Genomic DNA, 72,089 nt, shown 5'->3' with positions numbered 1-72,089 from the left:
GCATACACTGCTCGAAAAAGACATTATTTCTCTGACTACATTCCTCCATTGAGTCAAAAAAACTTCTGATTCCAGGAGGACCATGAGCTGTTGCTATCTGATTCATAATTTTCACCTCGACTAGAAGTAGAGGGACTTTTGTCAGAGGTTGCTTGTTGTGAGCGCTGAGGGAACTTTATGCACTTGGCCAGATGATTCTGCATCTTTGTTGCATTCTTCACATATTTGGCACAGTATTTGCAAATGTACACAGCTTTTCCTTCTACATTAGCTGCAGTGAAATGTTTCCACACATCAGATGGCATTTTCCTGTAAAGATTAGAAAAGAATGAGTAAAAAAATGAATACAATTCCATGTACAGTTAAATAGTTAAGCAGTTAGATTAAACAAGATAAATGTTTAAAATGAAACGTGTATGAAAACAGGTGAATTAACACTCCTCAGTTAGCAGGCTCAAGCACGCTAAATCCCACATGGTAGCAAAAACTAACTAGCAGAAATTGTTAAGTTAGAAATGATTTAAACACACTTTGCTGTAGGCTACTATTTAGTAGTTAACAAAAAATCATGTATATCATAAAATATTCGCCCTAACCAGTATTGTAATCAAAACTTACCAGAAAGCATGTAGTCCTTGGCTCAGACAGTGTAGTAGTGTGGGCTCAATAGCATCTCATTAGTGTGCAAGATCTTGAGAATCAGCTGTACACATGATACTGTACTTGACACAATTATGAAATTGCTTATTCCAGTTGATAATAAGCATGCACCCATTAAGAAAATGACTGAAAACTTAAATCCCTGTGGATTGATGAGGAATTGAAAAATTGTATGGTTGAGAGGGATGAGGCAAAAAGTAACAGCAAATAAGTCTGGCTGCACAGCCGATTGGCAAACATATTGCAAATTGAGAAATCATGTGGTTAAACTGAATACAAATAATTAACTACACTATGAAACAAAGATAAATTAAATAAAGAATGATAGTACAAAGCTTTGGAGCACCTTAAATTACATTTTGGGAAAAAAGGCAAACTCCCTCATTCATTGAATCAGATGGCTCATTCTTCACAACTGATAATGTCCACTACTTTCATTATTTTTTAATTGGCAAGATTAACAAATGTATGCATGACATGCCAGCAATAAATACTGACACTACACATCCAAATCTGACCAAATTATGTAAGACAAGCATTGTAATTTTGAATTCTGTAAAGGTAGTGTGGAAGAGGTGAAAAAAGTATTGTCTATCATCAATGATATGCCACCGAGGTCTGACAACTTGCATGGAAAATTACTGATGATAATAGCGGACGATATTGTCACTCCTATTTGCCATATAGTCCATTTAAGCCTACTAGAAAGTGTGTGCCCTCAGGGTTGGAGGGAAACAAGTCATTCCGCTACCTAAGAATAGTAAAGCCCCCTTTACCGTCTCAAATAGGCAACCAATCAGCCTGTTACCAACCCTTAGTAAACAATTGTTTGACCAGATGCAATGCTATTTTACAGTAAACAAATTAACAAGACTTTCATCACGCTTATAGCAGGGGCGGAAATCCCGGGGGGGACGGGGGGGACACGACAACCCCCATCCTGGGAAAAATATGATTTGTCCCCCCCAATATATCACTGAAACATAACTATGTAATTTAAATAATACGCAATGAAAGCAATTGTGCTGATTATAGACACTTAATAGCGCGTTTTTAAGTTTCAAAAGATTGCGACCCCCCCCGCCGTTTGCCTCAATGGTTTGATCCACTGCCAGTTCCTTAGTTTGCACGTAACTGCCGTGAGGTTCATCCAGTCAATCGCGCACACACACACTAGCTGAATATGCAGAGCTAGTGCGCAAATATGAACTATTAAGCTAGCTAGTACCTATTCCATTTATGTGGCGTCGTCAAAGATGGAATCAGCATGCAGATGATGTAAGTTAGTGCTTCAAAGTCCCTGTGATAAGGTTAGCGATAAACTGAAGTCCAAACTGAACAGAACTACACTCTCTTCTACCATTGTCTTAAATATATTTAATGGTCTCGTTGCAAAAGCTAAGTTGTCGCAAGGGAACTTTTATTTATTTATTTTATTTCACCTTTATTTAACCCGGGTAGCAAAGATTATAGCAAACACCACTGAAACTGAATTGGTGCTCGCTAGCTTTGCAAATTCAGCTATTGTTGGAAGCCAGCCAATATGAAACAAACTATTAAAATTACAAAAGGTTGCAGCATATGTTGTGTAAATGGTGAACTCATACAGCTGTCAACTCTTGTCATTTTAATCCGTTTCACATTTGCTAGCTACCTTTCAGATCGTAGCCCAAATAGAATGATTTAAGATGATAGAAGCCCATCTCCTACTGTAAATAACCTACACACTGTGTGTGTAGCCAGCCAGCCAGCCAGGTAGAAAAATGGCAGAAAAATAAAAGACGGACATCAGAGTATTTTTCAATACACCAAAACGCATAGTAAGAACCCTAGTAGCCTAATATCTCAAAGACTAGTTGATAAAATGTTCATAAGAAAGAAATGAAATTCTAATGGAAATGTTTCACAATGATGTCATTAGGCAGAGCAGGCAACAGATGGCACACAGACAGCAGAGTTGGGGACAGATATGCAGGGACAGACTGGCAGAGACAGGGAGTCTCAGGTAAGTTTGTTGAGTCTTTGTTTGGCAACATTATGAAAGGTTCTCAATTTTTTTGACTTGTAAAATAGGAACATAATTGGAAAATGCCATGGATACCCCCACTCTCAACTTAAACTGGTGACTGAACTAAGATTTGTTAAAGGCAATGGTATTGCTGTTATGATTAGTTGTGTAGTTTTGGGTACCGGTAGTTAGGAGTACGGCAAACACCTTATTTCTTTGGTTCCTCAATATACATTTACCATATTACAATGTAGGCTATGTGTTACAGCACTACTTTTGGTGTCCCTATCAGGAATTGCTCTTGAGAAAATTTCATGTAATTGTCCCCTCCAAAGTGGATATCAGATTTTCGCCCCTGGCTTATAGTGAAGGACATTCAACAAGATCAGCACTTACACAAATGACTGCTGATTGGCTGAGAGAAATTGATGATAAAAAGATTGGGGGGGCTGTTTTGTTAGACTTCAGTGCGGCTTTTGACATTATCAATCATAGTCTGCTGTTGGCAAAACCAATGTGTTATGGCTTTACACCTCCTGCTATATTGTGGATAAAAAGTGACCTGTCTAACAGAGCAGAGGCTGTAATTAAATGAAAGCCTCTTCAACATAATCCAGGTAGAATTAGGAATTCCCCGGGGCAGCGGTCTACTTTAGGAATTCCCCGGGACATGCGTAAAGCCAGTGTGTCTATGTAAGGGAAAGGGGAGGATACCTAATCAGTTGAACAGCTGAACGTATTCAACTGAAATGTTTCCTCCGCATTAAACCCAACCCCTCTGAATCAGAGAGGTGCGGGGGGCTGCCTTAACATCATATCGTCGGCACCCGGGGAACAGTGGGTTAACTGTCTGGCTCAGGGGCAGAACAGATTTTTACCTTGTCAGCGCGGGGATTCGATCCAGCAACCTTCCGGTTACTGGCCCAACCACTAGGTTACCTGCCGCCCCTATGCGGATGACTCAACACTAAACATGTCAGCTTCTACAGTGACTTAAATGACTGCAACACTTAAGAGTTGAAGTTAGTTTCAGAATGGGTGGCAAGGAATAAGTTACTCCTAAATATTTCAAAAACTAAAAGCATTATTTGGGACAAATCATTCACTAAATCCTAAACCTCAACTAAATCATGTGGAAATAGAGTAAGTTGAGGTGAGTAAACTGCTTGGAGTAACCCTAGATTGTAAACGGTCATGGTCAAATCATATTGATATAACAGTAGTTAAGATGGGGAGAAGTTGGTCTATAATAAAGTGCTGCTCTACCTTCTTAACAGCACTATCAAAAAGACAGGTCCTACAGGCCCTAGTTTTGTCGCAGCTGGACTACTGTTCAGTCGTGAGGTCAGGTGCCACAAAGAGGGACTTAGGAAAATTGCAATTGGCTCAAAACAGGGCAGCACGGCTAGCCCTTGGACGTACACATTAATAACATGCATGTCAATCTCTCATGGCTCAAGGTGGAGGAGAGATTGACTTCATCACTACTTGTATTTGTGAGAGGTATTGACATGTTGAATGCACCAAGCGGTCTGTTTAAACTACTGGCACACAGCTCAGACACCCATGCATACCCCACAAGACATGCCACCAGAGGTCTCCTAAAAGTCCCCAAGTCCAGAACAGACTATGGGAGAAGCACAGTACTACATAGAGCCATGAATACATGGAACTCTATTCCACATCAAGTAACTCATGCGAGCAGTAAAATTCAATTTAAAAAAAGATGAAAATACACCTTATGGAACAGCAGGGACTGTGAAGCAACACAAACATAGGCACAGACACATGTATGTATATATACACAGTAACATACAGACATCGATTTTGTGTTGTAGATATGTGGTAGTAGAGTAGGAGTCTGAGGGCATTCTGTTGTGAATGTATTGTAATGTTTTTAAAATTGTACAAGTGCCTTCATTTGACTGGACCCCAGGAAGACTAGCTGCTGCCAACAGAGATCCATCATAAATACACACACCTGGCAGGACATGGGGAGAGGTTCTCCTGCTCGTCCACCAGCACCAGGTTCTTGAGGGGGCGTGGCTGGAAGAAGAAGGCATCTCCCTCCTCCAGGGGCATGGCAGAGGAGAACTCTGGCTCTTCATCATCATCATCTCCCAGATGGGCTATCTGGTAAAGGTAACTAGCAGAGAGAGAAGGGAGGAGACCATGAACACACCGATTCACACAGAAGAGCAAGATGATAAAGATGGATGTCTCAGTAATGTGTGGTATTGAGGGGGATTCTAGCGAAATGAATGACTTACTGGTTGCCGAACTCTGAAGAGACAAATAAGAAGCCGGTCTTCAGCACACACGTGGCTGTGGCTACAGGAATGGTGTCAAAGTACTTCATCCTCATCTCTGTAACCTGGGGAATACAGGTTGAATACAGGTTGAATGAGACGGAATCCCATCATGTGAACACTGACCTGTGTGGGTTTGTGCTGAGATCAGGTGTTTATGTCATCTCCATGTTGTCAGAGAAGAGACATGAAGACTCATCACTTCAACAGCACTCTTTGCTGCCCTCCCCCAGTTTCCATCTCAGACTGCACCCTGCTGCCCTCACCATCTCCTCATCCGTCTCCAGGGTGACCTTGAAGATGTCCCCCTACTCCGTTTGGGCCAGGAAGAAGAACATGGACTTGGTCTTGTGGGTGGCTGAGCAGACGAAGATCACGCCTCTCTCAGAATCATCCAGGTCATTCTGTGTTTAGGGCAAAATAAAGAATGACGGCACTGTGTGGATAGTACAATAACTTAAAACTGATCCATACAAACATTCACAAATTCAACACGACTGGTCTGGTTAGCCAAGTCCTTTGTTAGTACATTTTTTACAAAACCTCACCCTTCTGCACGGGATGGGACAGCGAATGTCAGGCTGATCGCCAAAGTTTTTGTAGGTGATGTAGTTCTCTGAACAGATGAGAACTCCACTGGGACCATCAGAGCCTCCAGGAACTGGACAAAAGAGGGGGTCACGATGACACAATGTTTACACTAGGGATGCAAATTTCAGTCAATTATGCTGCCGACTAACTGACCCTCATTAACCAGTCCAAAAATGATCAAAACAGTAAAATACTATCAGAGACCTGTATATAATGATGAAATGCTTATGTCTCCGCCCTAACAATAATAGTTATTCCAAGGTGGGGAGGCAGGCGACAAGTTTAGGCCCAAAATAAAGACCACAGAAACGCATTGGGATTATTTGGGACCAATTTTGGTCAAGAGCGAAACATCTCGCTTTGCCTCTTCCTCTCTGATACCAAACATACATACAACATTTTTCATTAAGAGTTTGACAGAAACATGCAACAATAGCAAACCTATAGTCTTCCAGTCAAAAGACTACAGCCTATTACTAAACATGCAACTGCTGTACGAAAACATAATTTTCAAACATTAGCAAAATGCAATTCATGGGAAAACAGTTCTAAACAGCACATCTAACCTAAATCTGAGTTAGATATTTAGAAAGAGGGGAATTTAATAGTAACTAGGATTTGGAAAGTATTCAGACCCCTTGACTTCCCCACATTAGAATACGGCTGTAACGTAACAAAAAATACATGAAATCGTTTCCCCCCCTCGAGCTACATACCATACCCCATAATGACAAAGCAAAAACAGGTTTAAAAAAAAAAGTATATGAAAATAACACATTTACATAAGTATTCAGACCCTTTACTCAGTACTTTGCTGAATCACCTTTGGCAGTGATTACAGCCTGGAGTCTTCTTGGGTATGACACTACAAACTTGGCACACCTGTATTTGGGGAGTTCCTCCCATTCTTCTCTGCAGATCCTCAAGCTGTCAGGTTGGATGGGGAGCGTCGATGCACAGCTATTTTCAAGTCTCTCCGGAGATATTCGATCAGGTTAAAATGTGGGCTCTGGCTGGGCTACTCAAGAACATTCAGAGACTTGTCCCGAAGCCACTCCTGCGTTGTCTTGGCTGTGTGCTTAGGGTCGTTGTCCTGTTGGAAGGTGAACCTTCACCCCAGTCTGAGGTCCTGAGCCCTCTGGAGAAGGTTTTCATCAAGGATCTCTTTCCTTTGATCCTGACTAGTCTCCCAGTCCCTGCCACTATAAAACATCCCCACAGCATGCTGCCACCACCATGCTTCACCTTAGGGACGGTGCCAGGTTTCCTCCCGACATAACACTTCAGGCCAACGAGTTCAAGCAGGGTTTCATCAGACCAGGGAATCTTGTTTCTCATGGTCAGAGGTGCCTTTTGGCAAACTCCAAGCTGGCTGTCATATGCCTTTTACTGAAGAGAGGCTTTTGTCTGGCCATTCTACCGTAAAGGCCTGATTGTTAGAGTGCTGCAGAGATGGTTGTCCTTCTGGAAGGTTCTCCCATCTCCACAGAAGAACTCTGGAGTTGTGTCAGGGTGACCAAATTCCTCAATTTAAGAATGGCGGTCACTGTGTTCTTGGGAACCTTCAATGTTGCAGATATGTTTTGGTACCCTTCCCCAGATGTGCCTCGACACAATCCTGTCTTGGAGCTCTACGGACAAGTCCTTCGACTTCATGGCTGGGTTTTTTCTCTGACATGCACTGTCAACTGTGGGACATTATATAGACAGGTGTGCACCTTTCCAAATCATGTCCAATCAACTGAATTTACCACAGGTGGACTGCAATCAAGTTGCTCAGTTGGTAGAGCATGGTGTTTGCAACGCCAGGGTTGTGGGTTCGATTCCCACGGGGGGCCAGTACAAAAAAAATAAATGCATGAAATGTATGTATTCACTACTGTAAGTCGCTCTGGATAAGAGTGTCTGCTAAATGACTAAAATGTAAATGTAAAATGTAGAAACATCTCAAGGATGATCGATGGAAACACGATGCACCCGAGTTCAATTTCAAGTCTCATAGCAAAGGGTCTGAATACTTATGTAAATACGGTATCTATTTTTATTTTTAATAAATGTGCAAAAAAATTTAAACTGTTTGCTTTGTCATTATGGGGTATTATGTGTAGATTGGTGAGGGAAAATGTTTTAATTAATACATTTTAGAACAAGGCTGTAACATAACAAAATGTGGAAAAAGTCAAGGGCTCTGAATACTTTCCGAATGCACCGTATGAGTACAACTTCATGAGCTGGATTGCTCGTGTTTGCAATTTGTTTATTTTTCGTTTGCACTCATTAGCATATTTAGCTAGCAGCCTCCATGGAAATGTGCTAATGTGTTAGCATTCTGGTAACAGATGCTTAATGGTCTATTTTGTGTTTTTATGACGATATGAAAATCTGGAAACTGCCCAACCCTAGTTGCTAATATGACTAGGACTGTTCCTTTGGCTTCTGGACAACAAAATAAAGTTTATATGAAACCAAATAGAACAGGAGAGAAATGCTGGTTAATGGCATGAGGAAGTCTTGATAAAATAATTGACTCAACATTTATGGCTAGATTTTCGCAAGGCTACTTTGAAGCAAGACATGCCTCATTATTTGACATCAAGTAAAAGGTTTAGCTTTCAAACAATTACTGCCTCAAGCTCACATTTTAACTGTGGCCATCAAAGTTCAACATGCAATCGCATTTAGAATTGTTATTTGTTGCTCAATGACTGGGCTTACAGAAGCACGTTTCACTCCAGTACATGCTTTTTGACGAGCTCTCGCACTATTCAGCGCCTCAAACTAGGCTCTAAATTCAATAAATAAGATGCATGACGACTAACAACAATACACACGCCAATTTAATTCCACACAATCATTCAAATTAACCTAGAGCGCGATAAGCACGACCAGTCAAATGTATTTTCGGCAGCTAACCGATTAACATACCTGGTTTACACTGTAGAGTTAAAAACAATCCAGGCTTAGAAGGCACTAACAGAACAGCTACAACAGTGCGCTTGTTTGTGTTGAAATCAGAAGCTCTCTTCAGTGCATAGTCAGGGAAGAGACATGATAATCACATCAACCCAACTTTTCTGTAGAGATTCTTTCTCTCTATAGTGGCACTTTGGCCATTTCCCAGCCAGTGGGTGTGCAGTCATCCAAACAATATGAGGACTAATCTTCACCCCAGCAGGAAGAAGAGAAAAGCAATGCGCAAGGGCAGACCTCATCAGTAGAACAGAAGAGGGAAGGCTGCAAACAACTCATAACCTGGCTCTGACCACCCTCTACTGGAAATAATAAGTAGCTACCTGTGATGAGGAAGTTGCCGTGCTCCTCCAGGGCCTCGCTGTACTTGCGCACCACGTGGTTCAGACCGAGCTCCAGCTCATAGAAGGTCAGTGTCTGGTGGGTGTTGGATGCAGCCTCTCCAGTGGGGTCATTGTCAGCTTCCTGGAAGGAGGCAGAAGTAATAGGTCACATACTGTGGGTCAGTGGAAACAAACAGGATGAGGATTTACAGGACAGCTGAAGTAGCAGAGCAGCTGTGTTGGGATCAGAGGTGTTTAAGCTCTCTCCAGTGGTTTGTCAGAGAAGAGACATGAAGACTCATCATTTCAACAACACTTGGGTGGGTAGATAGCGAATAAAGTAGCAGCACATCTGAGCCTGTGTAAAGAAGTCCAAGTAGGTGGAACGTAACAAGAGTGCATGAGCCAATTCACATATCATAGGGGTCAGTGCTGGGCTCTCACCTCATAGTCCATCTCTAGACAGGCGAACATTGGGTTCTCAAAGCCCACGTCCACTCCTACCACGTGGTACACCAGCGTGTTGGCCTTGTGAGCCTCCAGGGGAGAGGAGATGGTGAGACGTGCTGCTGCATCTCTGTTCAGGATGTACACCAGCTTCTGCTTCTCAATGGCACCTGGAAACACAGAGGTAATCAGTAAACTACAACACCTGGAAACAGAGGTAATCAGTAAACTACAACTCTGAGATGAAAACCGTTCATTGCAATAGGGGATTATCCCATCAAGTCACAGATGTCAACAACAACAAAATTACCGTTACCAACTCTTTCCAAAACAATCTCCCTCTCAGTTCCCTGAGCTGATTTACCTATCATGACTGCCCTGCCCTTGGGGTCGACGGCAAGGAACTGTCCAGGGACGATGCGACGACAGCCACTCTTGCCAAAGGTCTCCTGGTGGATCTTCTCAAACATGTTCTTGGAGGGGTGGTACTCCAGGATCAATATGCGGCCTGAGTCACTGCCCACCACAATGTAGTCTAGGCATGAAAAGCACAAATGTCTCGAGATTTCAAAATCAGAGCTTTTTAACCACATACATAGAAAATATGAATCTACATTACACACAGCAACTACTCTTCTGGCACCAAGATTGAGTCATATCTATATACCAAAATGCAATCTCAGGTGTACAGGCAGAGACACATAACACACACCTTTAGTTCCTCCAGTCAGCCTGAAGGCCATAAGGGAGCGGATAATGCCAAACACCTCCATGGTGAGCAGGGTGTTAATCTTCCCTTTGTTGGCATCTGGACGCAGGAGCTCAATGATCTTCCCCGTGGAAACAACTATCTCCTGCATCTTGGTTCCTGCAAGGCAAGTCAATAAATATTCCTAAAAATGATCATAGGTGACATCAATTTTATACAGTATATACTCGGGGTGAAAGTAGATTTCTTCCTGGTATGGGACCTCTTCAGTGTGCACACGCTTGCACTTTTGTTTCATTCTAAACATAGTATTACATATAGAATCAATACTAATTTAATAGGGTCTCTGTGGGCCTATTAGTAAATATTAGTCATTTAATGAAACATGTATTACCTTTAAATGTGGCATTACCAAAACCAGTTATGATGATGTTCTCATCTGATTGTCAAACAATCATTTCAAAAGGCACCTGTAAGCCTGGCTACCTACACACTTTTGTACACTAAAATAATTCCAGCATCCATACAGTGCACTGTGCACCTACCATTTTAGAAATGCAAAGACATCTCTTACAATACACCAAAAAGTTTCATGAATTACATTCAGTGATGGCCATTCATCAAGCACACACATGCAACCTGAATTGATGCATCAACTGCACATTCAAGTCCATTCGCTCATTTTCCAGTTTCCATTTTCCAGTTCTTGGCATATTTGTTTTAATTACTGTGATAGGCTCATGTTCAACTGGTATGGTGTAGCTACACTATTTATTTTGCCGTTACTCTGTTTCGGCTAACTTTCACCCCATACATACACACACTCAGGGATGAGCAAGCACAAGAGGGGATGTTACACTACATGACCAAAAGTATGTGGACACCTGCTCATTAATATGAATTTGGTCCCCCTTTGCTGCAATAACAGCCTCCACTCTTCTGGGAAGGCTTTCCACTAGATGTTAGAACATTGCTGCAGGGACTTTCTTCCATTCAGCCACAAGAGCATTAGTGAGGTCGGGCACTGATGTTGGGCGATTAGGCCTGGCTTGCAGTCGGTGATCCAATTCATCCCGATGGGGTTGAGGTCAGGGCTCTGTGCAGGCCAGTCAAGTTCTTCCACACTGATCTCGATAAACCATTTCTGTATGGATGTATCAAAAATGTATCTCATCAACTCATCCTTGACCGCTGGCTACGTCCCTTCCGTCTTCAAGAGAGCGAGAGTTGCACCCCTTCTGAAAAAACCTACACTCGATCCCTCCGATGTCAACAACTACAGACCAGTATCCCTTCTTTCTTTTCTCTCCAAAACTCCTTGGCCAGCTCTCCTGCTATCTCTCTCAGAATGACCTTCTTGATCCAAATCAGTCAGGTTTCAAGACTGGTCATTCAACTGAGACTGCTCTTCTCTGTGTCACGGAGGCTCTCCGCACTGCTAAAGCTAACTCTCTCTCCTCTGCTCTCATCCTTCTAGACCTATCTGCTGCCTTTGATACTGTGAACCATCAGATCCTCCTCTCCACCCTCTCCGAGTTGGGCATCTCCGGCGCGGCCCACGCTTGGATTGCGTCCTACCTGACAGGTCGCTCCTACCAGGTGGCGTGGCGAGAATCTGTCTCCGCACCATGCGCTCTCACCACTGGTGTCCCCCAGGGCTCTGTTCTAGGCCCTCTCCTATTCTCGCTATACACCAAGTCACTTGGCTCTGTCATATCCTCACATGGTCTCTCCTATCATTGCTATGCAGACGACACACAATTAATCTTCTCCTTTCCCCCTTCTGATAACCAGGCGGCGAATCGCATCTCTGCATGTCTGTCAGACATATCAGTGTGGATGACGGATCACCAGCTCAAGCTGAACCTCGGCAAGACGGAGCTGCTCTTCCTCCCGGGGAAGGACTGCCCGTTCCATGATCTCGCCGTCACGGTTGACAACTCCCTTGTGTCCTCCTCCCAGAGTGCTAAGAACCTTGGCGTGATCCTGGACAACACCCTGTCGTTCTCCACTAACATCAAGGCGGTGACCCGATCCTGTAGGTTCATGCTCTACAACATTCGCAGAGTACGACCCTGCCTCACACAGGAAGCGGCGCAGGTCCTAATCCAGGCACTTGTCATCTCCCGTCTGGATTACTGCAACTCGCTGTTGGCTGGGCTCCCTGCCTGTGCCATTAAACCCCTACAACTCATCCAGAACGCCGCAGCCCGTCTGGTGTTCAACCTTCCCAAGTTCTCTCACGTCACCCCGCTCCTCCGCTCTCTCCACTGGCTTCCAGTTGAAGCTCGCATCCGCTACAAGACCATGGCGATTGCCTACGGAGCTGTGAAGGGAACGGCACCTCCATACCTTCAGGCTCTGATCAGGCCCTACACCCAAACAAGGGCACTGCGTTCATCCACCACTGGCCTGCTGGCCCCCCTACCTCTGAGGAAGCACAGTTCCCGCTCAGCCCAGTCAAAACTGTTCGCTGCTCTGGCACCCCAATGGTGGAACAAGCTCCCTCACGACGCCAGGACAGCGGAGTCAATCACCACCTTCCGGAGACACCTGAAACCCCACCTCTTTAAGGAATACCTAGGATAGGATAAAGTAATCCTTCTAACCCCCCCCCCCTAAAAGATTTAGATGCACTATTGTAAAGTGGTTGTTCCACTGGATATCATAAGGTGAATGCACCATTTTGTAAGTCGCTCTGGATAAGCGTCTGCTAAATGACTTAAATGTAATAAATGTAATGTATGGACCTTGCTTTGTGCACGGTGGAATTGTTATTCTGAAATAGGAAAGGGCCTTCCCCAAACTGGGCATGGTGATCTTAGGCTTGTGTGCGTCTGCTCGGCCATGGAAATCCATTTCATGAAGCTCCCAAAGAACAGTTATTGTGCTGACGTTGCTTCCAGAGGCAGTTTGGAACTCTGGTAGTGAGTGTTGCAACCGAGGAGAGACGATTTTTAAGTGCTACAGCACTCGGCGGTCCCATTCTGTGTTTGTGTGGCCAATCACTGCTAGACATTTCCACTTCACAATAACAGAACTGACTTGTTGGAAAGGTGGCATCCTATGACGGTGCCACATTGAAAGTCACTGAGCTCTTCAGTAAAACCATTCTACTGACAATATTTGTCTATGGAGATTGCATGGCTGTGTGCTCGATTTTATACACCTGTCAGCAACGGGTGCAGCTGAAGTAGCCGAAAGGGTGTCCACATACTTTTGTATATTGTGTGTATGTACCTGAGAAGTTGCCATGGATGGCGTGGGAGACGCCAGTGGCACGCTGCAGGGTCAGGTTATACAGAAACATAGTGGCTGGTTCTCAACCTTCAGGTGCAGGTCAAATAGGCCACAGCAACACCAGGTGCTGTGGGAGAAAGGATTAGTAAATTGTTACACACAAAAAAGTTGAGCATTGTTGGAAGTGTTTAACATAACTAGTAACGTAGCTAGCAGTAGCTTTTATATGAAAGGGTATCTATTGGCTAGAGACCTCAGCTATTATAAAGCAACAAAGTAATGATCGTCGTTGATACTGCACAAAATTTGCAAGAAAAAGCATTGTCATCTCTTGACGATAGCTAGCTAGTCAACATTGATTAAACAAAACCGTAACTATTTAGCTAAATTAGACTACTGTAGTTAGCTAAGGTTAGCACGCCAACTTTGTTAAGTGGATTGTACACAAACCCACTGGTCGCTGCTGCAACAAGCCAGGTCCGACTTTACCACCGAAAACACAAGAACAGGAGTCTACCATTACAAAAATACTTAATGAAATAGACAAAGCAACTTTGCAATACTTGGCTTGCATACTAGCCTAAAAAAAACAGCTGGCTTTCATTCATCCAGTCGTCTACCCAAAACCGGTCATCTTCAAAATTGAGAAACACGTAACCATTTTTCTATTGATATATATTTTGTTTTCAATATTGTATTGTGGGGGTACTGTATGCAAATGATTTACCGGTGTAGCATCTGGGATGAAGTTAATATCAACTGGTTGACAAATTTCATTCACACCCTGAATGTACCGATACGTTTACGGGTAAACGCTTTCTGTCGATCGTGGGTCCTTCATGATCGGCGACGTCATTAAACAAATTCGGTCCACAACGTGCCTGAAACCTAGCGACACAATTATAAGGACGTAATATGGAGCTCAAAGATGTTACGCCAAATAAGTTTTATTTGATGTATCTATCGAAAATGGAAAATCTACTGTCAATTGTTTAAATTATCAAAAAAATTATGAAAATGCGGCCAACGTCAACACATTTAACAGTTGGCGAACTATTCCACTAGGTGGAGACAATGCATATGCTTTGCTTAGAAGCTGAGGTGGCTCAGTGGGATGAAATATGCAGGCAAATACAGGAACTATGATGCAGGTAGTCAGTGCAGACTCGGAAAAAGATTTCCCCCTCATAAAACTCCACAATGTGTTAGAATAAATCACTGTAGCTCACAAAAACGAAATGTAAAGATTCTGAAATAGAATATGTGAAGCAGCATATACAGTTTTGGGGGAAAGTTAAATATACATAATGAAGAGCCGCCTATAGCAGGGTTTCCCAAACTCGGTCCTATTGTCCATTGCTCGTGTTTCTTGGCCCAAGCAAGTCTCTAATTATTGGTGTCTTTTAGTACTGGTTTCTTTGCAGCAATTCGACCATGAAGGACTGATTCACCCGGTCTCCTCTGAACAGTTGATGTTGAGATGTGTCTGTTGAACTCTATGAAGCATTTATTTGGGCTGCAATTTCTGAGGCTGGTAACACTAATGAACTTATCCTCTGAAGCAGAGCTAACTCTGGGTCTTCCTTTCCTGTGGCGGTCCTCATGAGAGCCAGTTTCATCATAGCACTTGATGGTTTTTGGGACTGCACCTGAAGTAACTTTCAAAGTTCTTGAAATGTTCCATATTGACTGACCTTCATGTCTTAAATGATAGGCTGTCATTTATCTTTGCTTATTTGAGCTGTTCTTGACATAATATGGACTTGGTCTTTTACCAAATAGGGCTATCTTCTGTATACCACCCCTACCTTGTCACAACACAACTGATTGGCCCAAATGCATTAAGGGGGAAAGAAATTCCACAAATTAACTTTTAACAAGGTACACCTGTTAATTGAAATGCATTCCAGGTGACTACCTCATGAAGCTGGTTGATGCCAATAGTTTGCAAAACTGTCATCAAGGCAAAGGGTGGCAACTTTTTTGTTGAACACTATTTTGGTTACTACATGATTCCATATGTGTTATTTCATAGTTTTGATGTCTTCACTATTTATTCTACAATGTAGAAAATAGTAAAAAATAAAGAAAAACCCATGAATGAGTAGATGTGTCCAAACTTTTGACTAGTAATGTATTTAATCATCATCATCATTAATCTGTTATTTGCGCGTGCCTGTATTTTCAGGACGGTGCCCGCGTCTTGTTGAACATGATGAAACTACAGTTCCCTTGAAGCACACAATTTACCATGGATTTACCGAATTCACACAGCTGTGGCTGTGGCGTTGAAAAGAGCGTGTATGACCAGTAGGACTACAAATCCCAAAGCCGTTTTAGCGCGTTTGAGGAATGCGGGGTGGGCTCATTTTTCCGGGGCTACCACTGTGCATATACCACAGCCATCGGGGTTTCTAGCCATGGCCGGTTTGAGCTGAGCTTCGTGGTCCTTCCTCGCTTTAAACACTGCCCGACCTGTCGAATTTAAGTCCGTGAAACCGCCTCCAAATCTGTTTTATTTTGCCTTGGCTACATATCACAATACAGCCTCACATCTGGATTCGTCACGGCTCAGGCTGAAACAGACATATCATCTCTCACTCTGATACATTGTTGCGTAAAGTAGAAATGCAGTTATATTCCGACAACCTGAGTGCACAGAGGCAGAAACATAGGCTAGATGTATAGGTAGATGCATAAAATAATTTAAATCAGAATATATTTTTTTTGGAGGGGGGGAACGCAGCACACATAAAGGGATTGCTTTCGAGTTTTATACACTGGCGAAATCAGAAGATTTAAAAGGTAAGACTCAAGAATATTGTTTAAATTACATTTTCATTAGACTATACACTAGGCTGTGTTGGGGATGAATAGCCTATATTTGTGAATGAATGACGAGATGTTGGGGATATAGGCTAGTCTATTTCTATTGAATGCATCTGTTGTATCCCCCTGTTCCTGTTTGTTGGTCCCCTTACCGTCTCTGGTCCCCCATGCAGGAGGGAGATATCGCCTCTTTGTATATTGTTCTCAGCCCAGCTAGCACATAACGTTCTGAGGACCACGTTTCTTAAGGTTCACACACGATCTAGCGTTCGTCTGCCGATCGATTGTTAAGCACGCTGTGTTTTAGGGACCACCCGCTGTAGACATCTAACTACAGACATTTTTCACCGGATTCTAAATGTAAAATCGGTGCGCAGTACTGTTGTCTACACTTGACACTTACATGCAACTTCTGCTGTCAGAATACGAAGCTTGCATTGAAAAGACAGGTTTCGACACACTAAAGTCGCTTTGTCTGATTGTGTTCAGATCTGAGGTGGTCAGGGATGCATTATGTGAGGATTTCTCCTCAGTCTGGACCGGTGGCAATTTTAGCATGTAGATCTTGGTGGGGCAAAAAAAAAAGTGGGATGCATGCCAGCAAAGCCACTACACAACACAACACTAAACAATACATCAATTCCACCATAACGGTGACAAACGGTGCCCACAAACTGTTAGGGCCTACATAAAGCTGTCCCAACAGCAGGTGTCCCAACACCTCACCACTGCTACACCTGGCTATCAGTGGAGTCTTGTCTGGCAGCAAAACAGTTCATTCTGCCTCATTTACTGTCTTTAAAAAAACATAGCTGATATGGCTGACTTGCTTAAACAAATGTGGTCTCTACTGACAATTGAGATGTGCAAACTATAGCATAAGGGGACGACAAGCGGATAAGAGGCAATCTGTAGTTTCGATTAAGACATTAATGAGCGAGCAAGGACGGACGTAGTCAATATAACTATTTGTTCAGCACTTTTGAAATGTATAGCGACAGAATTCAGAACATGGACCTGTTCTTACTCCCTGTACAACATGTCAGAACCGTAGGAAAAATAAAGGGGGCATATAAGCAGACAATGAAAGCTCTGTAATCAAAAACAGGTTATAGGCTACATGTGCACCACCAAGTTAGAACAGTAGGTGAAATTAAGAGGTGAAAATAGACCAATTTATTAGGGTGAGGCACATGGGCTACTAACAGCTTACTACACAACATACACTTAGTATTACTTTCTTAGATACAGTATACTTACCTCCCTGGCAGATTACATCATTTATGCAGCAACATACAATACATTTTTGGACTCACCTTGTTGTGCTTTGCTCACTTGAACAGGAAGGGGGTGCGGCGGTCCTTCATGGGCAAATTTTGTCATCAAACTTTGTCATCAAAGTCTGGCATTCTCTGGATTTATGGTGCTTTCAAGACAACTGGGAACTCGGGGAAGAAAAAGGTTGAATCATGATGGCGTCAGTGATCTTCAGGTCATAGCTATAGAAAGAGGCCCGAGTTCCTAATTTACAATTCTGAGTTGTATTGAAAGTTCAAAATGTATTTTCCCAGTCGTAGCTCATTTTTCTTGAGTTCCCAGTTGTCTTGAACTCACTAAAGTCAGATTTTGCAGTTGCGAGTTAACAGTTGTTTTGAGCGTAGCACAAATCATGCTTCATTGTCAGCATGGCAAATGTTGAATGTTTATAATTTTAAACTAGGAAAAGATACCTTTAATCTTAGACTTGGGACCACACAGCCACTCCACTGAATAGCAAGCTAATGATTGCTTTGCAATAATTGCAGTTAGCCACTGATTCCTTCCAAACCACTCATTGTTGAATTTCAATTTCCAACTTGTTGTGTAATGTTTATGTCCAATCGCCGATGAGCACCTAAATGTTTTATCTACAATTTCTCTTCATTATTTATCTTCATATGACAAGGATTAAAAAGGATTTTCCAGTAGATTGTCGACTTGATTCATGATGATGACTGCTAGCTAAGATTTTGAAAGTATGATGTTGACATGATGAGTCCAATCAAAGCTACTGTAGATATAATGTGATTTGATGTCATTTTATCTGTGGCCAATGACCTTGAGTCTTCTTGGATGGGCACTTCTAATGTAACTCTATGGTAGCACCCAAGGGGCATTCATTTTCTAGCTCTACCCTTAGACTTGGCGGTGATGTGGTGTCCCCATGAGTGACAGAACACTGAGCCAATCACGGCGCAACGCTCCATATTTTCTGCTGGCTTGCATTTTGGAGCTGCCTTACTCAAGATAACAAAAAAGAGACCATGTTTGTATGCGGCTTTATTAACTCAATGATATATATATATTTTTGTACATTGTTTGCAAACTGATATGTGACACATATTAATGCCAAAATAAAATGCATAACATAAAAATAATAATAATAGTTTCCCCACCTGCCCTGAATAACGGGTCGGCACTGGTCTGGACACAGTCATACTACCAAAAGCACATACAGTGGGCGACGTCATCGGCAGGACCGCGGTTTCATGACATACCAGATAAGCGCAGAATTTGACTTTGGACATATAGATTTTTGCATGTGTTTTTTTTGTGTTCAATCATAACATTCGGTTTCGGAAGTGAATGCAGTGGTGCGTTTGGTTAGCGGATCTAGACAGCTGTACTGAGACCAAGGTAGGCATGGCAGGTAGCTCAATTGGGAGTAAGTCTGAGTAGGATGACGGTAGTAGGATCAGTGGTGAGTCTACCTAAACGATGGTCCAGGAAAAAGGATAGGTTCAGAAAAGGGTACCAGGGTGGATTTACCACAGATGGAGACATAGACGAGGGTGGATTTACCACAGATGGGGACATAGAAGAGGGTGGATTTACCACAGATGGGGACATAGACGAGGGTGGATTTACCACAGATGGGGACATAGACGAGGGTGGATTTACCACAGATGGGGACATAGAAGAGGAAGGATTTACCACAGATGGGGACATAGACGAGGGTGGATTTACCACAGATGGGGACATAGACGAGGGTGGATTTATCACAGATGGGGACATAGACGAGGGTGGATTTACCACAGATGGGGACATAGACGAAGGTGTATTTACCACAGATGGGGACATAGACAAGGGTGGATTTAGCACAGATGGGGACATAGACGGAAGGGGGGAATCTAGGAGAGCAAACCGGCAGGGCGATGAGGTACAGGAGAACAACCACTAAAATGTTACATCCAATAATGTTGTGGTTAATATAGTTCAGAGGGTCAAGATACTGAAAATGGAGGCGCTAAATGGAGGTAAGGTGAGATGCCATATCCCTGGCAGTAGGGTGAAAGTGAGAGGGGTGATCGCTGATTGCGGGGGTTCTGTTAGAGGTGTCAATGGAGGAGTTTGAGGGAGGTGACCGGGGGGAAAGTGGATGATGCGAGGCGAATGAGCAGTAAGAAAAGATAGGGTGGAGTAGAAAGCACTATGGCGCTATTAGAGTTTGAAGGGAATCTTCTGAGACGAGTACATCTAGGATTCATCAGCTTTTATGTTAGGGAGTTTGTGCCAGCGCAGAGATGTTGTGCGGAGTGTGGGGGGCCACATGATTATGGCAGGTGTGGGGTGGAGGCCAAGGCAAGATACTGTAACTGCGGGGGGAACATAGTGAGGTACAGAGATAAGATCACAAACAAGGTAACGTATGCTGAAGCAGCACGGCGAGTTCAAAGGACATAACCTGTGAGGAAATTGATGCACCAGCCTCCAATGGAAGGGGGAGATTAGGGAGTAGTACAAACTGGGGTCTTCAAGACATGTGCCCATCAGTGTGTGGTCACAAAATAATTGTTGGTGGTGAACAGGTTTGACTTCTTGGCGTTCATGTGTAGTGTGATGAATATGAGTGGTCAGGTTAAGAAAAAGTCTACACGCATTGTGGTATGCGTGGCCAAAGATTTTCTGGGAATTACAGAAGCAACTGAAGTAATGATGCATGAGATTTTGAATCGGCCAAGAGGTGATGGTTTGGAACAACCTATTTAGGTCCTTCAATTGAACACTAGAAGCTTAATATCTAACGGGCAGGAGTTTAAGAAGTTTGTATATTACATGGATGTAGTACCAGATGTAGTGTGTGTACAAGAGACATGGCTCAAACCTCAACTGAAGTTTGTGGTTCTGGGATTCAGTTTGGTACGGTGTGATAGAATTGGAGGGGTCGGATGGGGCTTGTCCTACGGAGATAGAAATATGTAGGAATAGAGGTAACATTGTTATAGTTAATTTCTATAACCCCTCCAAACCTCTCATGTTAGCACAGTTAGACGTGATTGATAGGATGTGTAGGGGTAGGAAGGTAATATGGTGTGGTGATTTTAATGCCCATAATGAAATCTGGGGAAGTAAATATAAAGAACAATGGGAGTTTAATAATTTATGCATAACAGGGGATTAGTATGTGTTAATGACGGGAGGGGGACAGAGTCATGCTTGGACTTGACATTGTTATCTGCAGTGGTGGCAGGGAGGTGTGAATGGGAAGTGATGAGAGAAACCACGGTAGGGAGTGATCATTTTCAAGTTCGGTGTAAGGTCAATGTGGATGTTTGTATGCAGAGTAGAGGCAATAACATGAGATGTTGCTTTGAGAAAGCTAACTTGAAGATGCTCAAGCACCTGTGTGAGCAGGCGGGACAAAAGTTATCAATGGAGGGGTCTGTGGATGAGTACGATGAGGCAGTAAAGTTATCAATGGAGGGGTCTGTGGATGAGTACGATGAGGCAGTAAAGTTATCAATGGAGGGGTCTGTGGATGAGTACCATGAGGCAGTAAAGTTATCAATGGAGGGGTCTGTGGATGAGTACCATGAGGCAGTAAAGTTATCAATGGAGGGGTCTGTGGATGAGTACCATGAGGCAGTAAAGTTATCAATGGAGGGGTCTGTGGATGAGTGCCATGAGGCAGTAAAGTTATCAATGGAGGGGTCTGTGGATGAGTGCCATGAGGCAGTAAAGTTATCAATGGAGGGGTCTGTGGATGAGTGCCATGAGGCAGTAAAGTCTATAATTATATCAGCTGCAGATGTGACCGTTTCAGTGTGTTCGGGGGGAGGAAGACGGCGGGCAGGTGGTGCCATGGTGGTCAGATGAGTTCTCAAAGGGGGTGCAGGAAAGGGATATACAGTAGCTCTACGGGTACTTAAGAATGGCTTATCAGAAAGGAATCTCATGGAGTATCAAAGAAAGAGAGCGATGGCGAGAAGAATAATTTAAGACCGCGAAAAGGGAGGCATGGAGGGAATCTGCACCGCAATTGGTGCAGTTTGGAAAATGTTAAAAAAAAAACATTGGGAAGTGTAAAAATGCTTGAATTCTGGTGTTGGTAGTGTCGTGGAATATCACCACTAAAGACTCAAAGTCAAAGTACTGCTACACAAACAAGTCATATAAGCATGGTTTGTTCCTGTATGTGACTGATTTATAACACACAAGGCTTCTTACTTTTGAACTGAGATATTGTATCACTCCTTCTAGTTCTAGTTCCCAGAGCAATGTTCTGGGCGTATTGCCAAATTGCTTATGAGTGATAAAGTGGTTAACATTTTTACGAACCCACAACCCTGGCATTGCAAACACCATGCTCTACCAAATGAGCCACACGGGACCACGTGGGTTAACTCCTTTGTGCAGTCAATTCGTCACTCGCAAGAATCCAACCAAGACAGGTTATTATAAAACAGCATTGTGCTAAACACAGTTATATGCACACAAATAAATATCCATCACACTCCCTCCTTTTTTCACTCTGTGATAACTATTGTACATTTTTATGGTAAGTATTAGATTATGGCTTAAACTATCAAAAGAGGTTCTATTAAAATACTTCTTATAAAAGTCAGCGAAATCAACACAAAACCAGACACTTTATCCTTTCAAACCCTTAATTCTGGGTTGTACAATCAAACTAGTAACTGATCATTAGTCCATAGCCATAACACTTGTAAAACCATTGCAGTAGAATGGTTTAACTTAAGACCTTCACTACAGTTACACACATGCTTAATTACACAATTTAATTTCTGGCAATACTGTCCTCATACGCAGGGGAGAGACCATGGTTATACTTTTCATGACCTTCAGTGAGTTCCTTATAGTCCTCATTAGCTTCATCATTCTCATCAGCAAATGGCATTTATTTTAGCCCAATCAAACTAACTGTTTCCCCTGCAGTGGCAGAGGTGAAAATGATAGTTGCTGAGACCCGTGAAGAGCACAGAGCCTTACAACAGCATTATCACACACACACAAGGACAAATATTCCCAATATAGCCCATTTTGCAAGGTTCACAGACCATGATCCAAACATAGTTAACAGCCAAGCTGTCACCTCCCACTTGTTATCTTCATTGTCAGAGTGGCTTCTAGAAGTTCCTGCAATGTAATCTTTGAGGGTCTGCCCATCTGCAAATCATGAACTGTCAGTGAGCAATTTGATTCTCCATTGTACAATTGCACACATTTTCACCTAGGTAGACAGACCCATTACCCTGTATACACCAGGCTGCAGTCAGTGAGCTTTCTATTGGGATGGTTGGGAGACAGGTTTTATTTTCACAAGGTCTTCTATAACTACAGTTGAAGTCGGAAGTTTGCGTACACTTAGGTTGGAGTCATTAAAACACATTTTTCAACCACTCCACAAATGTCTTGTTAACAAACTATACATTTTAGTCATTTAGCAGACACTCTTATCCAGAGCAACTTACAGTAGTGAATGCATACATTTCATACATTTTTTTTTTCTTCCCCGTACTGGTCCCCCGTGGGAATCAAACCCACAAACCTGGCGTTGCAAACCCCATGCTCTACCAACTGAGCTACACGGGACCCATAATTTTGGCAAGTCGGTTAAGACATCTACTTTGTGCATGACACAAGTAATTTTTCCAACAATTGTTTACAGACAGATTATTTCACTTATCATTCACTGTATCACAATTCCAGTGGGTCAGAAGTTTACATACGCTAAGTTAACTGTGCCTTTAAACAGCTTGGGAAATTCCAGAAAATGATGTCATGGCTTTAGAAGCTTCTGATAGGATAATTTACATAATTTGAGTCAATTGGAGATGTACCTGTGTATGTATTTCAAGGCCTACCTTCAAACTCAGTGCCTCTTTGCTTGACATCATGGGAAAATCAAGAAAAATTGTAGACCTCCACAAGTCTGGTTTATCCTCGAGAGCAATTTCCAAACGCCTGAAGGTACCACGTTCGTCTGTACAAACAATAGTATGCAAGTATAAACACCATGGGACCACGCAGCCGTCATACCGCTCTGGAAGGAGACGCGTTCTGTCTCCTAGAGATGAACGTACTTTGGTGCAAAAGTGCAGATCAATCCAAGAACAACAGCAAAGGACCTTGTGTAGATGCTGGAGGAAACTATATCTATATCCACAGTAAAACGAGTCCTATATCGACATAACCTGAATGGCCGCTCAGCAAGGAAGAAACCACTGCTCCAAAACCACCATAAAAAAGTCAGACTACGGTTTGCAACTGCACATGGGGACAAAGATTGTACTTTTTGGAGAAATGTCCTCTGGTCTGATGAAACAAAAATAGAACTGTTTGGCCATAATGACCATCGTTATGTTTGGAGGAAAAAGGGGGAGGCTTGCAAACCGAAGAACACCATCCCAACCGTGAAGCACGGGGGTGGTAGCATCATGTTGTGGGGGTGCTTTGCTGCAGGAGGGACTGGTGCACTTCACAAAATAGATGGCATCATGAGGAAGGAAAATTATGTGGATATATTGAAGCAACATCTCAAGACATCAGTCAGGAAGTTAAAGCTTTGTCGCAAATGGGTATTCCAAATGGACAATGACCCCAAGCATACTTCCAAAGTTGTGGCAAAATGGCTTAAGGACAACAAAGTCAAGGTATTTGAGTAGCCACCACAAAGCCCTGACCTCAATCCTATAGAAAATATGTGGGCAGAACTGAAAAAGCTTGTGCGAGCAAGGAGGCCTACAAACCTGACTCAGTTACACAAACTCTGTTAGGAGGAATGGACCAAAATTCACCCAACTTATTGTGGAAAGCTTGTGGAAGGCTACCCGAAACATTTGACCAAAATTAAACAATTTAAAGACAATGCTACCAAATACTAATTGAGTGTATGTCACGGTTGTCGTCGGTGAAGGAGGACCAATACGCAGCAGGTACGTGTATGCTCATCTTGATTTTTATTAACTACAAAAATGAACATACAAAATAACGAAACGAACGAACAACTACAAACAGTCTGGTAAAGCATACGGCTTACACACAGAACAATCACCCACAAATAACACATACAAACACACCCTAATATATGGGACTCTCAATCAAAGGCAGATAGACAACACCTGCCTTCAACTGAGAGTCCCAACCCCAATCAACCAAACATAGAAACACACACACTAGACTAACCATAGAATTAACTAAACATAAACCAAAACCCGGAAATACTAAATCAAACACCCTTTACACAAACACACCACCCCGAACCACATAAAACAAATACCCCCTGCCACGCCCTGACCAAACTACAAAACAATTAACCTTATATACTGGCCAGGACGTGACAGTGTATGTAAACTTCTGACTCACTGGGAATGTGATGAAAGAAATAAAAGCTGAAATAAATCATTCTCTCTACTATTATTCTGACATTTCACATTCTTAAAATAAAGTGGTGATCCTAACTGACCTAAGACAGGGAATTTTTACTTGGATTAAATGTCAGGAATTGTGAAAAACTGGGTTTAAATGTATTTGGCTAAGGTATATCTAAACTTCCGACTTCAACTGTACCTTTATTGATTCTAATCTGTCTTTTGAGAGGGCGCGAACCTCAAGTAATATCATGACCCAAATGTTTAACTGAACTTCTACACAACTGCATTTTTTATGGTGAAACTTTATGCCATTTTCTGCTAAGATCAACAACGACTTCATGTCCTCATGATAGGCTTCCACTTAATTTTTCTTTATTTTTTTGACGAATGTGAAAGAGAAACAATCTTCCGATTCCTCAGCTAGTGGAATGCTGAACAGTGCATTAGCCAAATCAAAAACTGAGAACACAGCTTCCAGGTGGAGATAATGGTCACCGAATTTGAATTCCCCTGAGGGTTTTATTACTGGGAGGATTGGGGTGCTACAAGGTGAATTTGGGCATGGTATAATAGCGCCAGCCTCCACCAATGCTGTGTGTACTGGGATAATGCGGCGTGTACTGGGATAATGCCCTTTTCTGCCTCTTTGTTCAGGGGGTACTGGGCCTTGTAAGGCCTGTGGGTGCTTTTTGGTACAACCACCAATGGCGTTGCTCCTTTCATTTTGCCAATGTCCGTCTTCCCCTTAACCCGTATTTTGTCTGGCACTTCCTGTAGCTATGGAATCGTGTCATTTGTTTCAGCCACTACCATTACTTCTTCTGTGGCTTCGGGGTAGTTTTGTGCTTCTTACTCTTGCTGCTGCCCAATAGGGTGAGAAAAAGGTAGCTGTTGAGGGTGACCATTTCCCATTTGCTTTCCATGCCACCCAATCAGTTGCTTCCATTACACCTTCCGTCAATTAAATTTTTTTTCCAGGAGTTTGTTCCAGCGTGTATCATAGGCTTGGTCTTCTTCAATGGAGGGAACTGCTGTTGTGCACTGAAGGTGTCTGGGAACTAGAGGTCGACCGATTATGATTTTTCAACGCCGATACCGATTATTGGAAGACCCCAAAAAACGATACCGATTAATCGGACGATGTTTTTTCATTTTTTTATTTGTAATAATGACAATTACAACAATACTGAATGAACACTTATTTTAATATAATACATCAATAAAATCAATTTAGCTTCAAATAAATAATGAAACATGTTCAATTTGGTTTAAATAATGCAAAAAATAAAGTGTTGGAGAAGAAAGTAAAAGTGCAATATGTGCCATGTAAAAAAGCTAACGTTTAATTTCCTTGCTCAGAACATGAGAACATATGAAAGCTGGTGGTTCCTTTTAACATGAGTCTTCAATATTCCCAGGTAAGAAGTTTTAGGTTGTAGTTATTATAGGAATTATAGGACTATTTCTCTCTATACGATTTGTATTTCATATACCTTTGACTATTGGATGTTCTTATAGGCACTTTAGTATTGCCAGTGTAACAGTATAGCTTCCGTCCCTCTCCTCGCTCCTACCTGTGCTCGAACCAGGAACACATCGACAACAGCCACCCTCGAAGCAGTGTTACCCATGCAGAACAAGGGGAACAACCACTCCAAGTCTCAGAGCGAGTGACGTTTGAAACGCTATTAGCGCGCACCCGGCTAACTAGCTAGCCATTTCACATCGGTTACACCAGCCTAATCATGGGAGTTGATAGGCTTGAAGTCATGAACAGTGCAATGCATTGTGAAGGGCTGCTGGCAAAACGCACTTAAGTGCTGTTTTGAATGAATGCTTACGAGCCTGCTGCTGCCTATCATCACTCAGTCAGACTGCTCTATCAAATCATAGACTTAATTATAACATAATAACACACAGAAATATGAGCCTTAGGTCATTAATATGGTCGAATCTGGAAACTGTCATCTCGAAAACAAAACGTTTTTCTTGTCAGTGAAATACGGAACCGTTCCGTATTTTATCTAACGGGTGGCATCCCTAAGTCTAAATATTCCTGTTACATTGCCCAAACTTCAATGTTATGTCATAATTACGTAAAATTCTGGCAAATTAGTTCGCAACGAGCCAGGCGGCCCAAACTGTTGCATATACCCGGACTCTGCGTGCAATGAACGCTAGAGATGTGACACAATTTCATGTTAGCAGGCAATATTAACTAAATATGCAGGTTTAAAAATATATATTTGTTTATTGATTTTAAAGAAAGGCATTGATGTTTATGGTTAGGTACATTGGTGCAACGACAGTGCTTTTTTCGCAAATGCGCTTGTTAAATCAACACCTGTTTGGCGAAGTATGCTGTGATTCAATGAGAAATTAACAGGCACCGCATTGATTATATGCAACGCAGGAGACGTTAGATAAACTAGTAATATCATCAACCATGTGTAGTTAACTAGTGATTATGTTAAGATTGATCGTTTTTTTTTATAAGATAAGTTTAATGCTAGCTAGCAACTTACCTTGGCTTCTTGCTGCACTCGCGTAACAGGTAGTCAGCCTGCCATGCAGGCTCCTCGTGGAGTGCAATGTAAGGCAGGTGGTTAGAGTGTTGGACTAGTAACCGGAAGGTTGCAAAAACGAATCCCCCTTGAACAAGGCAGTTAACCCCCGTTCCTAGGCCGTCATTGAAAATAAGAATGTGTTCTTAATCTGACTTGCCTAGTTAATTAAATAAAGGCGTACATATATATATATTTTTTTAATCGGCAAATCGGTGGCCAAAAATACCGATTACCGGTTGTTATGAAAACTTGAAATCGGCCCCAATTAATCGGCCATTCCGATTAATCGGTCGACCTCTACTGGGAACCTCCCAGTTTCTCTGAGTTTTCATTCCACAAATACCAGGCATAGTAGGACTGTACCATACATGGGAAAACTTCATTTGTTAGTGACTGAATGGAGACGTCAACTGAGTCACAGGAGAGGTGAGTATTCATTTTGCACATGAGGTCTCTTCCCAGTAGATTTACTGGGCATGATGATGAATACAGGCATCGATGTCTCCATTTCCCAGTTTCCCATGCCACTGGGAGGAGGTATGTGAGGGGTTCGATAGAGGGGATTCCCGATGCGCCGACAGTTTGCATTGTTCTTTTGGAGGGAATACATCTTAAGGCAGATCCTTTTTTTTTCAGGACTGTGTCTACTAGGATTGTATTTTTTTTCTCCTAGTATTTCAATGTCAATTAGTGGGTTATCTGTTGAGAAGGTTGTAAGGTGCAGCATCTGTAGGGGTGGTTCCCCTTCTTCATCCCGCCTCACCCACGGGGGACCAGTACGGGGAAAAAATTTATGAAATGTATGCATTCACTATTGTAAGTCGCTCTGGATAAGAGCGTCTGCTAAATTACAAAAAATGTTACAAAAATAAAATAAAATAAATAAATGTAATCCTATTGTCCACCTCCAAAAAGGTCATCCACCGTCATGTTTCTGGCGGGTCCATTCCAGTCCTCCCTGCCAGTCTCTGGCTAAATGTCCTGGTTTACCACAGTTATAACATTTCCAACCGCTTCTTTCCAGGGGTCCAGAGTTCCCACCTCTCCCCGTCCTCAACCGCTGTAGAACATCAGCTGCAGTAAGGACTGAGCCTCCGGTGGGGCTGTTGGAAATGCTGGATATGGGCTGTTCTCTTTGCTCGTGGCCTTCTCTCACTTTCCTCTGTTACCTTTTCTTTGTCTACTTTATTTTTTTATTTAACCTTTATTTAAATAGGCAAGTCAGTTAAAAACAAATTCTTATTTACAATGACGGCCTACCCCAAACAATGCTGGGCCAATTGTGCGCTGCCCTGTGGGACTACTAATCACAGCCAAATGTGATTCAGCCTGGATTCGAACCTGGGACTGTAGTGTTGCCTCTTGCACTGAGATGCAGTGCCTTAGATCGCTGCGCCACTCGGGAGCCCATACTTGCTTCACCATTAATCCTTTCACTGTTCTGTCCTTCCATATCGTCCACTTCTCTTTCCCTTTTTGAAAATCATCCCATTTAACTTTTATTTTCTTGTGTCCCTTCTCTGCCTCTTCCAGCTTTTCTCTAACTTTTCCAAGTCTCTCTGTACTGAGGGTCCCATCTGAAGGGGATGCTCCATTTGTCCATTTAGTCCATTTCTCTGTTTGGTTTCCAAATTTCTGACTCATAATTTTTGCAAGGGGCTCGAGGTTTAGAGCGACCTGTGTTTTCATTCTTAGTACAACATGTCTCCATTCTCTCTCTTAGTTCCCTATCTTGAAACAGGCACACTTTAACTATAATCAGCAATACTGTAAAATACAGTCGTACCTCCCTAAAAAAACAGCATTATTGGTCCATATCAATATTACATTTTGTGTTTCTGTAGTTACTCTCTTACTTTTATAATACAGGGGTTTGTTTAGATATACATTCCTCACATTTTCCTCTGCAGATCCTCTCAAACTCTGTCAGGTTGGATGGGGAGAGTTGCTGCACAGCTATTTTCAGTTCGATCGGGTTCAAGTCCGGGCTCTGGTTGGGCGGCTCAGGGACATTCAGAGACTTGTCCGGAAGCCACTCCTGCGTTGTCTTGGCAGCGTGCTTAAGGTCCTTGCCAAGACAATGCAGGAGTGACTTCCTGACAGTTCTCTGAATGTCGTTGAGTGGCCCAGCCAGAGCCCAGACTTGAACCCGGTCGAACATCTCTGGAGACATCTGAAAATAGCTGAGCAGCGACGCTCCCCATCCAAACTTACAGAGCCCTTTAGCTCTTGGAGTCCCATGCAGAAAAAGCTAGACTAGAATAGCTTGCTGGACATTATGGAATTATTTTAGCGTTTCTTATACAAATAGACTATTCGAAGAGGGACGCAAGCTCTTGCTTGCTGAATGTTAACTATAGCAGCCAATAGAACTCACGGGTAGTTTGAAAGAAGGGCAAACGCGTGATGGCGGTAGGCTATAGCAGTTATTTATTCAGACCCGTAACCATTCAGTCCGCGTGAAGAGAAGTGAAAGCCTTCTGTGTCTCATTCTAGTCCTATATTATTCAAGCATGTCATTAGATTGATGAAGATAAGGACAACAAAACTGATTTCATTTAACTGATGAAGCAACAATAGAGGGGAAATATTATGAAAGGTATATACACTGCTCAAAAAAATAAAGGGAACACTAAAATAACACATCCTAGATCTGAATGAATGAAATAATATTATTAAATACTTTTTTCTTTACATAGTTGAATGTGCTGACAACAAAATCACACAAAAATAATCAATGGAAATCCAATTTATCAACCCATGGAGGTCTGGATTTGGAGTCACACTCAAAATTAAAGTGGAAAACCACACTACAGGCTGATCCAACTTTGATGTAATGTCCTTAAAACAAGTCAAAATGAGGCTCAGTAGTGTGTGTGGCCTCCATGTGCCTGTATGACCTCCCTACAACGCCGGGCATGCTCCTGATGAGGTGGCGGATGGTCTCCTGAGGGATCTCCTCCCAGACCTGGACTAAAGCATCCGCCAACTCCTGGACAGTCTGTGGTGCAACGTGGCGTTGGTGGATGGAGCGAGACATGATCTCCCAGATGTGCTCAATTGGATTCAGGTCTGGGGAACGTGTGGGCCAGTCCATAGCATCAATGCCTTCCGCTTGCAGGAACTGCTGACACACTCCAGCCACGAGGTCTAGCATTGTCTTGCATTAGGAGGAACCCAGGGCCAACCGCACCAGCATATGGTCTCACAAGGGATCTGAGGATCTCATCTCGGTACCTAATGGCAGTCAGGCTACCTCTGGCGAGCACATGGAGGGCTGTGCGGCCCCCCAAAGAAATGCCACCCCACACCATGACTGACCCACCGCCAAACCGGTCATGCTGGAGGATGTTGCAGGCAACAGAACGTTCTCCACGGCATCTCCAGACTCTGTCACGTCTGTCACGTGCTCAGTGTGAACCTGCTTTCATCTGTGAAGAGCACAGGGCGCCAGTGGCGAATTTGCCAATCTTGGTGTTCTCTGGCAAATGCCAAACGTCCTGCACGGTGTTGGGCTGTAAGCACAACCCCCACCTGTGGACGTCGGGCCCTCATACCACCCTCATGGAGTCTGTTTCTGACCGTTTGAGCAGACACATGCACATTTGTTGCCTGCTGGAGGTCATTTTGCAGGGCTCTGGCAGTGCTCCTCCTTGCACAAAGGCGGAGGTAGCGGTCCTGCTGCTGGGTTGTTGCCCTCCTACGGCCTCCTCCACGTCTCCTGATGTACTGGCCTGTCTCCTGGTAGCGCCTCCATGCTCTGGACACTACGCTGACAGACACAGCAAACCTTCTTGCCATAGCTCGCATTGATGTGCCATCCTGGATGAGCTGCACTACCTGAGCCACTTGTGTGGGTTGTAGACTCCGTCTCATGCTACCACTAGAGTGAAAGCACCGCCAGCATTCAAAAGTGACCAAAACATCAGCCAGGAAGCATAGGAACTGAGAAGTGGTCTGTGGTCACCACCTGCAGAACCACTCCTTTATTGGGGGTGTCTTGCTAATAGCCTGTAATTTCCACCTGTTGTCTATTCCATTTGCACAACAGCATGTGAAATTTATTGTCAATCAGTGTTGCTTCCTAAGTGGACAGTTTGATTTCACAGAAGTGTGATTGACTTGGAGTTACATTGTGTTGTTTAAGTGTTCCCTTTATTTTTTTGAGCAGTGTATATATGCCTCAGCCTACTAAATATACAAATAGGCCCTATTATTTTTCTAAAATTCAAATTCGCTATACTTGTAACTTTGTGCTGCACCAGAATCTCATGTTCTCTCCCTGCTTTATCATGTTTGAACGATGTGCCAAATTCTAGTCCATATAATACAATACAGTAATACAGTAATACAGTTCACACTCAAAAAGATTAGCCTACTGGAGCTAATTTCATTTATTTACCCAAGAGAGCATATAGCTAGCTACATCTATGGTCTTTTATGTTTTTCTCTCATGCGTAATGTGCAGTAGCCTATATCATATAGCTATTTATTGGAATTAGGACAAAATCATTTGGCCTTTTTTGGGCTTGGGCTCATTAAATGTCTGTAATGTAGGGCTCATAAAATGTCTAATGTAGGGCTCATTAAATGTCTTTAATGTAGGGCTCATTAAATGTCTGTAATGTAGGGCTCATTAAATGTCTGTAATGTAGGGCTCATAAAATGTCTAATGTAGGGCTCATTAAATGTCTTTAATGTAGGGCTCATTAAATGTCTTTATTGTAAGACTCATGAAATGTATTTAATGTATGTCTCATCAGGCTCAGGTTGAATCAGGCTTGAATTTTAGATCAAAGCTCTAATCAAATCCAGCCTATTTAAATGCTTTTGAATAACACTTCCGGTTTTGGTGGGAAATACTGGCTTACCCGGGTGAAAAGTGATTTATTCTCTAATGTTTGTTAGATACCGGGAAAATATTCAAACCTAGACAGAGCCTAGGCATCCTGCTCAATGGTGCAGATTGTCTAAAAGACTGGCTATATTTTCCGTACCCTGTTTACTTTGGACACCGTTTCATGTAGTCTTTTACTCACTCAAACAATGTTTACAACAAACAGTTATGTTGTAATTAGCACACAAACACACACACTAAGAACACTTTGTTTATACTGTGTGAGCTGTGTAAGCTGTGTGAATGAATTTTCACTGAACAAAAATGTAAACGCAACAATTTCAAAGATTATACTGAGTTATAGTTCATATAAGGAAATCAGTTCAATTGAAATTAATTCATTAGGCCCTAATCTATGCATTTCACATTACTGGGAATACAGATACCTTTTTTTTAAAAGGTAGGGGTGTGGATAAGAAAACCAGTCAGTATCTGGTGTGACCACCATTTGCCTCATGCAGCGCGACACTTCTCCTTCACATAGAGTTGATCAGGCTCTTTGTGGCTTGTGGAATGTTGTCCCACCCCTCTTCAATGGCTGTGCAACTTTTCTGGATATTGGCGGGAACTGGAACGCACTGTCGTATACGTCGATCCAGAGCATCCCAAACTTGCTCAATGGGTGACATGTCTGGTGAGTATACAGGCCATGCAAGAACTGGGACATTTTTCAGCTTCCAGGAATTGTGTACAGATCCTTGCGACATTGGGCCGTACATTATCATGCTGAAACAACATGAGGTGATGGCGGCGGATGAATGGCACAACAATGGGCCTCAGGATCTCGTCAAGGTATCTCTGTGCATTCAAATTGCCATCAGTAAAATGCAATTGTGTTTGTTGACAGTATCTTATGCCTGCCCAAAACATAACCCCACCGCCACAATGGGGCACTCTATTCACAACGTTGACATTGGCAAACCGCTCGCCTACACAACGCCATACACGCTGTCTGCGATTACACTGGAGAAGTTTATTCTTCATGGTTCAGCGGCCATCGAAGGTGAGAATTTGCCCACTGTAGTCGGTTACGACTCTGGACTGAAGTCAGGTCAAGACTCTGGTGAGGATGATGATCGAGCAGATGAGCTTCTCTGAGACAGTTTTTCAGAAATTCTTTGGTTGTGCAAACCCAGAATTTCATCAGTTGTCCGGGGGACTGGTTTCAGACAATTCCTCCGGTGAAGAAGCCCGGATGTAGAGGTCCTTGGCTGGCATGGTTACACGTGGTCTGCGGTTGTGAGGCCAGCTGGACGTACTGCCAAATTCTCTAAAACGATGTAGGAGGTGGCTTATGGTAGAGAAATTAACATTAAATTATCTGGCAACAGCTCTGGTGGACATTTCTGCAGTCAGCATGCCAATTGTGTTGTGTGACAGAACTGGACATTTTAGAGTGGCCTTTTTGTCCCCAGCACAAGGTGCACTTGTGTAATGATCATGCTGTTTAATCAGCTTCTTGATATGCCACACTTGTCAGGTGGATGGATTATTTTGAGGCGGCAGGTAGCCTAGAGGTTAGAGCGTTGGGCTTGTAACTGAAAGGTTGCTGGATCGAATCCCTGAGCTCACAAGGTAAAACTCTGTTGTTTTGCCCCTACACAAGGAAGTTAACCCACTGTTCCCCGTTAGGCTGTCATTGTAAATAAGAATTTGTTCTTAACTGACTTTCCTAGTTAAATACAGGTTAAATAAAAAATTGTGCAAATGAGAAATGCTCACTAACAGGGATGTAAACAAAATTTGAGCTCAATAAGCTTTAGTGCATTTGGAACATTTCTGGAATCTTGTATTTCAGCTCATGAAACATGGGACTAACACTTTACATGTTTTGTTCAGTGTATTATTGAGATGTGAATTCATGTTGATTTCATCTGACATGCATTTGCTTCAGCCTAATTAATAAACTCTACTCTCACTGATATGAATTTTGATTATGTGACCGACAGAATGTAGGAGTCATTCTGCCCATGGTTTGTTGGAATAGATTGGATAAGAGACGCAATGAGTCAGTTTGAGTCTGTGCTCATTCACCAATATAGTGCTGAGGTCTCGGCGCAAATTCAATGTCCTGTTTTGGGACTATAATGTCAGTGGCACTGCTGGGTAATAGTGGCGAGGCGGCAGGTAGCCTAATGGTTAAAAACATTGTGCCAGTAACCAAATAGTCGCTGGTTTGAATCCCCGAGCCGGCAAGCTGGAAAAATCTGCTGTTTTACCTTTGAGCAATGCAGTTTAACAACAACTCCTCCCCAGGCGCCGATGACGTAGATGTCAATTAATGCAGCCCCCCCCGCACCTCTCTGATTCTAAATGTGGAAGAAACATTTTTGTTGAATGCAACAGACTAGGTATCCCCTTTCCCTTCCCTAAATATCTCCCAGGCCCTATAAAGCATCTAGCTGTCTTAAAGGACTACTAACTTTGTAACCATGTAGAAACCTTGTTTGGCATGCACCAAAATGACAATCACGCAATATTTAACCAATAACAATGATTTTAAAAGTACATGCTAATATTTAACTCTCTCTATAATAAACAATTTAAAACCCACTTAAAACCTCTTGACGTTACCCTAGGATAGGGGGTGCCACAGCGCATTTTGGAAAAAATTTGTGCCCATTTTCAACGGCCTACTAATCAGACTCAGAAGCTAGGATATGCATATAATTAATACCTGTGGATAGAAAACACCCCAAAGTTTCTAAAACTGTTTGAATGGTGTCTGTGAGTATAACAGAACTCATATGGCAGTCAAAACCCCGAGACCGATTGAACCAGGAAGTGGAATTCTGAATTGTGGACTCAACTTCACGTCGTCGCCTATTATTCACACCGTGAGATATCGTTTATTGAGCACTTCCTATTGCTTCCACAAGATGTCGCCAGTCTTTACAAAGTGTTTTGAGCCTTCTACTGTCGAAACTCGGTGAATGAGACGCGTTGGAAATTGGTCACAGCGGGAGGGCCATCACCATTATGACGCCGACGGCCCTGTCTACCCCCACCTTTGGAAACGTTTTGAAACACAATGAAATCATACCCCTCGAATCTTATTGGCTCTCTTGTTGAAACAGGCCCTGAAGATTTATGTTATACAACGTTTGACATGTTTGAACGAACCTAAATGTGAAAAAAAACAACAGCACTAACAACAGCAAGCTAATGGAACATAAAGGATGGACTTTTTCGACCGAAAATACATCTGTTGTGGACTTGGGATTCCTGGAAGTGCTTTCTGATGAAGACAACTAAAGGTAAGGGATTATTGACAATATTATACAACATTAGATGTGATATGCGATTGTTCCAAGATGGCGCTGAGCTGTATTTACTAGCTCATTTTCTGAGTATCGCATCCCCTTTTATCGCTAAGTGTGATTACCCAGTAAAGTTATTTTTAAATCTGGTATGACAGGTGCTTTCAAGAGATATTCATCTATAAATCTTAGAATGACAATATTACATTTTAAACATGTTTTCGAATAGTAATTCAGTAAATTGTAGCACTGTTTCATCGGATGCTTTTGACGGGAAAATAGTTAGTCAACGTCAGACGCCGATGTAAAATGCTGTTTTCATATATAAATATGAACTTTATTGAACAAAAGAATGCATGCATTGTGTAACATGATGTCCTAGGTGTGTCATCTGATGAAGTTTGTAAAAGGTTAGTGCTGCATTTAGCTGTTTTTTGGTTATTTGTGATGCATGTGGTTGGTCGGAAAATGGCTATGTTGCTGCTTTTTACGATGGACTCCTCTAACATAATCTAATGATTTGCTTTTCCTGTAAAACCTTTTTGAAATCGGACGACGTGGGTCGATTCAGGAGAGGTGTATCTATAAAACGTTTTTTTTTTTTTTTTTTTTTTTCAAATGATAAAATTTTGTTATGCTAATGGCGATATGATTTTTCGCTGGATTTTGATCCCGCTGACGGGATGAGACGCTGAAGAGGTTTTAAAGGGTACCTTAATTTAGCGTTACAGATTTTTCCGATCCACTATAGAGGACATTTTGTAAGGGGCTAGACATGTAGACTTATATTTAGTCCACTCTGAAGTATAATCCAATTGAGCTCAACAAACATTCATACATTTTATATTTAACTAGGTTAATACGCTAACCAGGGAATTCAAACTGCTTGCAGAAGTCAGGCGACACAGCTGTAACTAGAGTACTCACTTCTAAGGCCATACAGAGTGCTGTCAAAGTGGGTTAATGTAAGGAGCATCCTCCATTATGACATCAAATAGGCTACTTCACTCAATGATTCAATTCCAAAGCAACCTACTGTAACGTCCTTGTGCACAAGGACCACTGAGTTTGCCGTAAATAGGCAGGTCGCCATGTAGATAGATAGGTATGTCATATAGAAGGGAAGATATTGTATGTTGATGTTGGGCTCGATTAGAAAACATGCTGGCCAAGGCAAACCGTGGCGGGTTGCATAGCTATCTGGATTTGAAGTTGGACTGCGACATCCGTCCTTACTCCACTTTGGGAAACTCCTTTTTGAAGCAAAAAGGAGCATGAAAATGCCCGTCTTCTTCAAAAAAGTGCTTCCCGTGTGTGTGTGTGTGTGTGTGTGTGTGTGTGTGTGTGTGTGTGTGTGTGTGTGTGTGTGTGTGTGTGTGTGTGTGTATGTTCGCTCTGCTACTGCCGTTACTGGCTCTGGATTCCTAACAGATGGGAAAGTCTCCTGGTAGAGACAGGCATCACAGAAAATGTGATGGCTTTGTGCAGTCAGGCTTTTGATCTTGTCAGTAACAAGTTTCTCCTCACCTGGGAAATTTGGTGTGTACTCAACCCTTGCAGAAGTAAAGATGCTTCCTGAATCTAATATCGCATTTCTCCCACACACACTTTTTATTTGAGGAGGGATTCAGACCTTGATATCCACCCCATCTTGTAGCCTACCACCGTTTCCCTTTTCATTGGATAATTGCTACTGCTACTAATACATCAAATTAATGTTTATTGGTCGCATACACAGTTTAGCAGATTTTATAGTGGGTGCAGCGAAGTGTTTGTGTTACTAGCTCCTAACGGTACAGTAAAATGTTAGGCAAGTACAAAAAGAATAACATTTCAGAATGAATCCAATTAACAACCCAAATAACGCTATCAGTAATCCTAGTACAATCTATGTGTATATACACAACAACAAAAAAACACTAAGAATATGTACAGCAGTCGACATATTACAGTGGGCTATGTCCATAATCCAGTATATAAACATGCGATGTGTATAAACAGTTTAACACAATGCAATGTATAGTAGTAGATATATTAGAGTGAGCTATTTGAAGAATACAGTAAATACATACACAGTGTGAAAAAACGTCTAAAAGAAACAGGAAGTGTCTAGTGTGTATGTAGCCCTTTACACTCAAACCCGTATAAGGGTTGAAAATGGCAGATTTGGGCACTGAGAAGCGCCTAAATTGGACTATGTTTTGATGTTCAGTTACAAGAAGACATGTCGTCATACACTTGGTTGTTCTGAACAGAATGAGCCTATGTTTGTCTATTGTGAAGAAAATCGGAACATACAGCTGAACGCACTCATGACTCCTTTCTGTGTGCACCAAAATTACGATCTGTTTTTCAGAAATGCCTTTTGAAAGCTTAATACAATAAGATCGCATTTTATAACTTAGCTAGTCATGCTGGCAATAGAACACAAAAGTACATTAAAATGATACTGAACAAAAATATGAACGCAACATGTAAAAAAATATATAAACGCAACAGAAATGTTCCATACGCGCAAAAAAAGCTTATTTCTGTTCAATTTTGTGCACACATTTGTTTACATCCATGTTAGTAAGCATTTCTTCTTTGCCAAGATAATCTATACACCTGACAGGTGTGGCATATCAAAAAGCTGAATCATGATCATTACACAGGTGCACCTTGTGCTGGGGACAATAAAAGGCCACTCTAAAATGTGCAGTTTTGTCATACAACAAAATGCCACAGATGTCTCAAGTTTTGAGGGAGAGTGCAATTGGCATGCTGACTGCAGGAATGTCCACCAGAGCGGTTGCCAGAGAATTTAATGTTAATTTCTCTACCATAAGCCACCTCCAATTTATTTTTAGAGAATTTGGCAGTACGTCCAACCGGCCTCAGAACTGTAGACTACGTGGCTAGCCAGCTAAGTTAGCTAGCTAAGTTGGCTAGCTAAGTTGGCTAGCTAAGCCGGCTAGCTAAGTTAGCTAAGCCGGCTAGCTAAGCTAATTGAATCTGCATGCACTTTTATACTGTCCTACAGTTACAAGTTACAAAACCTCCATTCAAAGTATTAAATATCAGCCAACCTGTTGGCTCTTATTCGTTGTAGCATATACTTCTCATTTAACTTTTAATTATTCCATAATTTTAATCCCATCTTCCATTGATTAGATAATCTCCTAACTGCTTTGCCACACAAGGAGGCTCTATGATTGTGTTATACAACGGGTGGGTCTAATCCTGGATGCTGATTGGTTAAAAGCGCATTCCAGCCGGTGTCTTTTCCACAAATTACCACCGGTTGAAGCTATGATGTTGAAATGCCTATTTACTCTGTTACATCTCACTCGCAATCCACTGTCATCAGCCCAGCCAGGCAGTTTTTACATTTGATCTCCTCTATGAAAAGCATCTAGTCATTATCTCCCATTTCCTTCAGACTAGCATTTTATTTTCAACAGTGGCGATTTGTATAAACCTTGCTGTCTGTCTCTCCGTCATTTGCAACATTATTTCAATATTCAAATTCGATCTCCAGCTGTCCCATAGTAATGAACGTGTTGGGAGTCGGGCCAGTCCAAATTATGAATCAGCTGGCATCATTTTTTATGGATATATACAAAGAAAAGTCAATAGAAAACAGGTCAAACAAAACTAAATACAGCTAGTTTGCTGTCTTTCCAGCTTCAGTTTGAAGTGATTGTGTTAGCCAACAACACAGCCAACAACACAGCTATGTCCTTTGAACAACAGTGTCTTGACAATAGAGCACATTGTCTATGCCAGGCAAAATCGCGCATCATAGCTCATTGTTATGGACGTACCCAAATAAATATCAAATAGAAAACAGCTTAAACAAACGTAAATGCAGATACTTTGCTGTTATTCTGGCTGAACTGTTTGACGTGACTGTAAGTTAGCCGTTGCTGGCTAGCTTAACCAAACCGATAGATCGAACGACCAGCCGGCTTGGGTAGTAACCCTAGATTTGTCTCAGGACTATATCTTGTGGAAGGATGAAATAGTATGAATAAATTCATCAATATAACGTTTTTAATGAAAATATGTAAATCATTATTTGAATATGTTGGTAACCTGTTGTATAAAAGTGATAATACCCAAGAAGCCGGTGTTTGGAGGATATATTGGCATGGTTTGCCTAACACCACCCGTGCCAATATACCCTCCAAACACCGGCTTCTTGGGCATTATCATTTAAGTGGCGCTTTGACTTGTGATTGGCCAACAACAACAAGCTACATGCACCACTCTTTAAATCCACCACTTTTTAAGATTCTAATTTTGATTACAACGTGCGAATATGCTGTAGTTGTTTTAACGGAATAGCCTAGAATGTTTTTTTCAGCTCAGATTTACTCACGAGGCAATGGCATACAACGTAGCATAGGCATAGCCTATAGACATTTTTATTATTAAGTTAGATTTTTTAATTTATTCATTCGGGTTCACAGTGCGGACCGAACCGAGGTCCTCGTACCGAACGCTTTTGTACCAAACCGAGGTCCCAGTATCGAATGGTTTGGTACGAATACATGTACCGTTACAGCCCTAATACTTATGCATATGCTTATCATATTCCTTCTGTAAGAAACATTTACATTTAGCCTGATCCATTTAGGCCAATTCCCATGAGTGTAAAGGGTTAATGTCTCTATACATGGGACAGCAGCTTTGGCTGTGAGTATTATTATTTGACCCTGCTGGTCATCTATGAACGTTTGAACATCATGGCCATGTACTGTTATAATCTCCACCTGGCACAGCCAGAAGACTACTGGCCACCCCTCAGAGCCTGGTTCCTCTCTAGGTTTCTTCCTGGGTTCCTACCTTTTCTAGAGAGTTTTTCCTAGCCACCAGGCTTCTACATCTGCATTGCTTGCTGTTTGGGGTTTTAGGCTGGGTTTCTGTACAGCACTTTGTGACATCGGCTGATATAAAAAGGGCTTTACAAATAAATTTGACTTGATTGATTGATTGAGTGTGTGTATGTGCGTGTGTTTGTGAGCATGGGCATATGCGTGTATGTGAGTGTATATGTGAGTACAGGAGTTTTCTGGTTTGTTCCGGGGGCGTCCCTAAAGATGACGCCTGACGGCATCTGATGGTCCCAAAGAAACGTTGTTTCATTACACATCATTACAGTGTTAGCGAGCCCATTAAGGCCCTTATTGGTGAACTACTGGTCCATTCACAGCTCTTTGTCTGTTGGCAAGGTTACGGATACCCACAAACAGTGTATGAGGTGTGTGTGTGTGAGTTTTGTGACTCTTTGTCTCTTACTACAGGAGATGGTGTGATGGCTATTCAACAGTCTGATGGCCTGGAGTTTGAAACTGTTTTTCAGTCTTTCAATCCCGGTTTTGATGCACTTGTACATACAGTGCATTCGGAAATATTCAGGCCCCTTCCCTTTTTCCACATTTTGTTATGTTACAGCCAATCTAAAATGGATTAAATTACATTTTTTACTCATCAATCACAACACAAAATACCACAATATTCAGACCCCTTACCTTTTTCCACATTTTGTTATAGCCATATTCTAAAATGGATTAAATGAAATTGTTTACTCATCAATCACACCACACAATACCCCATAATGACAAAACAAAAACAGGTTTTTAGAAAATGTTGCAAATGTATTAAAAATTAAAAACAAAAATATCTTATTTGCATAAGTATTCTGACCCTTTGCTATGAGACTCGGAATTGAGCTCAGGTGCATCCTGTTTCCATTGATCTTCCTTGAGATGTTTCTACAACTTGACTAGAGTCCTCCTGTGGTAAATTCAATTGATTGGACATGATGTGGAAAGGCACACACCTGTCTATGTAAGGTCCCACAGTTGACAATGCATGTCAGAGCAAAAACCAAGTCATGAGGTCGAAAGGAATTGGCCATAGCGCTCCAAGACAGGATTGTATCAAGGCACAGATCTGGGGAAAGGTACCAAAACATTTCTGCAGCATTGAAGGTCCCCAAAAACAGTGACCTCCATCATTCTTAAATGGAAGAAGTTTGGAACCACCAAGACTCTTCCTAGAGGTGACCACCTGGCCAAACTGAGGAATCGTGGGAGAAGGGCCTTGGTCAGGGAGGTGACCAATAACACCATCGTGTTATTGGTCAGAGCTCTGACAGAGCTCCAGAGTACCTCTGTGGAGATGGGAGAACATTCCAGAAGGACAACCATTTCTTCAGCACTCCACCAATCGGGCCTTTATGGAATGGCTAGATGGAAGCCACTCCAGTAAAAGGCACATGACAGCCCGCTTGGAGTTTGCCAAAAGGCATCTAAAGGACTCTTTTTCTTTGCAACTCTGCCTAGAAGACCAGCATCCCAGGGTCGCCTCTTCACTGTTGACGTTAAGACTGGTGTTTTGCGGGTACTATTTAATGAAGCTGCCAGTTGAGGACTTGTTTCTCAAACTAGACACTGTAATGTACATGTCCTCTTGCTCAGTTGTGCACCGGGGCCTCCCACTCCTCTTTCTATTCTGGTTTGAGCAAGTTTGCACTGTTCTGTGAATGGAGTAGTACACAGCGTTGTACGAGATCTTCAGTTTCTTGGCAATTTCTCGTAATAGAATAGCCTTAATTTCTCAGAACAAGAATAGACTGACGAGTTTGAGAAGAAAGTTCTTTGTTTCTGGCCATTTTGAGCCTGTAATCGAACCCACAAATGCTGATGCTCCAGATACTCAACTCGTCTAAAGAAGGCCAGTTTTATTGCTTCTTTAATCAGCCCAACAGTTTTGAGCTGTGCTAACATAATTACAAAAAGTTTTTCTAATGATCAATTAGCCTTTTAAAATGATAAACTTGGATTAGCTAACACAACGTACCATTGGAACACAGGATGCTGATAATTGGCCTCTGTACGCCAATGTAGATATTCCATTAAAAAAATCGGCCGTTTCCAGCTACAATAGTAATTTACAACATTAACAATGTCTACACTGATCAATTTGATGTTATTTTAATGGACAAAAAATGTGCTTTTCTTTAAAAAAACAAGGACATTTCTAAGTGACCCCAAACTTTGGTAGTGTATATTTTTTACATTGTTTGCAAACTGATATGTGACACATATTAATGCCCCCCCCCCCCCCCCCCCCCCCAAAAAAAAAGAATGTTGGGTTTTGTTTTATTTGTTGTTGCTAAAATATGGGGCTCCAAACAGACCGCTCCCTGACCAAGTCTGTTATACCTACATGTTTCAAGCAGACCACCATAGTCCCTGTGCCCAAGAAAGCAAAGGTAACCTGCCTAAATGCTACCACCCCATAGCACTCACGTCAGTAGCCATGAAGTGCTTTGAAAGGTTGGTCATGGCTCACATCAACACCGTCATACCAGAGACCCTAGACCCATTCGCATACCGCCCCAACAGATCCACAGATGAGGCAATCTCAATCGCACTCCACACTGCCGTTTCCCACCTGGACAAAAATAACACTTATGTGAGAATGCTGGTCTTTGACTACAGCTCAGCGGTCAACATCATAGTGCCCACAAAGCTCATCACTAAGCTAAGGACCCTGGGACTAAACACCTCCCTCTGTAACTGGATTCTGGACTTCCTGATGGGCCGCCCCCAGGTGGTAAGGGTAGGTAACAACACATCTTCTACGTTGATCCTCAACACGATCGCTGCCTGCACCTGCCCGCCTGTCCAGCATCACTTCTCTGGACGGTTCTGACTTAGAATTTGTGGACAACTACAAATACAAATCCAGACTCACATCAATCATCTCCAATCCAAAGTTAAATCTAGAATTGGCTTCCTATTTCGCAACAAAGCATCCTTCACTCATGCTGCCAAACATACCCTCGTAAAACTGACCATCCTACCATTCCTCGACTTCGGCGATGTCATTTACAAAATAGCCTCCAATACCCTACTCAACAAGCTGGATGCAGTCTATCACAGTGCCATCCGTTTTGTCACCAAAGCCCCATATACTACCCACTACTGCGACCTGTACGCTCTCGTTGGCTGGCCTTCGCTTCATAATCGTCGCCAAACACATTGGCTCCAGGTCATCTACAAGACCCTGCTAGGTAAAGTCCCCCCTTATCTCCGCTCACTGGTCACCATAGCAGCACCCACCTGTAGCACGCGCTCCAGCAGGTATATCTCTCTGGTCACCCCTAAAGCCAACTCCTCCTTTGGTCGTCTCTCCTTCCAGTTCTCTGCTGCCAATGACTGGAACGAACTACAAAAATCTCTGAAACTGGAAACACTTATCTCCCTCACTAGCTTTAAGCACCAGCTATCAGAGCAGCTCCCAGATCACTGCACCTGTACATGGCCCATCTATAATTTAGCCCAAACTACTACCCCTACTGTATTTATTTATTTTATTTATTATTTTGCTCCTTTGCACCATATTATTTCTATTTTAACTTTGAACTTTCTTCAAATTATAAATCTACCATTCCAGTGTTTTACATGCTACACTTTATTTACTTTGCCACCATGGCCTTTTTTGCCTTTACCTCCCTTATCTCACATAATTTGCTCACATTGTATATAGTCTTATTTTTGTCTACTGTATCATTGATTGTATGTTGTTTTACTCCATGTGTAACTCTGTGTTTTTGTATGTTGTCGAACTGCTTTGCTTATCTTGGCCAGGTCGCAATTGTAAATGAGAACTTGTTCTCAACTTGCCTACCTGGTTAAATAAAGGTGAAATAAAAAAATTAAAATTAAAACACGGGGCCCCTCAGGGGTGCGTGCTTAGTCTCCTCCTGTACTCCCTGTTCACCTATGACTGGGTGGCCAAACACAACTCCAACACCATCATTAAGTTAGCTGATGACACAATGGTGGTAGATCTGATCACAGAAAACAATGAGACAGCCTATAAGGAGGAGGTCAGAGACCTGGCAGTGTGGTGCCAGGACAACAACCTCTCCCTCAACGTGAGCAAGACAAAGGAGTTGATCGTGGACTTCAGGAAAAGGAAGGCCAAACTCACCCCCATTCACATCGACGGGCTGTAGTGGTGCGGGTCGAGAGTTTCAAGTTTCTTGGTGTCCACATCACCAACAAACTATCAAGGTCCAAACACACCAGGAAAGTCATGAAGCGGGCACAACAAGGGCGCTACAGAGGGTAGTCAATTCGGCCCAGTACATCACTGGGGCCAAGCTTCCTGCTATCTAGGACCTATATACTAGGCGGTGTCAGAGGAATGCCCCAAAAATGTGCAAAGACTCCAGTCACCCAAGTGATAGACTGTTCTTTCTGCTACCACATGGCATGTGGTACCAGAGCACCAAGTCTAGGTCCAAAAGGCTCCTTAACATCTTCTAACCTCAAGCTGTAAGACTGCTGAACAATTAATCAAATGGCCATCTGGACCATTTGCATTGACACTGCCCACCCTTTTTTTTTTTTTTTTACAGTAATGCTACTCGCTGTTTTATTATCTATGCATAGTCACTTTACCCCTACCTACATGTACAAATGACCTCGACTAACCTGTACCTCCGCACATTGATTCAGTACCAGTACCCCCTGTGTGTAGCCTCGTTATAGTTTATTAAATAAATATTTACTTAACTCTATTTTCTTAAAACTACATTGTTGGTTAAGGGCTTGTAAGTTAGCATTTCACTGTAAGGTCTACACCTGTTGTATTCGGGGCATGTGACACATAACATTTGATTTGATTTGAGTAACCGGGTGGTAGTCGGCTAGTGGCTGTGACTAAATTCAGTCTGATGGCCTTGAGATAGAAGCTGTTTTTCAGTTTTAATGCACCTGTAACCTGTAGTGATCTCGCCTTCTGGATGATTGCGGGGTGAATAGACCGTGGCTCGGGTGGTTGATGTCCTTGATGATCTTTTTGGCTTTCCTGTAACATCGGGTTCTGTAAATGTCTTGGAGGGCAGTCAGTGTGCCCCCGGTGATGCGTTGGGTAGACTGCACCACCCTCTGGAGAGCCCTGCGGTTGCGATCAGTACAATTTCCGAACCAGGTGGTGATACAGCCCAACATGATGCTCTCAATGGTGCATTTGTCAAAGTTTGAGGGTCTTAGAGGCCAAGCCAGATTTCTTCAGCCTCCTGAGGTTGAAGATGCAGTTTCACCTTCTTCACCACACTGTCTGTGTGGGTAGACCATTTCAGACTTTTCCCCATCCCGTCGATGTGGATGGGGGTGTTCTCCCTCTGCTGTCTCCTGAAGTCCATGATCAGCTCCTTCATTTTGTTGACGTTGAGGGAGAGGTTATTTTCCTGGCACCACTCTGCCAGGGCCCTCACCTCCTCCCTCCCTTTTGTCAAGGTGGGTGAGGACAGTGTGCAGTGCAATGGCGATTGCATCATCCGTGGATCTGTCAGGGCGGTAGGGGAATTGGAGAGGGTTGAGTGTGTCGGGGAGTAGGTGATGTGGTCTTTGACTAGCCTCTCGAAGCACTTCATGATGACGGAAGTGAGTGATATAGGTCGGTAGTCATTAAGTTCAGATATTTTCCCTTTCTTGGGCATGGTGGTGATAGTGCACATCTTGAAGCAGGTGGGGATAACAGCCTGTGGGCACAGCTAGGGATACCGTCTGGGCCGGCAGCCTTGCAAGGGTTAACACCCTTGAATGACTTGCATAGAGGTCCTTAAGCATGTGGCCCTCGTTGTCCTCAGGGGCTCTCCTTGGCAGCTCAAAGTCGTTATTATTGAATAATAATTACTGTATAATTGAACATACACAATGTAATCATGTATGTCCAAGTGTGTCAAATATGTAAGTTGCAAACATTGTATGTCAAAAGCACCGTTTGTGTGTGTGTGTCTCCCTAAGCTTGCTAACAGACAAAGAGCTGTGATTGGATAACTGGTTTACCAATCACAGCCTTGATGGGCTTGGCAACAGTGACATGGGGTGGTGTGTAAAGAAACACATTTTTGGGGGGAGAAAGTTTCTTTGGGACCACCAGATGGACGTCTTGAAAACGTCTTCAGGGAAGTCCCATGAACAAGCTGGGAACTAGACAAACACCTCCAGGGGTGTTAAACGTAATTGGACTCAGGAATGTTCTTGCAATGTTCCCATGAAACATATCTAGAACAAGAATATCTTATATTCTGAGAACATGGCAATCATGTTCTGTGTGTGTTTGGTGTGACGTTGCTTGCAACATTTCCATGAAATGAGTCTAGAACATTAATATCTTATATTCTGTGAACATGTTTGGTGTGACGTTGATGAAATATTATCCAAACCCTCAGAAAACTGGACACATGAATGTTCTTGCAAAGTTCCCATGAAACGTGTCTAGAACATTAGTGTCTTATGTTCTGAGAACATGGTAGCCACGTTCCAGGTAAGTTCTGTTTGACGTTAATGGTCTCTCGGAAACAGTCCTTGCACATCACTAGGAAAACCGTAGGTAATTACCTAAGTGAACGTTCTCTAAAGTTGTGGGAATGTTTGTTGTTAGCTAGGGACATACAACAGAGAAGGAACAATACTCCACTGGAGCTGTCAGAGTATCTAATTTTAACATTGTAGGCATTTAGCAGAGCAATTAGGGTTAAGTGCCTTGCTCAAGGGCACATCAACAGATTTTTCACCTTTCTCACCTTTCGTTTACTGGCCCAACACTCTTAACTGCTAGGCTACCTACCTTCTGATACACAGAGCTGTAGCTAGCCTCTACTACACGCCTCATCATGAGATCCTTTCTACCGAGGGTCCTCAGATCTGAGGTTCACACATTTTTGTATCTCACTTTGAAAAAAAAAACATTTTTTTACATTCATATTTAAATATCAACAAGCCTTGATTGAGCGTGAGTGTTTTAATTTGCTGATGGAGATTTGCTGATGCTGACCCCACACATGCAGCTCTCAAACAGACTCTCACCTTGGAATTATACGGGTTAACTCTGATATTGTATGAGGAAAGTAGATTTACTGTAGATTTAGGCCTACTCTTGGTTACAATCCCACAGAAAAGTCAGACAGTTATTTCACATTGATTTCCTTAAGGAAAGCCCCAGGTCCAGTCCCCTCTGAAAATCTTTGACAGACAGGTAAGCATTTCACTGTAAGGTCTACACCTGTTGTATTCGACGCATGTGACAAATACAATTTGATTTGATAACGCTTAAATGCTTTAAATTTGATTAGGCCTCTCGGTCCAGCCATTGAAAATCTGTGTATTTTGTTCAGATTAATCGACAGAGGCAAGCAAACACTGTCATTGTGGCTGCATTGTAAAGTCTCAGTCCACAGAATAAGGCATCCAATATAGATGGAATTTTAGGGGTTTTAGGCTGGGTTTCTGTATAAGCGCTTTGTGACATCTGCTGATGTAAAAAGGGCTTTAGAAATACGTTTGATTGATTGATTGATTGATTGATAGCACAGGCGGTCTGTGGCACCTTAATTGGGGAGGACGGGCTTGTGGTAATGGCTGGAGCAGAATTAGTGGAATAGTATCAAATACATCGAACACATGGTTTCCATGTGTTTGATGCTATTCCCTTCACTCTGTTCCAGACATTATTATGAGCTGTCCTCCCCTCAGCAGCCTCCACTGATTTGATAGAGCCTGTAACCAACAGCTATGCATGAACTTTCTTAATGCGGCTACACAGTGTTGTCCATGGAATATCTTTTTCTACGTTTTGCTACATTGCCATGGCAGCCAGCTGTGAGGCAATGTTTCCAGGGCAACAGAGGGGCCTCACCGCTCCAACCCCCCACAACCCTGTGTAGACAATCAGGACAGAGATGGAACAAAGAGTCTTACTGTGTTTGTGTGTGGTTGTGCGCAAGCTGCACATGTGTTCTTGCATACATGTGTGTTTATAGAAGTGTTGGTTGATGGAAGAGACTTGGGTGAGGTCACTCCTGGACTTGACATGCACCACGATAGCTGCATCATGCAGGAGCAGTGAGTGGGTCCAGAGTCAAGCCCAGCCAATCTCATATGGCTATGCTTGTATTTAGAGCGTGTCCATCTCATCCGCCAATGTGTGCTTGTCTGTTGGCTTTTCCAGCTTTGAGATATTTAGATTGACGTCAGTGAATTTGATTAGAAAAGATCATCTCTGTGGTAAAGATGATCCATGCAGACACTGCAAGAGTGTAAGCCAGATTGTCACTAGGTAAACTCTCTCTCCAACATGATTATGCTTTTCTTCACATATTCAAATAGGGGATCAGGGCCGGCCCTAGCCCTTTTGAAGCCCTAAGTGAGATTTGGTTGGGGGGCACCTTGCATTCAAAACATTTGAGAATAATTAAAGTTTTAAAGTACATTTCCTGCAATTCTACCCATTTTGCCATGGGGTAGAGAGCCATTTTGTTCCGTTTTAAAGCTGTGCCTGCGAGCTGGGCCTGTAGGGGATCAGTGCCTGTGCTTGTTGCTGGTACTCTATGTTCCTGTCACAGTGAAGATAGATAGCGTATCTCTACAGGTTGCAATCACTTAAGTCTCAATCCTCTCTCCTGTATCTCCCTCCAACTCCCACACTCCTTCTTTCAATCTCTCGCCCTGACCATCCCACTTTCTTGCGCTTTTCCAATTTCCCTGTTTTCAAGGACACTTACGTGGGCTCTGCAGCTTCAAGGAACAAATGCAACGCTTACTGGTGAATATGTCATCTAAAAATGTTCTAATTGGTGAAAAATCAAGGCATTATCGACGCTTTAGCGGTACTCCCACACATATAATCTCAGTGCCCATCATTTAATCTGAAGCTGAGGCAGCATCCTTCAGCTGCCTGCCATATGACCACATGTTTAGCTATTATGCTATTGTATATTTTACTGATCTCTTCTTCCTAAGTATTTGTGTGTGCTGTATGCTATTGTTCTGTCTTTTTTTGGGATGGTTCCCAAGCTTTTTGGAAGCATTTTGGCAAGTCCAGGCTGGCCCATTTGTAAACTTTGAAATGTTTGTGGATCAACAGTCTTTCCTGTATGTAAGTCTTTCTATAAATCTGATTCAGTGAGAGTAACACGCATCTCTGCACAATCGCACAGAGGGAACAGTCCGGTATGTAGCCATGGAAACCGGAAGTCTTTTCTTTGGAGAAAGCAAGGACATTTTTCATTGGATGGCATAGTTAGAGTACAAACACTGATCCTACTGAACTAGAATGAGAGATTATATTTATATGACTGATCCATCCATTACCAATGACTCAAACATGTAATTAGCACAGGTGTTGCATCACAACCATCCATCTACGTAGGGCCTACCTACACTGTGGCCCGAGAGTTTAAGAGCTGCATTCAAATGTGGTTTTCAGCACAAACGTATTATGGGCCAGTCACTGTGTAACATTATTTGGTGATTGTCCCTTTCTTTCTACATGTCATGTCTGGTCTTTGTCGACCCAGTGCTTTGGCCCTGCTGCAGATACTCTGTCTCCTTTCATCTGTAAGCTCCGGTCCCCACAGAGGCCCAAAGATAGAAGCACATCCCCTGTTCTTCCCTCAGAGACTGGCCTGAGCGAGAGAGAGAGCGAGATGAGGTGTTTTGGGGGATAGACGAAGTCACAAAATGCATTTAGCAGTAGAGATGGAAAGTGTTTTTTGGCTGAGGCAGGGGAATAAGGGAGATGAAGAGGCTGCTATACTGAGATATAACAAACTCTAATTCTGTTCAATTAGATATGCTCCTAATGAATGGGGCTTTGTTTTGTTTTGGGTTGTTTGTGTTTGGGTATGTGGTAGCTGAACAGACTTGACAAGCACCAAACCACAAATGTAACGTCTGATAAGCATCATTATTCTGTGCTATTCTGGTAGGGTAAGTAGGTTCATCTTATTTTTCAAGAGGTTTGGGGTTTGTTTTGAATATAAAGTCCAAGGAAAGAGTAAAGGCCGAGAGGGGCTCAGACAAGGGGGCTTTCTTTACAGCAGACACAATAACTTGAACGACACAAAAGCTTTCAAATCAAACACTGTCATGAAGTCAAAAACCCAGGTAAATGTCAGTATCTCTATTGCCGGAAATGCCACGATGCCTGTGTGTTATAAATGCACAGTCTATTGATTCACACCCTCACTGATATTATCTCCTCTCTCTCCTCTCCAGCTGTCCACCACTTTCTGAACAGCGGTGTGTTGGTGTCTCAGGAGGACAGGGACCTGGAAACAAGCAGATAGGGAGCAGGAGCTACAGGGGCTACAGGGGCCACGGTGTCTATCTGCTCCTCAGTTCCCCTGTGAGGCTGTCTTTGTGTCAGGGATCAAGAGGTGGACACACACACAGACAAGGACTGTCTAACAGCAGGACTGCACCACTTTGCAGGGCACTGGAGGGACACTGGGCAGAAGGTTGGCATCTGGCTGGCAGAGAGAGGGAAGAGAGTGGTAATGTGGTGGGCAAGCGACTGCAGTGCCGAGATTACAGATTTGGAGATTAGGGAGAGCAGCAGGTCAGGGCACATCATCGTGACAAAGCCTGCACTTCCACCAACACTACACAGCAGAATTCAATTAAACCCTACAGCTACTGGCAGGCAGTGGCCCAGCCTCACATACACTCACACACAAATATACAAAGAATCTCCACTGCTGGACAGCTGCTGAGCTCCCCTTTCCTCTTGTCCTGTTTGATGTTCAGCACCAGATGGGATTTTTTTCTTCTGATTGATTTGTCTTTTTTTAATCCAGACACTCATAGCCTCAGTTCCTTTCAGGGCATTCATTGGTAAGCCCTTCTAAGGTCCTCATATCTACTTTTCTTAAGACTCTGTGGCAATCCTCTTTGTCATTACGGCCAGAATGCTTTGATTACTTTAGGAGGTTTTACAGTATTGCTTTTTCTCTGGCTGAAGAGCACAGGAATTCTGATGGTCGCGCAGACTTTTTGAGGCCAAACTGCTATGAATATTTGTGCCCATATTCTCTGGAGGGCTGGTAGATGCTCAGTCTGCCACACAGAGACACACACCACTCACAGTCTCAATGACAACTAGACTACAGGACACCTGGCCCTATGTTCTAGCAGAGGAGAACACAAGGTCCTGTGTAGCTCTGCTCTTTCTGCAAGTCTCAGAATCTCCAAAGTGGATCTTCTGACAGAAAAAATAAAGCTTGCGCGAGACAGGGGCAGAGAAGTGAGAAGAGAGAGGGGGAGACGTGTTATTTGTTCAGGTTGACTAGAGACTCGATGGCACTTCTTTCATGCCAGCCTGCCTGCAGTCGCCGCCGCCTTTTACCCTCCTTCTCCCGTCTAGCCCGCTAGAGCATACTAATCAGAAGACTGCTTCAGCACTTGACAGAGGACCTCCAAACACCAGGGTGGGCTACTTACAAGGACGGCTGAGATGACACTAATGACTCGCTACCTGACTTTTACCATGGATATCACTATAGGTGGATATGACTGCTAACACAGCGTGATAAGCTCTGACAGTTTCTCAGACTCTAGCAGTGTACAATTTGTGCAGAGTTCGTCAGAGTTTTGTATGTGCAGACACTGCTGGAGCTCCCATCCAGGACTGGAGCAGTGCAGGGAGTGGAGAGCCGGGCTGGTGGGTGATAGGTGTGAAGAGGGGAAGCTGTGTGCGGAGAGACGGAGAGAAGCAACAGACAGACTCTCTGACAAACTGTTTAGTGTGAGACACTGAGAGACTCGCTGTGGAGCAGCGGCTCTCCCTCTCTCTGTCTGTCGCGCTGGGAGAGTGTTCTCTCTGAGCCAGCGTGAGCCAGCCAGCACACTGAGTGGAGCTGAGGCCAGCAGGGTGGGGACGGTGGCAGGAAACGGCGCATGGAATTGGGGGGGCCGGGTGCCCTCCGTCACCCAGCACAGGGAGGGGCACTGGGGTTGGGGCTGGGTGTGGGGCAGCCCTGGAGGGGTGAAGGTCCAAAGGTCAGGGGAGCTGAGGCCCATGTTGACAGGCGGGACCAGCGTGGAGCGGGGTGGTCGGACGGCAGGGGCCAGGGTCGGCGGAGGGGGCATGCGGTGCTCATTGAGGGTGTGGGTTCTGCTGGGCTCCCTGGGCCTTGCCTTTCTCACCTCCCTCTTCTTCTCCATCTCTCTGAGGGGGGGCGTTGGCCTGCCCTACCTGGAGCCCCCCGGGTGGGAGAAGTCCAGCCGAGTCAAACTAGTGCCCAACTATTCTGGTGTCCACCAGCTGGGCCCACTGGAGAGCACCCAGCAGCAGAAGACATGTGCCTGTCCCCGCTGTGTGGGGGACCCTGGGGTGTCGGACTGGTTTGATGAGAACTACAACCCAGACATCTCCCCTGTGTGGACACGGGACAACATCCAGCTGCCTTCAGACGTCTACTACTGGTGGGTGGTAAGTGATCCAGCTGAACAGCTTCTATGTTTTACTCCATTTTACCCATCCTCTATCGTTCTTCTGGTCTCCCTGGAAAGAACGAGAGCAGCTCTGCCAATCATATTAAAGGAAGGCAAGCACATGATGTGTCTGTTAAAGAGGACATTGAGTAATGTCTGAAAACTGAAATGAACAAGTCAGACAGAGCTGTAGAGGTCCAGTGGAAAAATAACCCCGTAATTCTGTTTGAATCACAGACAGGAAAGCACGCCCAGGTAATTACGTAGCTAAAAGAGGTTGTTATTTTTAACAGACATGAACACTGAGGTAGAAGACGTGTGAGAGAAAGATGCTGACCTGTGAGAAGTAGCATTTAGAAATGTAAATTACTTTCTGTTTGGTCAGAAGTGTAACTTATTTAGTGTCACATCCTTGAGTTTCTGGCCTTGCTTTATGTATGCTGAACAAAAATATAAACGCAACATGTAAAGTGTTGGTCCCATTTTTCATCATGAGCTGAAATAAAAGAGCCCATACGCATTAAAAGCTTATTTCTCCAAAATGGGCACACATTTGTTTACATCCCTGTCAGTGAGCATTTCTCCTTTGCCAAGATAATCCATCCACCTGACAGGTGTGGCATATCAAGAAGCTGATTAAACATCACGATCATTACACAGGTGTACCTTGTGCTGGGGACAATAAAAGGCCACTCTAAAATGTGCAGTTTTGTCACACAACACAATGCCACAGATGTCTCAAGTTTTAAGGAAGCGTGCAATTGGCATGCTGACTGTAGGAATGTCCACCAGAGCTGTTGCCAGAGAATTGAATGTTCATTTCTCTACCATAAGTCCCTATGTAGATGGATGGTTGTGATGCAACACAGTTGTTTTAGAGAATTTGGCAGTACGTCCAACCGGCCTCACAACCGCAGCCCACGTGTAACTGGCCAGTGATGTGAAATCCATAGATGATGGCCCAATGAATTGATTTAAATTGACTGATTTCCTTATATGAACTGTAACTCAGTAAAGTTGTTGAAATTGTAGCATGTTGTGTTCATGTTTTTGTTCAGTATATATCCCACTCGATAATTAGGTGATTGCAAACAGAGGCAGACCAGCAATGAAGAGCATGTCATAGTTTCTCTACAATGGAGCCTGAGAGGAGCAGAGCAGGAGTGGAGCAGAGCAGTAAAGACACTGTTTGGCAGCAGCAGTGCCCACTGAACATCTGCCAAGAATTAGTGACCCTGCAGAAAGCCGGTGTGCTGTGCCAGGTGCCGGTATCGAGGAGGGGGAGGGAGCATTGGGGAGAGGTCATGCAGGGGAAACTTAGAATTGGGGAGGGGGTGGCACGGGGAGAAGCTGGAGAGAGAGAGACAGAGAGTGCTGTGTGAGAGGAGAGAGAGAGAGAGAGAGAGAGAGAGAGAGAGAGAGAGAGAGAGAGAGAGGTATGTGAGAGAGAGTGGTATGTGAGAGAGTGCTGTGTGAGAGGGAGAGAGTGCTGTGTGAGAGGGAGAGAGTGCTGTGTGAGAGGGAGAGAGTGCTGTGTGAGAGGGAGAGAGTGCTGTGTGAGAGGGAGAGAGTGCTGTGTGAGAGGGAGAGAGTGCTGTGTGAGAGGGAGAGAGAGAGTGCTGTGTGAGAGGGAGAGAGAGAGTGCTGTGTGAGAGGGAGAGAGAGTGCCGTGAGAGAGAGAGAGAGTGCCGTGAGAGAGAGAGAGAGAGAGTGCCGTGAGAGAGAGAGAGAGAGAGTGCCGTGAGAGAGAGAGAGAGAGTGCCATGAGAGAGAGAGAGAGAGAGAGAGTGCCGTGACCGAGCGAGCGAGAGAGAGTGCCGTGAGAGAGAGAGAGTGCCGTGTGAGAGAGAGTGCTGTGTGAGAGAGAGTGCTGTGTGAGAGAGAGTGCTGTGTGAGAGAGAGAGCTGTGTGAGAGAGCGAGTGAGAGCTGTGTGAGAGAGCGAGTGGGAGCTGTGTGAGAGAGAGTTCTGTGTGAGAGAGAGAGAGAGAGAGAGAGTGCTGTGTGAGAGAGAGAGCTGTGTGTGTGAGAGAGAGAGAGCTGTGTGTGTGAGAGAGAGCTGTGTGAGAGAGAGAGAGTGCTGTGTGTGAGAGAGAGAGAGTGCTGTGTGAGAGAGAGTGCTGTGTGAGAGAGCGAGTGAGAGCTGTGTGAGAGAGAGGTATTTAAAGGGGGTTCCAATAGCCTGATGGAACTGTTTTGTTTGGGGGTTGGGAGGTTTGCATGTGCTCCTATAGCAAAGACTTGAAAAACAGACTCTCGGTTTCACCTTCAATGTAAATGTTTTGGTCATCTCTCCCTCCATTTCCCCCTAAAACATCTGACCTCTTTTCACTTCCAGTTAAATATTTTGATTCCTCTTCTCTTTTCCATGAGTCACTAGGATACTAAAACCTACCCCTCTGCCCTCTTTTGACATCCTGTCGGAGGAATGAGAGAAAGTCTATGGTACTCTCCCAGTCCCCCTGACTGCTCTCCTGACTGTGTGGCCTCTCTGTCGCCTCCTGCCTGTAGATGCTGCAGCCTCAGTTCAAGCCCCACACCATCCAGCAGGTGCTGCTGCGACTGTTTCAGGTGATCCCTGGCCGCTCCCCCTATGGCTCCTGGGATCCCGCCCGCTGCCTGCGCTGTGCCGTGGTGGGGAACTCTGGCAACATGCGCGGGGCCGGTTACGGACCCACCATAGACAGCCACAACTACATCATGAGGTGAGGGAGGGAGGGAGGGAGGGAGGGAGGGAGGGAGGGAGGGAGGGAGGGAGTTTAGAACATAGGTTAGGTTAATCTGTTTAGTAGTTGAGGGGGTTTAGAACATAGGTTAGGTTAATCTGTTTAGTAGCTGAGGGGGTTTAGAACATAGGTTAGGTTAATCTGTTTAGTAGCTGAGGGGGTTTAGAACATAGGTTAGGTTAATCTGTTTAGTAGCTGAGGGGGTTTAGAACATAGGTTAGGTTAATCTGTTTAGTAGCTGAGGGGGTTTAGAACATAGGTTAGGTTAATCTGTTTAGTAACTAGTAAGTTATATTATGTGTTGTGCTATTATGCTACTGTAGGCTATTTACAGTTATTGTAGGGAGAGAGAGTTTTATTTAACTAGGCAAGTCTTGTCTAGATGTCTTGATATCCCTCTGTTTATGTGTTCGTCTATCATTGAAGCTGCTCCCATCATGGTCTGATTACCTGTGTCTGTCAGGATCAATCTGGCTCCCACGCTGGGCTATGAGGAGGACGCAGGCAGCCACACCACCCACCACTTCATGTACCCAGAGAGTGCCAAGAACCTGGCAGCCAATGTCAGCTTCGTCCTGGTGCCCTTCAAGACCCTGGACCTGCTGTGGATCACCAGCGCACTCTCCACTGGACAGATTCGCTTGTGAGAACAAAACTGCCAGCACACACACACAGTCCATTCAGTTCCGGTCCTTGCCGTTCTGCAGCCCTAAGCTAGACCAAAAAATGCTACCTAGACTTTAAAAAGTCCCAGTAAGCAAAATGACGTTGAAAAGACAACTAAAAGATTCAATTTAGGTTCTGAATGAATGGTGAAAGTATGGATTTTCCGTATGTTTAGAATACTTATTTTAACTTATTTTTCAGATGTTGAAATCAGGCTCATTTTTGGTTCTGAATGAAGGTTGAAAATACGTAATTTATAGACCTCTATGATTGGTTCAGATTTGGTCCGTACCGGATGTGGAAATCAGGGCCGGTCCGGACTGCACCAAAAAAAGATGTCCAAAAGGCGTCGGCATCAGTCCGTGCTTACTGAGGTGCACCCTACAGGGTTGCCTGAAATTACATTTTATGAATGCCCATCTATGTGATAAGCCTACTGTTTGTAAAATACCCCAAAAAGATGTCCAAAAGACGTTGGCTTGTGCTTAATGGGATGTAGCATACTGTGTTGCCCCACAATGGAATTGTATGAATGCCCATCCATGTGGTAGGCCCACCATTTATAAAACAGGCTGTTGAATTGGCTTTATTAGTCCTGATTCCTGTGACTAATCAATTAGTCTATTTAAGCTCTGAATATCAGCTACCCAACTTTATCAGAAGTTATCGTGAGCCTATTTGCAATGTGTTTATGTAACCGATGTGAAATGGCTAGTTAGAGGTGGTGCGCGCTAATAGCGTTTCAATCAGTGACGTCACTCGCTTTGAGACCGTGAAGTATTTGTTCCCCTTGCTCTGCAAGGGCCGCGGCTTTTGTGGCGTGTTGGGTAACAATGCTTCGTGGGTGTCAGTTGTTGATGTGTGCACAGGGTCCCTGGTTCGGGGCGAGGAGAGTGGACGGAAGCTATACTGTTACATATATACAGCGGGAAATGCAGAAGTATTCTCTTTTTCGCTATGATCAGGTTGTCAAAAATGTACCGATACAAACTTGAAACCACTGATCATGACGATGGTTGTGATTGTCCATTTTACTTTGCCCTGTTCTGTTTTTAGGATATGTTGTTTGTTAACATGACAGCACATTTTGTATTTGATTGAGCACCATTTGGGTTAGGCTATATTATTGGAGAAAACTGCATGATGTTAAAAAGTGTCCATCTCATTACATTGACATTTTATCTCCAGCCAGTAGCCTACAGAAAAATCCACACACTCTTTCTACCATATCCTATATCTGCTACATGATTTATGTTAGATAATTTTCTTGACAGAACGTTGGTGGAGCTCCGCAGCGATGCGTCTCTCCAACAGCACCTTGGAGAGGCGCGCAGGGATTGGACAAGCAAAATATTTTGCGCCCCTGCCTTTGACAAAGTGGGCACTGTTTATCCAGGGTGGAATCAACGCTCGTCTAAAAAGCCCTAATGCCCCTGGTTGAGAGAAATTGTCATTTATGGGGGGCAGAATTGTGTGAGGATTTATGTGTTGTTGTTGGAGTTGCGTCTTGGTCAGTTTAGTTCAGAAAGTGCTGCCTTCGTCAATCTGCAGCCTTAGGCAGACGCCTAATCCTGCCTAGTGAGCAGGCCGGCCCTGAGTCCATTTATATTGTTTAACATAAACACACCTTTTCGCACTAGCACATTTTGTTCAAAGTGAAATGCTGGCTTCACAATCACACCTTCACGAACACATTCTCACGCTGCGCTCTCTCTCTCTCTCTCTCTCTCTCTCTCGCTCTCTCTCTCTCTCTGTCTTTCTATCTCTCTGTCTTTCTATCTCTCTGTCTTTCTATCTCTCTGTCTTTCTCTCTCTCTCTCTCTCTCTCTCTCTCTCTCTCTCTCTCTCTCTCTCTCTCTCTCTCTCTCTCTCTCTCTCTGATCCCATTCCAGGTCAGAGCGCATCATCAACAGAGCACTCTCTCTGTGGAAAAAGGAACAACGTGCCATCTGTGAATCAGTCAATCATTTCACAGCAATTTACAAATTAAAGGATAAAAGTGTGCTAAGTCTCTTTCTCTCTCCCTTTATCTCTCTCTTTCAGTACCTACGCCCCTGTGAAGCAGTTTCTACGGGTGGACAAAGACAAGGTGCTAATCTATATTTATAATCTCTCCATCCAACCTTTGTCATGTATTTGTTCAATAGTGCAGAATTGTACATTTCTCTGGCTCCAATGTCATTGGTAAACCCAGCATGGTACACTGTGCTGCTATCTCATCTCCCCAGGTTCAGATCTTCAATCCAGCCTTCTTCAAGTACATCCATGACCGCTGGACCAGGCACCATGGCCGCTACCCTTCCACAGGCATGCTAGTTCTGTTCTTCGCTCTGCACGTGTGTGACGAGGTGAGGACCTCGCTAACACACTTTCACACAAACACACAATACAGACACGTCTCTCAGCCAGTCTCTCTGCCTGTTTTAAAACGTTATCTTATATTCCAGGTGAATGTGTTTGGCTTTGGCGCTGACAGTCGAGGCAACTGGCACCACTATTGGGAGCAGAACCGCTACTCTGGAGAGTTCCGGAAAACAGGGGTGCATGATGCAGATTATGAGGCCCTGGTCATTGACTCGCTGGTTAAGGCTGGCAAGATCACCATCTTCCCAGGAAAGTGACGAGGGCTGGAGGTGTGTTGGGCTGGACAGGTTTACAGGAACACCGGAACACCCATCACCACAAGGATTTTTTATGTTGTCATCTGCTTCTTTGTGCTTTGCATAGAGAGGGATCCAAAACAGTACATTATACAATGCCTGCTAATCATGTTCCCATTGTGCAGGATGGTAAGATGATGGTGGTTTTGGGTCGAACTACATGTGATTACACTCTGCCCCCAACAGGCCTACTACCTCTATAGAAACGACAGAACTATAGAGGGGGCAGATAAGTCTGGCCTAGCCACTGTATGGACCTGTGAACCAGTCCCATCCACGATCCCCCCTCTTGCTCAGCCATTGGGGGTTGAGTCATCACACGCCTTGGGGGTCTCAAGCCCAGAGACTCAGCCCCCTTCCACTCTGTCGCCCCCACCATAAATACCATGGCAACCAGTGACGGTCACTGAGCTATCCCTGCCATGTCCACACCCACCTGCAGAGCTGCTGCTAAAGCCCTCTCTCTAGCCACACCTGCATGGAGCTGGGAGTACTAGGTAGTTGACTAGGTAGTTGAAGTTTACATGCTTTCAAGCCCAGAGGCTACTTCAAAATAAGACTTCCTGTTATAATTACATGACTATCATGTTGAAGGTATGTACAGCCCACAGGGATTTGACCACATATACGCTATTAACCCTTTTATTTGTGTTAACCATTTTAAGTGACTAATCATCTTGCTGATTAGGTAAATTGGGGAGAGGCTTACACACGGTCAACAACACAAGCAGACACAAACACAAGCAGACACAAACACAAGCAGACGTACAGATAAGACTAAAACCACTCATTCACACATATACTGTACAGTGCCTTCAGAAAGTATTGCACCCTGAATTCAAAATGGATTAAAAAACAATATCACCAATCTACACACAGAGCCCATAATGACAAGGTGAAAACATGTTTTTAGATATTTTTTCAAATTAATTGTAAATGAAATATAGAAATATCTCATTTACATAAGTATTCACACCCCTGAGTCAATACATTTTAGAATCACCTTTTGCAGGGATTACAGCTGTGAGTCTTTCTGGGTAAATCTAAGTCTCACTCCAGTGTATATTTGGCCTTGTGTTTTAGGTTATTTGAAAATATATATTTAACCATTATTTAACTAGGCAAGTCGGTTAAGAACAAATTCCTACCCCGAACGACACTGGGCCAATTGTGTTCCGCCCTATGGGACTCCCAATCACCACCAGATGTGATACAGCCTGGATCTGAACCAGGGACTGTAGTGACACATCTTGCACTGAGATGCAGTGCCTTAGACCGCTGTGCCACTCACGCTGCCAGGTTATTGTCCTGCTAAAAGGTGAATTTGTCCCAGTGTCTTTTGGAAAGCAGACTGAACCAGTTTTTCCTATAGGATTTTGCCTGTGCTTAGTTCTATTCCGTTTCTTTTCATCCTAAAATCTCCCTAGTCCTTACTGATGACAAGCATTACCAATGACATGATGCAGCCACCACTATGCTTGAAAATATGTAGAGGTGCTCAGTGACGTGTTGTGTTGGATTTGCTCGAAACAGAATACTTTGTATTCAGGACAAAAAGTGAATTGCTTTGCCAAATGTTTTTCAGTGTTACTTCAGTGCCTTTTTGTAAACAGGGTGCATGTTTTGGAACATTCTTTACAGGATTCCCTTTCACTCTGTCATTTAGGTTCGTATTGTAGAGTAACTACAATGTTGTTGCTCCATCCTCAGTTTTCTCCTGTCACAGCCATTAAACTCTGTAACTGGCCTCATGGTGAGATCCCTGAGAGGTTTCCTTCCTCTCCGGAAACTGAGTTAGGAAGGACGCTTGTATCTTTGTAGTGGCTAGGTGTATTGATACATCATCCAAAGTATAATTAATAAGTTCACCACAAAGGGATATTCAATGCCTTTTTTGTTTTTCTTTTTTTTACCCATCTACCAATAGGTGCCCTTCTTTGCGAGGCATTGGAAAACCTCCCTGGTCTTTGTGGTTGAATCTTTTTTTAAATTCACTGCTCAGCTGAAGGACCTTACAGATACTTGTATGTGTGGGGTACAGAGATGAGGTAGTCATTCAAAAATCTTGTTAAGCAGTATTATTGCACACAGAGTGAGTCCATGTTGCTTGTTAGGCACATTTTAACTTCTGAACGTATTTTGGCTTGCCATAACAAAGGGGTTGTATACTTATTGACTCAAGACATTTCAGCTTTTTATTAATTTGTAAACATATCAGAAAACATCATTCCACTTTTATATTTTGGGGGTATTTATTGTGTGTAGGCCAGTGACAAAAAATTAAAATGTAATACATTTTCAATTCAGCCTTTAACACAACAAACTGTGGGAAAAGTCAAGGGGTGTGAATACTTTCTGAAGGTACATACACACTCTCCCACCCATACACGAGTTCACACAATGTTCTTGGTCAATTCAAGCTAATACCACTAAGAATAAAAGACTGAGTAAAAAGATCCCACTCTAAGATGGCCTGCCGCCTCCTGCTGCCTGTTAAGGGATACTGCATCACTCTGAAGCCCAGACATTATGCATGCATAGCACAAACTGAAGGCTGCCTCTTCTGTGTCTAATGATGACCACTTGATAGCTGAGAGTAATATGGCTTAACATAACTAAACCGACTGCAGGTAAAAAATGCCATTATAGTTTCAAATCAGATCGGTAGTTATAAACAGAGTTTAGGAACTCTGACAAAAATTCAGACATTAGTCCTGGCTGCAGTAGTTATTAGCCAAATGTGACATTCTGGCCCTCACCCCAGTGCTCCAACCAGTTTACAATGTGTGCTGTTGTGTAATCCTATCATGATGTCATGTTGTTATCTGACACCATGACATTGATCTGGGAAGGTCTCAGATCAGTGTAACTGACTCCATTACTATGTCTAATTTTTGTGTGGAATTTTAGTTGGTTTCAAGTAAGTGTCTCCACCTGACACACACGCCTACTTTAAGTATGTTGTGCTTAGGGCTGGCGCAATTAGCATATAACCGTGTAACTGCCGGTTATGGATGTAGACCATCATGAAACTAAAATAACCCTCATAACCGTTTTTACAAACATTGCGTGTGTGGAAAGAACAGCTGACTGAAGATGGGTCAGCCGGGTGACCGTGGTCATTTGGCTGACCAATAGCCGTCATCCAAAATTCCATGACCATCACAGCCATAGTTGTGCATGCATGTGTGTGTGAGAGAGAGAGAGCGAGAGCTGAAGAAAGAAATGTGATTCTCTTAGTTTTGTCGAAGTTTGATTTTCAGGAAGAGCCCTCTTAACAAAGACACATATCATTTATTTACAGCCATGTGACAACACACACGTCCATGCTTGCGTGCCTTTTCCCATTGTTGGACATACAGTACCTTTCCCATAGTGCACCATAAACCTCAGCTACAGTACAGTGCTATCTGAAGTTTTGGTAGTCATGCACATTCACACACCTACTATAAATACCTGCATGTGCTATTCAAATCTTACTGTTTGTTAGTCATGTCTCTTACACATGCACATTCTGAGGGATTCAAATGGCTTCTTTTCCCTGATTTAGACCACACACCGTACATTATACACACCCCTGGTCTCGGCCTGGCTGAGAGCTGTGCCTTCTGGACCCACACACATACGTTTCACTCTGCCTTTCTCTAGGAGCCACGTAGAAAGGCTTCCTTTACGTTACTTTTTACACAGAACACATTACCTTGACATGAACTCGATCTGTGACGACTAGTTTTGGGTGATATGACGATGGCTGAATTAATTTGCTGTGCTCAATCTGTGTTTTGCCATTGTCGGTGAGCTAACGTGTTCCAAGATGACAGCCAATGGCAATGTATCTAGCGCTTAAAACATCTCCACCATGTTTTACATGGAAAGTTTCTAAATATTCCCACCACTTTCTGGGTGGTGCTGTTCATGCCAGAAATAGAATGTGCAATACTTCACCAAAGAGAATCAAACATAATTGACATTGTTCTAATGACTTCTATATCTTTAATTCCATTACTCCCTATCACTTTTGGAACTGATAAATGTTTATCCAACAGTATATAAGGCCCATATGTAATGTATCAAATCAAATGTATTTATATAGCCCTTCTTACATCAGCTGATATCTCAAAGTGCTGTACAGAAACCCAGCCTAAAACCCCAAACAGCAAGCAATGCAGATGTAGAAGCACGGTGGCTAGGAAAAACTCCCTAGGAAGAAACCTAGAGAGGAACCAGGCTATGAGGGGTGGCCAGTCCTCTTCTGGCTGTGCCGGGTGGAGATTATAACAGCACATGGCCAAGATGTTCAAATGTTCATAAATGACCAGCATGGTCAAATAATAATAATCATAGTAGTTGTCGAGGGTGCAACAAGTCAGTAACACAAGAGTAAGTGTCAGTTGGCTTTTTCATAGCCGATCTTTGAGAGTATCTCTACCGCTCCTGCTGTCTCTAGAGAGTTGAAAACAGCAGGTCTGGGACAGGTAGCACTGTATCAATAAAGCTAGCCCACTGAAATTGAACGCCACATCCTAGCTCAACTTGCATCATTTTGTTTTCACATAGTAAGGATACAGTATTTCCCCTATTATGTTGTTCAATTGCAGTGCACCTTTTGGGAAATTGACTGTGTGAAAGGTGAGATCCCTTTCCACTCTGCTTTCCCTAAGTGTATCGTTGGATAATGGATTGTTTCTTTTTATGTATTTGAGTGTATTGGTTCTGGTTTGTAGCGTTACCTAAATGGTTACTTATGACACATACTGTATCCATTCTGTTGCATTGTTTTGGTGATCTGCATCTCCAGCTCTTCATTAGAGTTCTCTTGTGCACAAAAACAGTATTCACCGACAACAGTGTACATAGTGTTACTATCGTATTACTACTATTACCAATAGAATCCTCATTAGTATTATGACTATCATTGGGTCAGTCAGTACTCCATCTCTATTTTAAATCTCGATCTGTATGATGGACTGTTTTTATCATATGCTATTGTAAAATAAAAGCAAATTGAAACAAATGTGGCTTTGTGGATCTTTTCTTAAGTGGGGTAGTAGGAGCAGCGACAGCATCTGCCCTGTACTAAAGCTTGACATCTTTACCTAGCATCTGACTGACCAGTCAAACAGGTCATCTTACAGTACCATCGCCCATAAACTACAGGAGAAGAGAGATCTAACTACTAGTATTCGTGGAAAGAATGCAACAGAAATCAAGCATTACCAGTATTTTTATTCCACAACATGGAATGCATCAGACATGGACCAATCACAATGCATTCTTAGGAAGGGGCAATAAAATGCATTTCACAGATTTGACAATGTCATGTCATCCACTTATTTAATTAACAATGTCATGTCATCCACTTATTTAATTAACAATGACATGTCATCCACTTATTTAATTAACAATGACGTCATCCACTTATTTAATTAACAATGTTATGTCATCCACTTATTTAATTAACAATGTCATGTCATCCACTTATTTAATTAACAATGACATGTCATCCACTTATTTAATTAACAATGACGTCATCCACTTATTTAATTAACAATGTTATGTCATCCACTTATTTAATTAACAATGTCATGTCATCCACTTATTTAATTAACAATGTCATGTCATCCACTTATTTAATTAACAATGACGTCATCCACTTATTTAATTAACAATGACGTCATCCACTTATTTAATTAACAATGACGTCATCCACTTATTTAATTAACAATGTCATGTCATCCACTTATTTAATTAACAATGTCATGTCATCCACTTATTTAATTAACAATGACGTCATCCACTTATTTAATTAACAATGTCATGTCATCCACTTATTTAATTAACAATGACGTCATCCACTTATTTAATTAACAATGTTATGTCATCCACTTAATTAATTGACAATTATTTATTGGACACTACATATGAAAGAGATGTCGGACAACAAGACCGTTACAAAGCTAGCGGCACTGACAGAGGCTAAGGTTGCTTCTGTCCTTCATGGCTACTGTACTAGGTGTGAATCTACATTACAATCTCCCCACAGTCAGGGCAGGGAGGTGAGACACAAACACAATGGCATGGAGAGACCACTGGAATAGAGAGGAACAGGCAATGAACAGAAGCAGTTTACCATTGAGTATTTCCATCATTAGTTTAAAATGAATGGTTTAAGAGGATAGTTGTTGGGCTTTGACTACTAGAGGACAGATCAGGTAGAAGGCTGTCGGGTTAGCATCTCGCATACACCGATCACCATTCAGTTACCCAATCAAAGTGATTAGCCTCCTTTGAGCACACAGACCATTGAAGGAGCCATCAGAATTGTGCATCGGATTAAACCTTGATATCCTCCTTAAATTGCAGGTGCATCTCCGTTTCAGAGAGAGAGACAGAGGGCTCGTGCATCTTCTTCCCTTTCTAACCATTAGATGGGTGAATGTTCCTTTACAATTTCCTGTCTGGAATGTCCAGAGTCACAGATAACAGAGCTGGAACATTCCAGTGGGGGTGGTAATGGTTTTCCCTACAATTCTTCACCACACCCCAGTCTCCTCCTCCATATTAGTTTTCACCCAGTTTAAGGCGGGCAAATTGGTTGGCCATCTGTAGTGTCTTTTCTATACAGTGTGTGTTCCTGCCAGTGCCCTGGGCAGACATATCCTTGCCACCACCCTTGCCATCCATCAGAGGGCTAAGCTCCTGCACACACTCACTGGCCTTCAGACCTTGGTTGGCAACGTCCTGATAGAGGAGAGAGTCAACAGATAAGATACTGTCCCAACAAAATATGCAAGTTATTGCATTAAGCACAAATAAGGAGCTCATCTGTGAATTATAGTGTGCATGGATGCAAATACATTTGGCTCATTCAGAGCCTTGGACAGAGAGATGCAGACAAACACCAGGTTAGAATTACACTTATGGTTAGAATTGAGGGATCTCTGTGCTGTGTTGTGGTATTGGAGTTTTTGGGATGCAGTGGAAAGGAAAGGATACTATTGTTACCTTGGCAGAGACTCCATTTTCCATCTCCATGACTACCAGTGGCTGGTTAGGACTGCTGTCAATCATCCCCTTGGTCTTTTCAAGAACCTGGGGGAGGAGATCAACACTTATAGAATTGCCCTGCATACAATTTTCTGACATGTACTAATCCCTTCACCCGGTCATAAAACCTATATCAACCCCTCTTAGCCTAAACCTGGCCCTCCGCTCTCTCTCTCACCCTCTTCTGGACATCAGCCTTGTTGGAACGGTCTAGGTCATCCATGGTCTTCTTCAGTCCCTTCAAAGCTTCCCTCATCTCATCTTCCTCCCACTAGGAGATCACCGTGATGCCCAGAGACTGCAACAACACAGAACAGAGACTGAATAAGTTAACAGACAGACAGACAGACATACAGACAGACAGACAGACAGACAGACAGACAGACAGACAGACAGACAGACAGACAGACAGACAGACAGACAGACAGACAGACAGACAGACAGACAGACAGACAGACAGACAGACAGACAGACAGACAGACAGACAGACAGACAGACAGACAGACAGACAGACAGACAGACAGACAGACAGACAGTGCTGTAACAGCTCTCACCTCTGTCATGTCAGCGATTTCCTTCTGCACATCTTTATTGGGGGTGGTCTGAGCCTTCACTTTCTCCCCCTTAGCAGACAGAGACTATGTCAGAGCATCTGCTTTCCTCTGGGCCTGGACAGAGCAGCATGAGGCGGGGGTTCAAGTTAATGTTAGAGAACAAAACAGGCAGTTACTGTTGAGTAAATAGCTGCTATAAAAAGAGCTATATCTATATGGATCATCTGATTTTTTGTTAAATAACTGGTTGTAGTATAATGAAGTACATCAATTTCAAACCATCCAGCAACAGTTAGGAACCTTTCTGTCCACTCACGTTCTGTGCCTCTGCTCCTGTCACTGCAACGATAAGGCGGATTCCCTTGGGGATGGCCTCCTCTGACACGATGACAAAAGGTGCAGCATGGCCAGAGTTCCGCAAGTGCCTGAAGTTATACATGTAAGGAATACAAATGAATACCTTACACAGTAAATTCTCAAACAAAATCTTTGTATTTCTGATCATCAGATGTTATTATGCAAATAAATGTATTTGCTCCATTTCCAAGGGACTGGCCCTCTGAACTCAAGGTGCGCTTTGTACTCACGTTCCTCTGCAGAACTCAATGGAGGTGAAAGAGCCAGCAGCGCTGCTGGGGTCAGCCAGGAGGTCAGCCACGGGGATGCCGATGGTGTCACACCCTGATCTGTTTCACCTGTCTTTGTGCTCAACTACACCTCCCTCCAGGTGTCGCCCATCTTCCTCATTATACCCAGTGTATTTATACCTGTGTTCTCTATTAGTCTGTTGCCAGTTTGTTTTGTTTCGTCATGCCTACCAGCAGTTTTTCTGTGCTCCTGTCTTTCTCTTCCTGTTTTCTAGCTTTCCTGGTTTTGACCATTCTGCCTACCCTGACCCGGAGCCTGCCTGCCGTTCTGTACCTTCCTGACTCTGCTCTGGATTACTGACATCTGTTTGCCCTTGACATGTCGCTTGCCAGCCCCCCAATTTTTGTAATAAACTTTTGTTACTTTGAAACCGTCTGCATCTGGGTCTTCTCCTGAGCCTTGATAGATGGACACCACGTGCACAGGGTTAGGGTAGGTCTCAAACACAGCACGCAATTCCTGGACGGCTTTAGCTGCTGCCGGGGGGGCATCCATGACATAGACAGGCTGTAGAAAGACAGAGAAAGAGTGGATGTCGTGACTTGGTAATAAGTGCTTGAAAACATTATTTTCTCCTCCTCACAGAATGCAATGACAGGCGCCTTGGGGTGACATATTGTATAACAGTAAAAGGGAGATAGGCGGAATGTTAAGGTGCAATGGTGTTGTTTGTCAAAGAAGCAGCAAAACAGCCCAGGAATGTGTAAATAAAACAGTAGACAAAAGGCCTGAGATCAATAACACCAGAAACCAAAGATCTGTATAAATACAAACTTGATCAAACAGATAATAACATACCCCTACTCATACTTTCAGTGGCCTATGACCTCTCACCTTTGCGTCATGGATCATGGCGCAGGCAATCTCCTCTGTGTGTCGCACCACTCCTGTGCTCAGAGCACCCTTGACGGTGAAGTCAAAGTGCAGGCGGTCAAGAGCCACGCTGGTCAGCCTCTCCCAGGACCCCCCGCAGGGTAATGTTCAGGATGTGGGTGGCAGTGTGGTTACTCATGATGGGCCTATGACCAGCCTGGGAGAGAGGCGGTGGAGTTTGGACAATAGAGAGAGATGTAATGAATTTCTTTCAATACCAAGTCAGTTGAGAAAATATCTCAAAACTGAGTCATAAAATGTACTTTTGAGTGATGTCTAACCTCGTCCACGTGCAGGATGACGCAATCGCCCACCTTCAGAGTGCCATTAACCGTTCCTACAAGCAGCATGTATCCACCACGAACCTGAGTGTTCTTCACTGTGAACTCCATCCTCTGAGGAAGGGAGTAAAATGTGGTGTGATATGGACCTCTCCTCCCTGTGGCTTGTCCTTACATTGTTTCAACGGCTTGATATGCTTGTTACAATAACGGCTATAGTTTGATTGTCCTGTCCTTACGTCATCTCCAGAGTCGTCCTTCCTCAGCATGTAGCCCCCGTTAAAGCTCTGTCCTCCCTGCTCAGCATAGAATGAGGTATGGTCCAGCAGAACCCCACATTCCTGCCCTGTTGTTACCTCATCCACGAAGGCACGCTCCTTTCTCAGAACCAACACTGTTTCTACAGCCTGCTCAAACTGTGGGACAACCACAGAAACATATAAAGGGATTAAAAAACTGACACAAGCAAGAAACTGATTTGAATAAATATCAAGCAAACCATCTGAGTTGGTTAATGAAATTGAGTTGATTTTGTTTGTGTCTTACCATATTTGCCACTGTTGTCAGCACTGTAGCTGTACTTGGGTGAGTCATCAGTAGCAGCGATGCCCTTATTGCGTAGGTCCTCGATGACATAGATGTCCAGCATGACGTGGTCCTCATCCCCAGAGCCCTTCCCCTGGGACTTAACCAGAGCAGGCGGGACATGGAGGAGAAAGCCTTAGTCCAAATCCCCAATCTCAGTTCTTTTTCCATTGCAAAAAACCTGCAACTAACTTTACTCTAATGCTGGATCAGTCATTCATTATGCTGAAGCATCGTACTCATTCTTTAGATAGAAAGCCAACTTGCATGTTTAGCACTGATATCATATGGCTTTATTGAAGTGATTCTTCCCTGCTATGTGGAAAGGAGCTTTTCAGTATGAATTACCACTGCAATGTGATGGATCTGTAATGTACTGTAAATACTGATTTATCTAATCAGCAGAGCAAGGCACTTCTCACTTAATAGTGCAATACTGACTGAGAAATGCTGACAGAGAGGAAAGCATTCCTGTCTTTGTACATACGCAAAGCAGTACTCAAGACAGGCAAATGCAGAAATTCACATAAAATCCCATGCCAATCCAAGGCTCTATCCTTTCTACTGGTCACCATTTCTCCAACATCCACCATCATCCCCCTCTGTAACGTCCACCATCATCCCCCTCTCCTCAGCGATGAGGGCAGTGAGATCCATTGGGGAAACCGTATGTGTTATACAGCAACCAGGCAACCTGTGTCACCTACACAGGGAGAGAAAGAGGAGAGAAACGGGTTCAGAAACATTCTGTTTTGACAACAACTTAAATGTTTCTAATTGATCCCATATTCTAATGTGGCCCTTCAGTAGCAGGGATGGTCTTGCTGTCTCCCAGACTCTGGATCTTTCTGTCCAGGATCTTTCGCCCCCTGCTGAATGTCTTGAGGAACTGCTCCTCCTCCTCATTGACGATATCCTTCACCATGTCATAGTCCTTCTTCAGCTCAGGGTAGTCATCACCCTGGAGAGAGGGGACAGCAGAGGAAGACAGGTAAGGGGGATGACTAAGAGGGAGAGAGAGATATAGATAGTTAATAACATGAAGAGTAGGAGTGGGATGAGTTTCCATACTAGGGACTCTACCACCACATCAACTAAGGTGGCAAAGAAGCCTCTCTGAGCACCCAGCTTCTCGTGAGAGCAACACAACTGCACACAAACAGTGGGAGAGGGTTAACATGTGCACATTAACAGACTGATGTTCAGACAAGCATAGAACAAAGACAGCCAGACAGTTAAAAGGGCACCCTCTCCCTGTGTTGTCTAGCCTGCCCTCATCAGAGAGGGCGATGGTACAGTCAGCTAGGCCATTCAGAGCACAGAGAACACATGATTCAATAAATAATGACTGGCAGTGGTGCTTGCCTTCTGGATGGCCTGGAAGCAGGGGATGAACATGTCTGTGTCATAGTTGGAGATCTTGTTCTGCAGAACAGAGACAAGATGCTCCAGGCCCATGCCTGTATCAACACTTCATAGGCAGGGGATTCAGCTCTGTCTCAGACTCCCTGGTGAGGAGGGGGAAACAGGTTCAGTGACATCATAATCGGCCAAGTCGATTAATCGGTCGACCTCTACCTGAGAGACTTATCAACCAACACATAGTGTTACTAACCACATTAACAAGAGTAGAAAGGGGTCAGGATATTTGTATCATTCAGGTAGATTTGGATACATAATAGCCCTATTAGTTCTGACCAGAATGTCCTACTTGTGAAACTCACTCACCCAAGGTCTGTTTACACTACAGATCCGGCTCCAGCCCAGCTTATTCGTGACCCCCGAAGTAGGTGACATACAAGCACTCGATGGGAATCCCAAACTCCTTAGTCAGCAACTCCAGGGCCATGGTACAGGCAAGGTGCTGCAGGGAGAGGAGTCAGCAGGAAAGGAAATGAGAGAAAGCAATTCCCCTTTCTAACATGCATCCACATTTACATAGTGTTAATCGTTGACACACATCAACACCTTCCATCTTGAGAGACTTGTTAAATGTTGCTGCATCATAACAGGTAAGATGACAACACTATCTAACAGGCGGTTGGTTGGTCTGCCTGGTTTACCTTAAAGTAGTCTCCGAAGGACCAGGAGCCCATCATCTCAAAGAAGGTGTGGTGGTACACGTCCTTGCCCAAATCATCCAGGTCATTGTGCTTGCCCCCAGCGCAGATGCACTTCTGTGTGTTAGCTGCACGCTTGAGTCTGGCCATGGGGTGGGACGGGTCAATGGTGTTCAGGAAAACAGGTTAGAACTGGGAGTGGTTGGTGGGGGAAGAGAGAGGGTAGATAAGAAAGATTGAGAGATAACCATTGGGATGAGTACAAGTGGGACTTTCTTCAAATAGTCTAATAACAGTACAACTGAAAAAAAGCTTTGAATATGGACAAACTGATATCAGGAGAGTGGAACTGGTATCTAGCTACTAGAACACATCTGCTTTAGGGCAAGACACTCCCAGAGGGTATAATCCCACTGTGCTAAGACATAGTCACTAAGGTGAGAGGTCGTGATTAGCCAATAGGGCCACACTAACTATGGACCTGCAGATGGGAGGGAGGGGGTAGGGATAGTTGGATGGGCAGTGATATTATTGTAGCGTACCTGGTTCATGCCAGCATTGGCGAAGAGTAGTGTGAGGTCGTCCAAAGGTATGGTGGCGGACGAATGGACATACTGGTGTTCATGAAGATGGAAGTCAATGAACTTCTCACGGATCTGAGCAGCAGTCAGTGGAGAATACATTCTGAAAGGAATGATCCCACATGCACACACATAGGAAAACATTTTAGTAACAAACACATTAATTGCCAGTGAAGGAGAGGGTATGGGTAGGCAGTAGAGCTGGGACAATAAACAGAAAATGATTGACACCAAACATACCGATTCACTTATCGCAGGCATTTTTCTGATATTGTTCATTATGGTAAGTAGCCTATACTAGAGTAATATTACATTTTAAATCAAATCAGTTTGCAAATATGGGGTGGTTGTTAATGGGGCAACCATCTACAACCATCAACCATCTACAACCATCAACCATCTACAACCATCAAATGGCTACAACCATCAACCATCTACAACCATCAACCATCTACAACCATCAACCATCTACAACCATCACACTAGTAGTAGTGCTTTAAAGGATCATTTAAACAAAAAAAGCAGATTAATGTTATAAACTTATCGTATTTATAATTCAGGCAAATTATCGCGAAAGGATCTTTCTCCACATCGCCCAGTTCAAGTAGGCAGGTGTGAACACTGCACCTAATAAGCTTAAGTTCCAATTAAAATGTTATTG

General features: G+C 43.3%; 2 protein-coding genes and 1 pseudogene across 2 annotated transcripts; 1 reads left to right on the top strand and 2 right to left on the bottom strand.

The window, feature by feature from the left end:
• Window positions 1-9,391: 9,391 nt before the first annotated feature.
• Window positions 9,392-10,549, bottom strand: LOC100196565 (splicing factor 3b, subunit 3). The gene is given in 1 exon segment (NM_001141594.2): window positions 9,392-10,549. A coding segment is annotated over 1 exon segment (324 nt). The 5' UTR covers window positions 9,902-10,549; the 3' UTR covers window positions 9,392-9,577.
• A 5,035-nt stretch (window positions 10,550-15,584) lies between these two features.
• On the top strand, window positions 15,585-63,813 carry LOC106573711 (CMP-N-acetylneuraminate-beta-galactosamide-alpha-2,3-sialyltransferase 2). Its single transcript, XM_082962689.1, has 7 exons — window positions 15,585-16,062; window positions 50,533-52,747; window positions 55,259-55,452; window positions 55,937-56,116; window positions 58,183-58,228; window positions 58,368-58,487; window positions 58,587-63,813. Exons 2-7 carry the CDS (start codon window positions 52,334-52,336, stop codon window positions 58,758-58,760), a joined length of 1,128 nt encoding a protein of 375 aa, XP_082818815.1. The 5' UTR covers window positions 15,585-16,062; window positions 50,533-52,333; the 3' UTR covers window positions 58,761-63,813.
• Window positions 63,814-65,360: 1,547 nt separating this feature from the next.
• On the bottom strand, window positions 65,361-71,530 carry LOC106573790 (alanine--tRNA ligase, cytoplasmic-like; annotated as a pseudogene).
• Between the last annotated feature and the right edge of the window lie 559 nt (window positions 71,531-72,089).

Source organism: Salmo salar, chromosome 16, assembly GCF_965601325.2.
Source record: "Salmo salar chromosome 16, fSalSal1, whole genome shotgun sequence".
In the NCBI taxonomy this organism is placed as follows: Eukaryota; Metazoa; Chordata; class Actinopteri; order Salmoniformes; family Salmonidae; genus Salmo; species Salmo salar.
Note: the sequence above shows the minus strand (reverse complement) of the source record. Positions and strands in the feature narration are given on the sequence as shown.

What these genes read in the sequence shown, in the direction of transcription:
- LOC106573711 (XM_082962689.1), top strand. Translation starts at nt 52,334, where the DNA reads ATGTTGACAGGCGGGACCAGCGTGGAGCGGGGTGGTCGGACGGCAGGG. An exon ending in ACGTCTACTACTGGTGGGTG is followed by an intron (nt 52,748 to 55,258) that starts GTAAGTGATCCA and finishes TCCTGCCTGTAG; the next exon opens with ATGCTGCAGCCTCAGTTCAA. An exon ending in TCCACTGGACAGATTCGCTT is followed by an intron (nt 56,117 to 58,182) that starts GTGAGAACAAAA and finishes TCTCTCTTTCAG; the next exon opens with TACCTACGCCCCTGTGAAGC.